A 72,089-nucleotide genomic window follows, 5' to 3' on the forward strand; every position below is an offset into this window, starting at 1 on the left:
TTCCAGTCGTGGTGATGATTACAGAATGTATGTATAAAACATTTGCCTGATGTTGCAAGAACGTTCCTAGAACACATTTAATCTGTTCTTTAAAAGGTTCCCACAACTTAATGAAACATTCTGGGAATCTTTAAAGAACAGACAAAATGTGTTCTACTTCTTCCCAGAGGAACGCATCAGGATTTAGTCAAACTACTAATTGAAACATTGGCAGGATTCTCTTGTTGTCTTGAGAATCGTTAATGACAAGACTTACTTAACGTCATTCCATCCTATAGACTACTCTCTTTCTCAATTCAATTCAAATTGCTTTATTGGCATGACGTAACAATGTACATATTGCCAAAGCGTACTTTGGTGATTAAGTGATTCATTTACACTATTAACATAATTAAAATAATAATAATCAATATTGTCAACGGGACAACAGTAACAACAGTAACCAAGGGTCAAAATAACCATTGAACAATAACAATATAGAGGACATGTGCAGGTTGGTTGGTCTGTCAGAAACTGTCCCTCATCTTATGGCAGGCAGCAATGTAGTGCTCTGCCAACCCACAGCTCTCTGCGTCCTCCCCCAACAGGACGGGTAGCCTATTCTCATCAGAGAGGTCTTTGAAACCTTGAAAAACGGTTTCAAATTTGTGTAAACTGCACTCTCTAAATGCAGCTCTGTCTCGGGTCCTGCTGTGGTGCAGTGGTTGCACAGCCTTTCCTCTACAGGGAGCCAGGTTTTCCTGTGTCTACCCTTCTCAATGGCAAGGCTGGGCTCACTGAGCCTGTACTTTGTAAAATCAGATTTAAAAAACAGATAAAACAACACTTTATGGAACAGCGAAGAGACACACACACACACACACAGACACACACACAGACACACACACAGCATTCACAAACACATGCTAGCACACGCACTCTACACACACACATTTTAATATTGTTATTTTGCTGTATTATTGATTTTGTATTGTAAATATGTTATGGTAGAGTAGGGTGTTGTGTTATGTATTGTTTTATTGGATGTAAATTGTGGTTGGACCCCAGGAAGAATAGCTGCTGCCTTGGCAGCCGCTAATCGGGATCTGTAATAAATACAAATACAAATACTTTGTCAAGGTTTTTCTAAGGTTTGATCAGTAACCATGGTCAAATAGATTGCCATGGTGTACGGTCGATTTAGGGCCAGATAGCCTTTGTGCTTGTGCTTGTGTTTCCCAATAAGCAATGTAGTTTCGTTTTGACTGTGTTGTAATTTGGTTTATTCTGACTGATTGGATGTTCTGGTCCTGAGGCTTCAGTGTGTTAGTAGAACAGGTTTGTGAACTCAGCCCCAGGACCAGCTGGATGAGGGGACTCTTTTCTTTGCTCAGCTCTTGGCATTGCAGGGCTTGGTAATGATATTAGAGGGGGTCACTGTATTTTAGATGTTTTCCAAAACTTAACTGCTCTTTATTAAGTTTTTATTATTAGTGGATATTGGCCTAATTCTACCTTGCATGCATTGTTTGTAGTTTTCCTCTGGACATGAAGGAAAATCTTACAGATCTCTGCATGCTGGGTTTCAATTGGGTGTTTGTCCCATTGGGTGAAATCTTGTTTTGACACATTCAATTAGTTTTAGCCAAATTGTAATAGGTATTTCAATGCGTTTTTTTTCATTTCTTTAATGCCTCATGTAGGTGTCCAGTTGAGCTTCTTTTAAACATTTACATTTTAGTCATTTAGCAGATGCTCTTATCCAGAGTGACTTACAGTTCATGAGTGCATACATAATTTTTTTATTTTTCATACTGGCCCCCCGTGGGAATCGAACCCACAACCCTGGCGTTGCAAACGCCATGCTCTACCAACTGAGCTACATCCCTGCCGGCCATTCCCTCCCCTACCCTGGATGATGCTGGGCTAAACCTAAGTAATTGTAGTGTGTACAGTACTTATATATTTAAACGTAAGTAATTGTAGTGTGTACAGTACTCTATATATTTAAACTTTTTTTTTTTTTTTTACCTTTATTTAACTAGGCAAGTCAGTTGAGAACAAATTCTTATTTACAATGATGGCCTACACCGGCCAAACCCGGACGACGCTGGGCCAATTGTGCGCCGCCCTATGGCACTCCCAATCCCGGCCGGATGTGATACAGCCTGGAATCGAACCAGGGGGTCTGTAGTGACGCCTCAAGCACTGAGATGCAGTGCCTTAGACCGCAGTGCCTCAGACCACTGCACCACTCGGGAGCCTGCATGCAGGGTCCCAATGGGGTGTTTGTCCCATTGGGTGAAATCTTGTTTTGCAAGTGCACCCCACACCTCGCTTAGGTAATTGTAGTGTGTACAGTACTCTATATATTTAAACCTAAGTAATTGTAGTGTGTGCAGTACTCTATATATGTTGTACCAATTGGGAACTTTGGTCTAATTCCCTGAGATCTGGATCTTCTCTGGAAAATCATTATTTTAGTCTTCTTGGTGTTTACTGCCAGAGCCCAGGTCTGGCAGTACTGCTCTAGCAGGTCCAGGCTCTGCTGTAGGCCATGTGCTGTGGGTGACAGCAGGCACAGGTCATCTGCCAAGAGCAGGCATTTAACCTCTGAATTAGACTACATGTACATCAGTTCACATAAATTACTGGGTAACAATATGCCAAGCAGTCAAATACACTTGGTGTCCGGGGCTCAATAAGGTCCGGTTTCTTGTACACAGATTAAGCCTCTAAAATTGCCAGTGTAGTAATCCCCTACAATAACCCATCTGTAGCTTACAATATGTATTCAGTTTTATTCACACCTAAAAGAAAAACAACACATTTGAATTTGTTTGGTGACAACAATAATACAGAAAATACTAATTGTGGGCTATAACATGAGACACCGTATTACGGTAACATCTAGATAACTACATTAGCTATATATTATCGCAAGTAGGATATTTCATTTATTTATGTTTGAAAATTGGATCACATGTAGTCTATGTAATTAGATTGTAAAGATGGAAGGATAAATGTGTATGTGCACTCTAGATCCAAACTGTTACAGATCTATATCCATCCTGACCTGCCTTTCGAACGTTTTTTGAAAGCCAAGTTAACAAACAGATCACCGACCATTTCGAATCCCACCGTACCTTCTCCGCTATGCAATCCGGTTTCCGAGCTGGTCATGGGTGCACCTCAGCCACGCTCAAGGTCCTAAACGATATTATAACCGCGATCGATAAAAGACAGTAACGCGCAGCCGTCTTCATCGACCTGGCCAAGGCTTTCGACTCTGTCAACCACTGCATTCTTATTGGCAGACTAAATAGCCTTGGTTTCTCAAATGACTGCCTCGCCTGGTTCACCAACTACTTCTCAGATAGAGTTCAATGTGTCAAATCGGAGGGCCTGTTGTCTGGACCTCTGGCCGTCTCTATGGGGGTGCCACAGGGTTCAATTCTCGGGCCGACTCTATTCTCTGTGTATATCAATGATGTCGCTCTTGCTGCTGGTGACGCTCGGATCCACCTCTATGCGGACGACACCATTTTGTATACATCTGGCCCTTCATTGGACACTGTGTTAACAAACCTCCAAACGAGCTTCAACGCCATACAACACTCCTTCAGTAGCCTCCAACTGCTCTTAAACACTAGTAAAACTAAATGCATGCTCTTCAACCGAACGCTGCTTGCACCCGCCCACCCGACTAGAATCACTACTCTCGGCGAGTCTGACCTAGAGTATGTGGACAACTACAAATACCTAGGTGTCTGGTTAGACTGTAAACTCTCCTTCCAGACTCACATTAAGCATCTCCAATCCAAAGTTAAATCTAGAATCGGCTTCCTATTTCGCAACAAAGCCTCCTTCACTCATGCTGCCAAACATGCCCTCGTAAAACTGACTATCCTACCGATCCTTGACTTCGATGATGTCTTTTACAAAATAGCCTCCAACACTCTGCTCAGCAAATTGGATGTAGTCTATCACAGTGCCATCCGTTTTGTCACCAAAGCCCCATATACAGTGAGGGAAAAAAGTATTTGATCCCCTGCTGATTTTGTACGTTTGCCCACTGACAAATAAATGACCAGTCTATAATTTTAATGGTAGGTTTATTTGAACAGTGAGAGACAGAATAACAACAAAATAATCCAGAAAAACGCATGTCAAAAATGTTATAAATTGATTTGCATTTTAATGAGGGAAATAAGTATTTGACCCCTCTGCAAAACATGACTTAGTACTTGGTGGCAAAACCGTTGTTGGCAATCACAGAGGTCAGACGTTTCTTGTAGTTGGCCACCAGGTTTGCACACATCTCAGGAGGGATTTTGTTCCACTCCTCTTTGCAGATCTTCTCCAAGTCATTAAGGTTTCGAGGCTGACGTTTGGCAACTCGAACCTTCAGCTTAGCAACACCCACCCGTAGTCTGCGCTCCAGCACGTATATCTCACTGGTCATCCCCAAAGCCAACACCTCCTTTGGCCGCCATTCCTTCCAGTTCTCTGCTGCCAATGACTGGAATGAACTGCAAAAATCTCTGAAGCTGGAGACTCTTATCTCCCTCACTAACTTTAAGCATCAGTTGTCAGAGCAGCTTACCGATCACTGCACCTGTACACAGACATTCTGAAATTAGCCCACCCAACTACCTCATCCCCATATTGTTATTTATTTTGCTCATTTGCACCCCAGTATCTCTATTTGCACATCATATTTTGCACATCTATCATTCCAGTGTTAACTACGAAATTGTAACTATTTTTGCACTATGGCCTATTTATTGCCTTACCTCCATAACTTACTACATTCGCACACACTGTATATAGATTTTCTGTTGTATTTTTGACTTTATGTTTTGTTTACCCCATATGTAACTCTGTGTTGTTGTTTTTATCGCACTGCTTTGCTTTATCTTGGCCAGGTCGCAGTTGTAAATGAGAACTTGTTCTCAACTGGCTAACTCGGTTAAATAAAGGTGAAATGAAAAAATAAAAATGTAAAAAAGGATTACAATAATGAGATGTCTCAAAATAATGCTTGCAGAGCAGAATTAGGAAAATACCCGCTAATTATCAAAATCCAGAAAAAAGCTGTTAAATTCTACAACCACCTGAAAGAAAGCAATTCATAAACCTTCCATAACAAAGCCATTACCTACAGAGAGATGAACCTGGAGAAGAGTCCCCTAAGCAAGCTGGTCCTGGGGCTCTGTTCACAAACACCAACAGACCCCACAGAGCCCCAGGACAACAACACAATTAGACCCAACCAAATCATGAGAAAACAAAAAGATAATTACTTGACACATTGAAAAGAATGTACAAAAAAAACAGAGCAAACTAGAATGCTATTTGGCCTTAAACAGAGAGTATACAGTGGCAGAATACCTGACCACTGTGACTGACCCAAACTTAAGGAAAGCATTGACTATGTACAGACTCAGTGAGCATAGCCTTGCTATTCAGAAAGGCTGCCGTAGGCAGACCTGGCTCTCAAGAGAAGACAGGCTATATGCACACTGCCCACAAAATGAGGTGGAAACTGAGCTGCACATATTCCCCTCAGATTACACAGACCCACAAAGAATTCGAAAACATATCAAATTTTAATAAACTCCCATTTCAATTGGGTGAAATACCACAGTCTGCAATCACAGCAGCAAGATGTGTGACCTGTTGCCACAAGAAAAGGGCAACCAGTGAAGAACAAACACCATTGTAAATACAACCCATATTTATGTTGATTTATTTTCCCTTTTGTACTTTAACTATTTGCACATCATTACAAAATTGTATTTAGACATAATATGACACTTGAAATGTCTTTATTCTTTTGGAACTTTTATGAGTGTAACGTTTCCTGTTAATTTGTATTTTTTTATTTCACTTTTGTCTATTATCTATTTCACTTGCTTTGGCAATGTTAACATACGTTTCCCACGCCAATAAAGCCCCTTAAATTGAAATTGTATCCACCAATCCAAAGAAAGGATACGCCTGAGTTAGACGGCTGGCCTTGCCGATTTGTGGAGGGCTACTCCAAGTGTTAGGGCTGAGAGACATGTACCTTGTGTGGGAAATGTGCAGCCAGAGGGCATGGGATAGAGGAGTGTGTAGTTTCGGTGGATGAAGTTGCGAGACAGGCAGGTTGAGGTGGCCCGAGTCAGAGCAGTGCTGAGGCAGTGAAGAGAGTAGAGGAGGATGGGTCAAGGGCACAGGAGGCACCTTCATTGGGGAGAACAGGCTTGTGGTATTGACTGCGGAATCAGTGTGGAATGGTATCAAATACATCAAACACATGGTTCCAGGTGTTTGATGCCATTCCATTTGCTCTTTTTTTTTTTTTTTAATACAATTTATCAATAAAATATTGATGAAAGTCACCTTGTCCTAGAGAGATTTATACTGTTGTGAAAACGTCACGCCAGGGTATGCTTACACAAAACACAGCCCTTTATACTAAAATCCCCTATGGGAAAATGAATGGAACCATTTCCCTGTTTGATTAGGTTTTATGTGTATTATGACTCATACTGTGGTCCTCTTTATCCATACTCTTTGACTTTGTCCAACTAACCATGGCGGAGTTAGTCTCTACAAAAAGACACCGGAGAGAGAAACAGTTGGTGGGTTGTTCCGCCATGGTTCACAGGCCAGAACGGTAGTAGTCACATGGTCTGGTACTTGGCATTCTGGGAAACAAACAGAGCGGTGTCTGGTGTATGAAGAGCATTCAGCCTCCACAGACGGTACTATTGTGGCCAAAACAACAAATAAGACGCAGCTGGCTATCAGACTGACGAAGGCGCTCCGGTTGTCACTTTGCCCCGGGAAGAATACCGGTGAAAGCGCCCGTTGGAAAGGATTTACGGGACTTTGTACAGGCAAGCAGCTAGCCAAGTGGAGTCAATCTCAGTGGACTAGCAACTCGTTGCAAGGTTTTACGCCAAATAGGACAGACGAGTCGCAGAAGTTGGAGTCTTGCACGGATTTATCTCTGGACCGTTTCGTAATGATACGAATTGTAGGCTTGATCTGATGTTTTTAGCAATACCGTGACTTTCTGGTCAGTTTGTTGCCTTTCCTCGGCTTGCCAGATTTCCATCGACCGATTCTTTTGAACGCAGGGATTTTGTGACGATACCTGCCGTGAGTAATTTATGGCGTTTTCCTCCTATTCGAGGCGATGTGAAAACGTTTTTCATAAGTCATTGGACTGGCATGTCTCCCAATTGGTGTACCCAAGATAAAGAACTGTCACACTGGACGATACTTCTTATAATGGCAACCCAGATTGGAATAATTTCCTTTTGAAGCCCATGTAAACAGTTGTCCTCTGTGCTGAGAAATAGAAATGGGTCCCCAACACAGAAGACATCGATAACCTTTCTCACTGTCAGCACGTTACCCTAATTATCTTTCTCAGTTGTCATTATTAATGTTCAAGCGTCGTCGTTTCTTCAAGGGAAACGGTGACATTCAAGTTACAACGCACTTCTTCAATCTGAGCACCACCAGTCAGAGCGACAGTCCATCTTCCTGAGACTCCGTTGTAGGGCAACCATGTGGGGCGCAGGGTCGACACCATCCCTCCATGTCGTCCTAAAGGTCCTGAAACACGCTGCGGTCAAAGGACAAATCCAGCTGAACCGCTGGCTCCAGAGATCCTCCCCGGACGAGTGCAATAAAATTGACATCCTGATATGCAACGCCTTTGACGAGAGAGGAGGCGCCGTTGGCAAGTCTGACGGAGACCTGGAGAGCATCATTGACACTGGCATGTCCTTCACCGGTGGCGGCGCCACCAACGGAGAGTTCAGACACCCGTGTTGTATTACCACGTGTTGCTTCAAGAGCGCCCTCATGGCATGCATTCTGACAGCTGTCTGCTTCTCCTCCGTGGCTCTAGTCAGACAGCACCTCAAGGACCTTCTGCTCTGGGTGGAGAGCTTGGACAGCCTGGTTGGAGCCTTGCTGTTCATAGTTGGTCTGATCATTGTGTCCTTCCCATTCGGCTGGGGTTACATGGTGCTGAACGTGGCTGCGGGGTACCTCTATGGCTTTGTGCTGGGTATGGGACTGGTGATGGTCGGGGTGCTCGTAGGGACCTTCGTGGCTCACCTGGTGTGTAAGAGGCTGTTGACGGACTGGGTGGTCAACAAGGTGGGGAACTCTGAGCAGCTCAGTGCTGTGATTCGGGTGGTGGAGGGGGGGAGTGGACTCAAGGTGGTGGCCTTAGCGAGACTCACGCCCATACCGTTTGGACTCCAGAATGCAGTGTTTTCAGTGAGTATGGTTGAACATCTTGCAAGTAAAGTTTCTGATGATTTCCCCATTGTCTGTGCAGGTGAGAACCAGAACGTCTACACCCTATTGCCTACATAGTAGGGCTGCACAATTAATCGCATTCACATCGAAATTGTAATATTGACATGTGCAATACACATATCGCAAGAGGAATCCAATAATAATAATAATAATAATACACATATCGCAAGAGGAATCCAATAATAATAATAATAATACACATATCGCAAGAGGAATCCAATAATAATAATAATAATACACATATCGCAAGAGGAATCCAATAATAATAATAATAATACACATATCGCAAGAGGAATCCAATAATAATAATAATAATACACATATCGCAAGAGGAATCCAATAATAATAATAATAATAATACACATATCGCAAGAGCAATCCAATAATAATAATAATAATACACATATCGCAAGAGGAATCTAATAATAATAATACACATATCGCAAGAGGAATCCAATAATAATAATAATAATACACATATCGCAAGAGGAATCCAATAATAATAATAATAATAATACACATATCGCAAGAGGGATCCATATTGCAATATTTTTGAAACGCCACTCAGCTGCGTGTGATGTTTGTTTTTATAGTTGACTCTGTTTGTTGTATCTCTCCCGTATGATGTTCTGTTCCAGAGCGACTTACATGAGCAATTAGGGTTAAGTGCCTTGCTCAAGGGCACATCAACAGATTTTTCACCTAGTCGGCTCGGGGATTAGAACCAGCGACCTTTCGGTTACTGGCACTACGCTCTTAACCACTAAGCTACCTGCTTACAAACAAGAATTCCACTTTGCTTCTTAATATAAATCATTCTATATCAATGATTCCAACAGTTCACCCAAGTGTTTTGATCTATGTCACAAGTCAAACCGCAATAAATAAAATAAATACATCGTAATCGAAGTATGAAGAGAATAGTCTGCGTTTGGGACAGATGGCATCTGCAAGGGGTGGCTGACCTTGTTTCTGGAGAGCCCAGTGGATGTGCAGGCCTTTGTTCCAGCCCTGCTCCAACATACTTGAATGATTCAGTTCATCTAGCCGAGGTCCTGATGAGCAGCTGATTTGCAGTATCAGGTGTGTTCGAGCAGGGCTAGAACAAAAGCCTGCACTCTTAGGAGAACAAGGCCTAGCATTCCAAAAGCCCCTGGGCAAGTGTGTAAAAACTTCACTGGCAAATATAGACCTATAAGTAGTTTAGTTTGTTGAGCAAGTTATTGACCTATAGTAAGCTGTACCTATAGCAGGGTTTCCCAAACTCAGTCCTCGGGACCCCAAGAGGTGCACGTTTTGGTCCCGAGGACTGAGTTTGGGGGAACGCTGGCCTATAATAAATTACACTTTAGTTTGTTGAGCAAGTTATTGACCTTTAGTAAACAACACTTCAGTTTGTTGAGCAAGTTATTGACCTTTAGTAAACAACACTTCAGTTTGTTGAGCAAGTTATTGACCTTTAGTAAACAACACTTCAGTTTGTTGAGCAAGTTATTGACCTTTAGTAAACAACACTTCAGTTTGTTGAGCAAGTTATTGACCTTTAGTAAACAACACTTCAGTTTGTTGAGCAAGTTATTGACCTTTAGTAAACAACATTTCAGTTTGTTGAGCAAGTTATTGACCTTTAGTAAACAACACTTCAGTTTGTTGAGCAAGTTATTGACCTTTAGTAAACAACATTTCAGTTTGTTGAGCAAGTTATTGACCTATAGTAAACAACATTTCAGTTTGTTGAGCAAGTTATTGACCTTTAGTAAACAACACTTCAGTTTGTTGAGCAAGTTATTGACCTATAGTAAACAACACTTCAGTTTGTTGAGCAAGTTATTGACCTTTAGTAAACAACATTTCAGTTTGTTGAGCAAGTTATTGACCTTTAGTAAACAACACTTCAGTTTGTTGAGCAAGTTATTGACCTATAGTAAACAACATTTCAGTTTGTTGAGCAAGTTATTGACCTTTAGTAAACAACACTTCAGTTTGTTGAGCAAGTTATTGACCTTTAGTAAACAACACTTCAGTTTGTTGAGCAAGTTATTGACCTATAGTAAACAACATTTCAGTTTGTTGAGCAAGTTATTGACCTTTAGTAAACAACACTTCAGTTTGTTGAGCAAGTTATTGACCTTTAGTAAACAACACTTCAGTTTGTTGAGCAAGTTATTGACCTATAGTAAACAACATTTCAGTTTGTTGAGCAAGTTATTGACCTTTAGTAAACAACACTTCAGTTTGTTGAGCAAGTTATTGACCTATAGTAAACAACACTTCAGTTTGTTGAGCAAGTTATTGACCTTTAGTAAACAACACTTCAGTTTGTTGAGCAAGTTATTGACCTATAGTAAACTATACACACTAGGCTAGGGGTGTGCAGAGTACTGGGAAAAAATGAGTTTTGTAACGGATATGGAGACACTTCCGAATATGATTATGACAAGTATTTATATTTATCTGTGATCGGGGAGAAAAATAATTTCCAGCTGCATCTCTCTTTCACTCAGACAGCATGAAGTGCTCCAAACAACTATTGGCTAGTTCTTCTGTCTTCAATGAAATGGGCGGGATATCGGTTAAGACTGCTGCAATGATTGGATTAGAACAAGCCGCACGGCTGTTTCACTCACAGTCACTGTCTCCTCAATCAGTCACTCACCTCAGGGCACAAGGCTCCCCTTCTCCAAACCTCATGTATGAATCAGAATTCGTAGCTAGTCATTGTTATTTAATCTAGTTATTTCCTGTCTACTTGTTTTAGGCCATATGGTTGTTTTAGTCTATACTTGGCTGAGGCCATATGGTTGTTTTAGTCTCTACTTGGCTGAGGCCATATGGTTGTTTTAGTCTCTACTTGGCTGAGGCCATATGGTTGTTTTAGTCTCTACTTGGCTGAGGCCATATGGTTGTTTTAGTCGGTCTACTTGGCTGAGGCCATATGGTTGTTTTAGTCTCTACTTGGCTGAGGCCATATGGTTGTTTTAGTCTCTACTTGGCTGAGGTCATATGGTTGTTTTAGTCTCTACTTGGCTGAGGCCATATGGTTGTTTTAGTGTCTACTTGGCTGAGACCATATGGTTGTTTTAGTCTCTACTTGGCTGAGGCCGTATGGTTGTTTTAGTCTCTACTTGGCTGAGGCCATATGGTTGTTTTAGTCTCTACTTGGCTGAGGCCGTATGGTTGTTTTAGTCTCTACTTGGCTGAGGCCGTATGGTTGTTTTAGTCTCTACTTGGCTGAGACCATATGGTTGTTTTAGTCTCTACTTGGCTGAAGCCGTATGGTTGTTTTAGTCTCTACTTGGCTGAGGCCGTATGGTTGTTTTAGTCTCTACTTGGCTGAGGCCGTATGGTTGTTTTAGTCTCTACTTGGCTGAGGCCATATGGTTGTTTTAGTCTCTACTTGGCTGAAGCCGTATGGTTGTTTTAGTCTCTACTTGGCTGAGGCCATATGGTTGTTTTAGTCTCTACTTGGCTGAAGCCGTATGGTTGTTTTAGTCTCTACTTGGCTGAGGCCATATGGTTGTTTTAGTCTCTACTTGGCTGAAGCCGTATGGTTGTTTTAGTCTCTACTTGGCTGAGGCCGTATGGTTGTTTTAGTCTCTACTTGGCTGAGGCCGTATGGTTGTTTTAGTCTCTACTTGGCTGAGACCATATGGTTGTTTTAGTCTCTACTTGGCTGAGGCCGTATGGTTGTTTTAGTCTCTACTTGGCTGAGGCCGTATGGTTGTTTTAGTCTCTACTTGGCTGAAGCCGTATGGTTGTTTTAGTCTCTACTTGGCTGAGGCCATATGGTTGTTTTAGTCTCTACTTGGCTGAAGCCGTATGGTTGTTTTAGTCTCTACTTGGCTGAGGCCATATGGTTGTTTTAGTCTCTACTTGGCTGAAGCCGTATGGTTGTTTTAGTCTCTACTTGGCTGAGGCCGTATGGTTGTTTTAGTCTCTACTTGGCTGAGACCATATGGTTGTTTTAGTCTCTACTTGGCTGAGGCCATATGGTTGTTTTAGTCGGTCTACTTGGCTGAGGCCATATGGTTGTTTTAGTCTCTACTTGGCTGAGGCCATATGGTTGTTTTAGTCTCTACTTGGCTGAGGTCATATGGTTGTTTTAGTCTCTACTTGGCTGAGGCCATATGGTTGTTTTAGTGTCTACTTGGCTGAGACCATATGGTTGTTTTAGTCTCTACTTGGCTGAGGCCGTATGGTTGTTTTAGTCTCTACTTGGCTGAGGCCATATGGTTGTTTTAGTCTCTACTTGGCTGAGGCCGTATGGTTGTTTTAGTCTCTACTTGGCTGAGGCCGTATGGTTGTTTTAGTCTCTACTTGGCTGAGACCATATGGTTGTTTTAGTCTCTACTTGGCTGAGGCCGTATGGTTGTTTTAGTCTCTACTTGGCTGAGGCCATATGGTTGTTTTAGTCTCTACTTGGCTGAAGCCGTATGGTTGTTTTAGTCTCTACTTGGCTGAGGCCATATGGTTGTTTTAGTCTCTACTTGGCTGAAGCCGTATGGTTGTTTTAGTCTCTACTTGGCTGAGGCCATATGGTTGTTTTAGTCTCTACTTGGCTGAAGCCGTATGGTTGTTTTAGTCTCTACTTGGCTGAGGCCGTATGGTTGTTTTAGTCTCTACTTGGCTGAGACCATATGGTTGTTTTAGTCTCTACTTGGCTGAGGCCATATGGTTGTTTTAGTCGGTCTACTTGGCTGAGGCCATATGGTTGTTTTAGTCTCTACTTGGCTGAGGCCATATGGTTGTTTTAGTCTCTACTTGGCTGAGGTCATATGGTTGTTTTAGTCTCTACTTGGCTGAGGCCATATGGTTGTTTTAGTGTCTACTTGGCTGAGACCATATGGTTGTTTTAGTCTCTACTTGGCTGAGGCCGTATGGTTGTTTTAGTCTCTACTTGGCTGAGGCCATATGGTTGTTTTAGTCTCTACTTGGCTGAGGCCGTATGGTTGTTTTAGTCTCTACTTGGCTGAGGCCGTATGGTTGTTTTAGTCTCTACTTGGCTGAGGCCATATGGTTGTTTTAGTCTCTACTTGGCTGAGGCCATATGGTTGTTTTAGTCTCTACTTGGCTGAGGCCATATGGTTGTTTTAGTCTCTACTTGGCTGAGACCATATGGTTGTTTTAGTCTCTACTTGGCTGAGGCCGTATGGTTGTTTTAGTCTCTACTTGGCTGAGGCCATATGGTTGTTTTAGTGTCTACCTGGCTGAGGCCATATGGTTGTTTTAGTCTCTACTTGGCTGAGGCCATATGGTTGTTTTAGTCTCTACTTGGCTGAGGCCATATGGTTGTTTTAGTCTCTACTTGGCTGAGGCCATATGGTTGTTTTAGTCGCTACTTGGCTGAGGCCATATGGTTGTTTTAGTCTCTACTTGGCTGAGACCATATGGTTGTTTTAGTCTCTACTTGGCTGAGGCCGTATGGTTGTTTTAGTCTCTACTTGGCTGAGGCCGTATGGTTGTTTTAGTCTCTACTTGGCTGAGGCCGTATGGTTGTTTTAGTCTCTACTTGGCTGAGGCCGTATGGTTGTTTTAGTCTCTACTTGGCTGAGGCCATATGGTTGTTTTAGTCTCTACTTGGCTGAGGCCATATGGTTGTTTTAGTCTCTACTTGGCTGAGGCCATATGGTTGTTTTAGTCTCTACTTGGCTGAGACCATATGGTTGTTTTAGTCTCAACTTGGCTGAGGCCATATGGTTGTTTTAGTGTCTACTTGGCTGAGGCCATATGGTTGTTTTAGTCTCTACTTGGCTGAGGCCATATGGTTGTTTTAGTCTCTACTTGGCTGAGGCCATATGGTTGTTTTAGTCTCTACTTGGCTGAGGCCATATGGTTGTTTTAGTCTCTACTTGGCTGAGGCCATATGGTTGTTTTAGTCTCTACTTGGCTGAGGCCATATGGTTGTTTTAGTCGGTCTACTTGGCTGAGGCCTTCTAATCATTGAGTCATTGCTCTCTCAGGCAGACCAGATGTTAGGTCGAGGATGGGTACATTGTTTTGATAGGCCGGTTCAGTAGATCATATTTTGATGTCCTGGATACTGGGAGAAGAGTGACCTAATGCATTCATGATAGGCCTGTAATGGTGGCTTTGATCGACCACGGCTGTTATGAAAGAGGGAGCATTTTGGTTCGATAGTGCCTTCACTGTGACCGTACAGATGATCTTGCTTACTGGCCAAAGATTGACAGTTTGATTGTCCAACTGCAACCTGCAACTATTATTAACTTGAATCAACTACTAGGTTACATTTTTGATTGGTGTGGCTTAAGGTAGTTATTGTTGTTGCATGTCAGAGTGGCTTTCTTAGCATAATGCAGTTGCAAAATAGGTAGCATTTATTTTTGGGATAGTACCCTAACTTTACAGACCCAGGAGCGTCAGTTTCATTTAGTCTATCAGGAGTCCACGCGGCCTACAGCATCAAACAGATATTCACTTGGAACCAGGTGGCAGGTAGCTTAGTGGTTAAGAGCGTTGTGCCAGTAACTGAAAGGTCGCTGGTTCTAATCCCCGAGCCGACTAGGTGAAAAATCTGTCGATGTGCCCTCGAGCAAGGCACTTAACCCTAATTGCTCCTGTAAGTCGCTCTGGATAAGAGCGTCTGCTAAATGACTAAAATGTAAATGTTACGGGTTGGGTGGCTTAAGATGGTTACAAAGTTGCTGGTAATGATGTTGGCGATGCCACTTCTAAAATCAAAGTTATAGTTTGCTAACAGTTTAGCTAAACAATAACATCTCAAGCATCATCTACTGTTGAACTAGACAATGTTTTTGTCATTCATGACCAGCTTACGCTGCTGTAGAACTCAAGCAACACACGTAGAAAAACGACATACCATCCCAAAAAAGTCATTTGAAAACTATTTAAATGTGCTCTGAAATCGATATTCTGCCATAGTAAATGCTGTCACATTGGTTTGTGGGTGATGAGCGAGCCAGACTGAGCCGAACAGCCAATAAGGGGTTTGCGACAGTGTTTGCACTGCCACCCTACTGTTAATAATTTATGTAGTTCAGACAATAAATGTACAGTGCCTTCAGAAAGTTATTCACTCCCTTTGACTTTTTCCACATTTTGTTGTGTTACAGCCTGAATTTAAATTGGATTAAATTGAGATTGTGTCACTGGCCGACACACAATAACCCATGATGTCAAAATTAAATAAATCAAAATATTTCTGGCCTACGCTTTGTGAACACAGGCCCTGGCGTCATGGGTGGGACATTTATAACCACTGGACAGGGAACTTCCAAGTCCAACGTCCTAAATGGCACCCTATTCCCTATATAGTGCACTACTTTAGACCAGAGAATGGCACCCTATTCCCTATATAGTGCACTACTTTAGACCAGAGAATGGCACCCTATTCCCTATATAGTGCACTACTTTAGACCAGAGAATGGCACCCTATTCCCTATATAGTGCACTACTTTAGACCAGAGAATGGCACCCTATTCCCTATATAGTGCACTACTTTAGACCAGAGAATGGCACCCTATTCCCTATATAGTGCACTACTTTAGACCAGAGAATGGCACCCTATTCCCTATATAGTGCACTACTTTAGACCAGAGAATTACACCCTATTCCCTATATAGTGCACTACTTTAGACCAGAGAATGGCACCCTATTCCCTATATAGTACACTACTTTAGACCAGAGAATGGCACCCTATTCCCTATATAGTGCACTACTTTGGACCAGAGAATGGCACCCTATTCCCTAAATAGTGCACTACTTTTGACCAGGGCCCATAGGGAATATTTTCGGTATCTATCTCAGATTCTTACAGAAAATATTCCCTATGGGCCCTGGTCAAAAGTAGTGCACTATTTAGGGAATAGGGTGCTCTGGTCTAAAGTAGTGTACTATATAGGGAATAGGGTGCTCTGGTCTAAAGTAGTGTACTATATAGGGAATAGGGTGCCATTCTCTGGTCTAAAGTAGTGCACTATATAGGGAATAGGGTGCCATTCTCTGGTCTAAAGTAGTGCACTATATAGGGAATAGGGTGCTCTGGTCTAAAGTAGTGTACTATATAGGGAATAGGGTGCCATTCTCTGGTCTAAAGTAGTGCACTATATAGGGAATAGGGTGCCATTCTCTGGTCTAAAGTAGTGCACTATATAGGGAATAGGGTGCCATTCTCTGGTCTAAAGTAGTGCACTATATAGGGAATAGGGTGCTCTGGTCTAAAGTAGTGCACTATATAGGGAATAGGGTGCTCTGGTCTAAAGTAGTGTACTATATAGGGAATAGGGTGCCATTCTCTGGTCTAAAGTAGTGCACTATATAGGGAATAGGGTGCCATTCTCTGGTCTAAAGTAGTGCACTATATAGGGAATAGGGTGCTCTGGTCTAAAGTAGTGTACTATATAGGGAATAGGGTGCCATTCTCTGGTCTAAAGTAGTGCACTATATAGGGAATAGGGTGCCATTCTCTGGTCTAAAGTAGTGCACTATATAGGGAATAGGGTGCCATTCTCTGGTCTAAAGTAGTGCACTATATAGGGAATAGGGTGCTCTGGTCTAAAGTAGTGCACTATATAGGGAATAGGGTGCTCTGGTCTAAAGTAGTGCACTATATAGGGAATAGGGTGCCATTCTCTGGTCTAAAGTAGTGCACTATGTAGGGAATAGGGGGCCATTTAGGACTGTGAGGGACATTTGATGTATTTCAGAATCTAGACACTCCATGATCCATTACGGTTCACAGATCATAGGGTCTTACAGAAAGCAGGTACAGGTCTAAAATGGCTGCTTTCATAATGATTTTCAAAAAAAAAAATTGTTCATGTCAAACAATCTGAGATACCAAAAAATATTATCAACCTACGCATGGAATCGCCCTTGGGTGAAGTTCTGTCTGTCCAAAGGTTATAACGTCCCTCCCAAGACAAGACCGCTCTTTGACCCTCCACTCTGCCGAACACTGACACTCCCAAATCACTCCATTGTACAAGTTGTTTCCACTTGTATCATGTCTTGTTGAAGAACAGTAAAAACTAAAATCACGCTCTTGATCTTTATTTTTTAGCAGATATAGATGCTGCTGGTTGGAACAACATAGACTAGTATTTAGTCATTAGTCCCCTAAGTCAATTTGACCGGCTTACGTTAGTCGCTAAGTGATAGATTGGTTTACAACTAAACCAATTGTAGTGTGTAGTTCATTTAGGGAGGCCTATCTTGCTGAGGCCAGAAGCCACTCTTCTACTGTTCCTAGGCTTTTGCATCCCAAATGGAACCCTAGTCCCTATATAGTGCACTACTTTAGACCAGGAACCATAGGAACCATAGGGCTCTGGTCAAAAGTAGTGCACTACATATGGAATAGGGTGCCATTCGGGACACAGACAAGGCCTCTTCCTTCCTTCCTTCCTTCCTTCCTTCCTTCCTTCCTTCCTTCCTTCCTTCCTTCCTTCCTTCCTTCCTTCCTTCCTTCCTTCCTTCCTTCCTTCCCTTCCCTTCCCTTCCCTTCCCTTCCCTTCCCTTCCCTTCCCTTCCCTTCCCTTCCCTTCCCTTCCCTTCCCTTCCCTTCCCTTCCCTTCCTTCCAGGCATAAAGGGAGTTCCCTCCCTCCGACCTGCAGGCCCGTCTGTTTCCTGTTTCGTTGTCGAGCTGCTTGACATTTCTATCTTTAATTTCTCTAAAGGAAAAGGAGCCATGATTCCCCAGATGACATCCTCTTCCCTATATAATTAATGATTCCCCAGATGACATCCTCTTCCCTATATAATGAATATGATTCCCCAGATGACATCCCCTTCCCTATATAATTAATGATTCCCCAGATGACATCCTCTTCCCTATATAATTAATATGATTCCCCAGATGACATCCTCTTCCCTATATAATTAATATGATTCCCCAGATGACATCCTCTTCCCTATATAATTAATGATTCCCCAGATGACATCCTCTTCCCTATATAATTAATGATTCCCCAGATGACATCCTCTTCCCTATATAATTAATGATTCCCCAGATGACATCTTCTTCCCTATATAATTAATGATTCCCCAGATGACATCCTCTTCCCTATATAATTAATATGATTCCCCAGATGACATCCTCTTCCCTATATAATTAATGATTCCCCAGATGACATCCTCTTCCCTATATAATTAATGATTCCCCAGATGACATCCTCTTCCCTATATAATTAATGATTCCCCAGATGACATCTTCTTCCCTATATAATTAATGATTCCCCAGATGACATCCTCTTCCCTATATAATTAATATGATTCCCCAGATGACATCCTCTTCCCTATATAATTAATGATTCCCCAGATGACATCCTCTTCCCTATATGATTCCCCAGATGACATCCTCTTCCCTATATAATGAATATAATTCCCCAGATGACATCCTCTTCCCTATATAATTAATGATTCCCAAGATGACATCCTCTTCCCTATATAATTAATGATTCCCCAGATGACATCCTCTTCCCTATATAATTAATGATTCCCCAGATGACATCCTCTTCCCTATATAATTAATGATTCCCCAGATGACATCCTCTTCCCTATATAATTAATGATTCCCCAGATGACATCCTCTTCCCTATATAATTAATGATTCCCCAGATGACATCCTCTTCCCTATATAATTAATGATTCCCCAGATGACATCCTCTTCCCTATATAATTAATGATTCCCCAGATGACATCCTCTTCCCTATATAATGAATATGATTCCCCAGATGACATCCTCTTCCCTATATAATTAATGATTCCCCAGATGACATCCTCTTCCCTATATAATTAATGATTCCCCAGATGACATCCTCTTCCCTATATAATTAATGATTCCCCAGATGACATCCTCTTCCCTATATAATTAATGATTCCCCAGATGACATCCTCTTCCCTATATAATTAATATGATTCCCCAGATGACATCCTCTTCCCTATATAATTAATATGATTCCCCAGATGACATCCTCTTCCCTATATAATTAATATGATTCCCCAGATGACATCCTCTTCCCTATATAATTAATGATTCCCCAGATGACATCCTCTTCCCTATAAAATGAATGATTCCCCAGATGACATCCTCTTCCCTATATAATTAATGATTCCCCAGATGACATCCCCTTCCTTATATTGTGCACAGGGGCTAAAGTTCTCAGTCACTGTGACAGATTTCCATCATATGGATTGTTTATATATACAGTGCATTCGGAAAGTATTCAGACCCCTTGACTTTTTCCACATTTTGTTACGTTACAGCCTTATTCTGAAATTGATTTTTTTTTAATCCTCAATCTACACAATACCCCATAATGACAAAGCAAAAACAGGTTTTTAGAAATTGTAGGAAATGTATTAAAGATACAAAACTGAAATATTACATTTACATAAGTATTCAGACCCTTTACTGAGTACTTTGTTGAAGCACCTTTGGCAGCGATTACAGCCTTGAGTCTTCTTGGGTATGACGCTACAAAGAGTTCAATCTTGGTTTCATCAGACCAGAGAATCTTGTTTCTCATGGTCTGAGAGTCCTTTAGGTGCCTTTTGGCAAACTCCAAGCGGGCTGTCATGTGCCTTTTACTGAGGAGTGGCTTCCGTCTGGTCACACTACCATAAAGGCCTGATTGGTTGAGTGCTGCAGAGATGGTTGTCCTTCTGGAAGGTTCTCCCATCTCCACAGAGGAACTCTGGAGCTCTGTCAGAGTGACCATCGGGTGCTTGGTCACCTCCCTGACCAAGGCCCTTCTCCCCCGATTGCTCAGTTTGGCCGGGCGGCCAGCTCTAGGAAGAGTCTTGGTGGTTCCAAACTTCTTCCATTTAAGATTTAATGATGGAGGCTGCTGTGTTCCTGGGGACCTTCACTGCTGCAGAAATGTTTTGGTACCCTTCCCCAAATCTGTGCCTCGACACAATCCTGTCTCTGAGCTCTACGGACAATTCCAGGTGGACTTGAATAGAAACATCTCAAGGATGATCAATGGAAACAGGATACACCTGAGCTCAATTCCGAGACTCATAGCAAAGGGTCTGAATACTTACGTAAATAAGGTATTTCTGTTTTTAATTTTTAATAAATTAGCAAACATTTCTAAAAACCTGTTTTTGCTTTGTCATTAATGTGGCATTGTGTGTAGATTGATGAGGGGGGGGGAAATTATGTAATCAATTTTAGAATAAGGCTGTGACGTAACGATGTGGAAAAAGTGAAGGGGTCTGAATACTTTCTGAAAGCCTAGTGTAGCACCTGTCTATAGTGGCTGTGGATCCATCGTTGCTCTGACCTTTTCATTTTTTATTGCTAACATAAGCTCGGCACAAACCAGCTTTTTATAAGCAGCATTTCAAACCCAGTCAAGATAGACCGGCAGTCTATGTAGTGATTTTTAATATCATTTTATCATCATCATTGCAAACATTGGCTAAGCAGGAGACAGACAGCCAGTCAAAGTAGTAGTGTTATTTTTTTTTCTTCAGCAACTCTATGACTAATCGCAGTAAGGCACCGGGTCCAAAACTAACTCGCCCACAGTCAAACTCTGCTTACGGCTCCATCCTTCGGCTTCCCAGAGGTGGAACGGCTACTCCGGCGAATTTCAATCATGTAGCGTACTGTCTATCAAATCGTGCGGTACTCAGCAACTCGGGCTACAATATGGGCAGCGTAATTATTAAGATTACATCATCACAAATGTAAATGTGTGGTTAAAAGGCTGATTGCTTTGCCCCCAATGTGATGTGTATAGACTACACCCTACTTCTGCCCTTAGTTATAACAGACAGAGGTTGTAGCCCGCATCTTAAATCAGGCTACAAAATGTATTGATTTCTAGAATGTTCGTTGAAATAGCCACAGGGGTTTTATTTCTGCTGTCGAGGCTACTAGCCTACTGTTGAGGGCACCAGTCTTTTTGAGCAAAATTAATTTGCTTTAACCCCAGAGTTCGCTACTTTTAACCACGACCCGATGTCACCTTATGGAGGGCTGTGGTCTAAAGTAGTGCACTACTTCCCATAGGGCTGTGGTCTAAAGTAGTGCACTACTTCCCATAGGGCTGTGGTCTAAAGTAGTGCACTATAAAGGGAATAGGGTGTGATTTGGGACGCGGGTTGGTTATTATGCCCTTGTGTTGTGTCTGGGAAGCACATTCTGTAGAAGAGGAGGCTCCATTTCAACGTCCCCTGACTGGTTGGTTTCCTGCTGAAGTAGCCTGCCCTAGAGAGCACTGTATTATAGATATGTAACCTAAAACGCCATAGCCTGCCCGGCTTAGCAGAAAAAATTAAAAGATCAAATATTTCCAGCTATGTTATTTAGAGGGATGCATGCTACTTTTGACCAGGTCCCTGTGTAGTGCACTGCATCAAAGGGTGCCATTTGGCCACTTAGCACCCGACCCCATCAATCATTAGTTTTAATTGGGGGATTAAAGATAAATGGTGAATTTATCATGTGATGTACCTGCAGGGTGCTCAGCCTGACACTGGGCCTTATTCCATCACAATGGGTTAGTCCTACTGGGTCCTGACACTGGGCCTTATTCCATCACAATGGGTTAGTCCTACTGGGTCCTGACACTGGGCCTTATTCCATCACAATGGGTTAGTCCTACTGGGTCCTGACACTGGGCCTTATTCCATCACAATGGGTTAGTCCTACTGGGTCCTGACACTGGGCCTTATTCCATCACAATGGGTTAGTCCTACTGGGTCCTGACACTGGGCCTTATTCCATCACAATGGGTTAGTCCTACTGGGTCCTGACACTGGGCCTTATTCCATCACAATGGGTTAGTCCTACTGGGTCCTGACACTGGGCCTTATTCCATCACAATGGGTTAGTCCTACTGGGTCCTGACACTGGGCCTTATTCCATCACAATGGGTTAGTCCTACTGGGTCCTGACACTGGGCCTTATTCCATCAGTCCTACTGGGTCCTGACACATATACAGTGAGGGAAAAAAGTATTTGATCCCCTGCTGATTTTGTACGTTTGCCCACTGACAAAGACATGATCAGTCTATAATTTTAATGGTAGGTTTATTTGAACAGTGAGAGACAGAATAACAACAACAAAAATCCAGAAAAGCGCATGTCAAAAATGTTAGAAATTGTTTTGCATTTTAATGAGGGAAACAAGTATTTGACCCCTCTGCAAAACATGACTTAGTACTTGGTGGCAAAACCCTTGTTGGCAATCACAGAGGTCAGACGTTTCTTGTAGTTGGCCACCAGGTTTGCACACATCTCAGGAGGGATTTTGTCCCACTCCTCTTTGCAGATCTTCTCCAAGTCATTAAGGTTTCGAGGCTGACGTTTGGCAACTCGAACCTTCAGCTCCCTCCACAGATTTTCTATGGGATTAAGGTCTGGAGACTGGCTAGGCCACTCCAGGACCTTAATGTGCTTCTTCTTGAGCCACTCCTTTGTTGCCTTGGCCATGTGTTTTGGGTCATTGTCATGCTGGAATACCCATCCACGACCCATTTTCAATGCCCTGGCTGAGGGAAGGAGGTTCTCACCCAAGATTTGATGGTACATGGCCCCGTCCATCGTCCCTTTGATGCAGTGAAGTTGTCCTGTCCCCTTAGCAGAAAAACACCCCCAAGCATAATGTTTCCACCTCCATGTTTGACGGTGGGGATGGTGTTATTGGGGTCATAGGTAGCATTCCTCCTCCTCCAAACACGGCGAGTTGAGTTGATGCCAAAGAGCTCGATTTTGGTCTCATCTGATCACAACACTTTCACCCAGTTCTCCTCTGAATCATTCAGATGTTCATTGGCAAACTTCAGACGGGCCTGTATATGTGCTTTCTTGAGCAGGGGGACCTTGCGGGCGCTGCAGGATTTCAGTCCTTCACGGCGTAGTGTGTTACCAATTGTTTTCTTGGTGACTATGGTCCCAGCTGCCTTGAGATCATTGACAAGATCCTCCCGTGTAGTTCTGGGCTGATTCCTCACCGTTCTCATGATCATTGCAACTCCACGAGGTGAGATCTTGCATGGAGCCCCAGGCCGAGGGAGATTGACAGGTCTTTTGTGTTTCTTCCATTTGCGAATAATCGCACCAACTGTTGTCACCTTCTCACAAAGCTGCTTGGCGATGGTCTTGTAGCCCATTCCAGCCTTGTGTAGGTCTACAATCTTGTCCCTGACATCCTTGGAGAGCTCTTTGGTCTTGGCCATGGTGGAGAGTTTGGAATCTGATTGATTGATTGCTTCTGTGGACAGGTGTCTTTTATACAGGTAACAAACTGAGATTAGGAGCACTCCCTTTAAGAGTGTGCTCCTAATCTCAGCTCGTTACCTGTATAAAAGACACCTGGGAGCCAGAAATCTTTCTGATTGAGAGGAGGTCAAATACTGAAAATTCAAATACTGAAGGCCAACTGGGAGAGAGGGGTTTGACCTTTTGCTTTGGCCATCTGCTTGTGGAGAATGAAAGTATTTCCTGTAGCAATGTCCACAAAGTGGTAAAAAAAAAAAGTATTATACCACATCCTGGTCTTGTGGAGGACCTTGTAGTAGCCTATCAGATCATTATACCCCCCCCCCCCCATGCTGGCATTATAGTCCTTCACAGAAACAGGAATGGGGACATACTTCCTTTTTCACCCTCCTTGAGACATGGTTGTTATTGAATGCCTTATGCTGTGTAGTTTCTTCCCTAGTGTCCTTCCATTTCACAACAAGCAGCTTGTTAGTCCTGATGTATGGTCCCCCTCGCCGCTGTCTTGGTCATGTGGTTTACCTTGGTCTTGGGGAAACCCATTCTGTTAGGACCCAAGAGGTCTATGAAAAGTGGATGTAGAACCATCAGATGGTTTTGATTGACAGTGGGGGGGGGGGGGGTGAAGACCTTGACCGGCGGGGGCGCTTGCTGGGGAGGGGTGGCTCCCAAACGTCATCATCCAAAATCCTCTGCATCCTCCACTCTGTGGTGAATAAAATAAAGGGATTTATTGTTGTAAGACACACACAGAATTACAGTTGACAAAATTTATAAAACGTCATTAGTGTAAAGTAAGCCTAAACTTTATCTGTACGGTGATTCACATACAAGGCGTGAAACACACACAATGCAAACCGCAACACTTTGGAGACAAAGGCAGAGGTGAGAACCACAAATAGACAATGGCCATGAGAGTTTAGGGGCCTCGCCAAAGTGATGAAGCAAACAGTGAACCAATAGGAAACATAGACAAGAACTACTTTGGAATTATATAACATTGAAATGACATGTTACAGAGGCCCATGTAAACTAAATACAAAGCACAGAAACCAGACAACTTATAAAAAAAAACGAAATACATATAGTATATTAGCAAATAGTCGTTCAAATCATTTACTTACAGATCTAAAAAGTGGATCCCAATCCTTCTAGAAAGCAATCTTCGTCGGCCGAGTTGAAATACTCGTCGTCCAAATTGCTCCCCTGATCCGAGTCCAACCAGCATTTTATTCAAAGCTTCTATGTCGGTATCCATAGCTGCCTTTTTAGCTTCCTGTTCGATATTATTAGTTTGTACCTTTTTACCCCCCCCCCCCCCCCTTGAGAAGCCATCTTTTTATGCTAAAGCAATGAAATTAAAGCGCTGAAATCTGTTTACATTGTAATGTAGCATGCTCGGTGCATCTTGTCTCTGAGTCAGGTAGCAATAGTTCGCATTACGCATAAAAGGTTCTAGGCCTTGCTTTGTCCCACCCAGGTCAACTGCATATCCCTGTCCCCATCATCAGATAACATTGGTGATGTGCTAGATTCGTTCCTACCAATCTAAGGATCATACCGTGTAGCTATAGCTCAAACACAGACCAAATTGAAGCTTAACTTGTAAGATGTTTGCTGTTTTGGTGAAAACGTTGTGTAAAATAAACATTTTGACCACCTCGGGGCTGGTGATCAATAACGGCAGGTCACAGGCAGACAAATAAGACCTCCTCTCGATCTGCGGAGTCGCGGCTTTCGGTATTAACGTATTCCCTGTTTATTTCCTTTATGCTTCACAACGCTAACCGGAACGTAGACGCTCAGCTTTCCGCAGACACCCCGCTTTTGCAGATAGGGGTTACCGTTCTCATACCAGACTGAATTGAATAAAAAATATCTAATAAAGGTCCCCAGATATGGGGACTTTACAATTAAGATGCTGCCTGTAAGCAGTGGCTGTCTGAACAATAGCTACATTTATATACAGTTGATTTTCTGTTTGTCTCATGCTGAAAACATAGTTTATTTTTTTGCCAGGGGTTAGGCCTAAGTGATACAAATTTGAAATGGCCTGTTCAGCCATGCAATCTATTGCTGAACTCAAAACTGAAAAGGGAATAAACCGGGAAACTATCTGTGGGATTTAGGGTTTGATTGAATGTGATGTTGTTATGCTACATACAGAAGATGAGTCCAGGATTCTCTGCTGTTTTAAATAGCCTCTATTCAGCCCTTCCCCTAGCCACCGACTCTATGCAGGCCCTTCCCCTAACCACAGCCTCTATTCAGCCCTTCCCCTAGCCACCGACTCTATGCAGGCCCTTCCCCTAACCACAGCCTCTATTCAGCCCTTCCCCTAACCACAGCCTCTATTCAGCCCTACCCCTAGCCACCGACTCTATGCAGGCCCTACCCCTAACCACCGACTCTATGCAGGCCCTACCCCTAACCACCGACTCTATGCAGGCCCTACCCCTAGCCACCGACTCTATGCAGGCCCTACCCCTAACCACAGCCTCTATTCAGCCCTTCCCCTAGCCACCGACTCTATGCAGGCCCTACCCCTAACCACAGCCTCTATTCAGCCCTTCCCCTAGCCACCGACTCTATGCAGGCCCTACCCCTAACCACAGCCTCTATTCAGCCCTTCCCCTAGCCACCGACTCTATGCAGGCCCTACCCTAACCACAGCCTCTATTCAGCCCTTCCCCTAACCACAGCCTCTATTCAGCCCTTCCCCTAACCACAGCCTCTATTCAGCCCTTCCCCTAACCACAGCCTCTATTCAGCCCTTCCCCTAGCCACCGACTCTATTCAGCCCTTCCCCTAACCACAGCCTCTATTCAGCCCTACCCCTAACCACAGCCTCTATTCAGCCCTTCCCCTAGCCACCGACTCTATGCAGGCCCTACCCCTAACCACAGCCTCTATTCAGCCCTTCCCCTAACCACAGCCTCTATTCAGCCCTTCCCCTAGCCACAGCCTCTATTCAGCCCTTCCCCTAACCACAGCCTCTATTCAGCCCTTCCCCTAGCCACCGACTCTATGCAGGCCCTACCCTAGCCTAGCTCAGCTAATCCCTACCATTGTGATGCAGAGTTGTCAAAATGCTTCAGCAAATGTACATAAGTAACCTAATGTATGTCCCTCTAACTGCCCTGAATGCCTCTGCTGATCCTACAGCTATTGAATGCAGTAATCATGTGCCTAAGAACCAGATTTATACTGTTAGCATTGAGCCGGTGTGCCCGAGGAGGAAGTCCACTGTGTGCAGCTCACCCTGCACTAACATAAAGAACATGACCACATCTACTGCTGCTAAGCTTCCCAGTAAAGCAATAAAAACAAGTAATCATCCCAGAAGAAAAGTGCTCAAAATAGCCCACGTTAACATAATGTAGGTTAAGAAACAAGGTTCATGAAATCAATAATTTGCTAGTAACAGATGACATTCATATTCTGACTATCTCTGAAACTCACTTAGATAATACCTTTGATGAGACAGTGGTAGCAATACAAGGTTATAACATTTACAGAAAAGATAGAAATGCCAACGGTGGAGGTGTTGCTGTTTATATTCAGAACCACATTCCTGTGAAGATTAGAGAGGATCTCATGTTAAATACTGTGGCTACAGGTTCATCTGCCTCACCTAAAGCCCATTCTGGTGGGAAGCTGCTATAGACAACCAAGTGCTAACAGTCAGTATCTGGATAACGTGTGAAATGATTGATAATGAATGTGATATCAATAGAGAGGTATACTTTCTGGGTGATTTTAAATATATAATATAATAATAATATGCCATTTAGCAGACGCTTTTATCCAAAGCGACTTACAGTCATGTGTGCATACATTTTTACGTATGGGTGGTCCCGGGGATCGAACCCACTACCCTGGCGTTACAAGCGCCATGCTCTACCAATTGAGCTACAGAGGACCACAATTTTCCAACTTGGATGGAAAATTACTGAGGATAATAGCGGACGATATTGCCACTCCTATTTGCCATATTTTCAATTTAAGCCTACTAGAAAGTGTGTGCCCTCAGGCCTGGAGGGAAGCAAAAGTCATTCCGCTACCTAAGAATAGTAAAGCCCCCTTTACTGGCTCAAATAGCCGACCAATCAGCCTGTTACCAACCCTTAGTAAACTATTGGGAAAAATTGTGTTTGACCAGATACAATGCTATTTTACATTAACAAATTGACAACGAACTTTCAGCACGCTTATAGAGAAGGACATTCAACAAGCACAGCACTTACACAAATGACTGATGATTGGCTGAGAGAAATTGATGATGAAAAGATTGTGGGGGCTGTTTTGTTAGACTTCAGTGCGGCTTTTGACATTATCGATATACATAACATATGTGTTATGGCTTTACACCCCCTGCTATAATGTGGATAAAGAGTTACCTGTCTAACAGAACACAGAGGGTGTTCTTTAATGGAAGCCTCTCCAACATAATCCAGGTAGAATCAGGAATTCCCCAGGGCAGCTGTCTAGGCCCCTTCATTTATTCAATCTTTACTAACGACATGCCACTGGCTTTGAGTAAATCCAGAGTGTCTATGTATGCGGATGACTCAACACTATACACGTCAGCTACTACAGCGACTGAAATGACTGCAACATTTAACAAAGAGTTGCAGTTAGTTTCAGAATGGGTGGCAAGGAATAAGTTAGTCCTAAATATTTCCAAAACTAAAAGCATTGTATTTGGGTCAAATCATTCACTAAACCCTAAACCTCAACTAAATATTGTAATAAATAATGTGGAAATTGAGCAAGTTGAGGTGACTAAACTGCTTGGAGTAACCCTGGATTGTAAACTGTCATGGTCAAAACATATTGATTCAACAGTAGCTAAGATGGGGAGAAGTCTGTCCCTAATAAAGCGCTGCTCTGCCTTAACAGCACTATCAACAAGGCAGGTCCTACAGGCCCTAGTTTTGTCGCACCTGGACTACTGTTCAGTCGTGTGGTCAGGTGCCACAAAAAATTACTTAGGAAAATTGCAATTGGCTCAGAACAGGGCAGCACGGCTGGCCCTTGGATGTACACAGAGAGCTAACATTAATAATATGCAATGTCGATTTCTCCTGGCTCAAAGTGGAGGAGAGATTGACTTCATCACTTCTTGTGTTTATGAGAGGTGTTGACATGTTGAATGCACCGAGCTGTCTGTTTGAGCTACTGGCGCACAGCTCAGACACCCATGCATACCCCACAAGACATGCCACCAGAGGTCTCTTCACAGTCCCCAAGTCCAGAACAGACTATGGGAGGCGCACAGTACTACATAGAGCCATGACTACATGGAACTCTATTCCACATCAGGTAACTGATGCAAGCAGTAGAATCAGATTGAAAAAACAGATAAAAATATACCTTATGGAACAGTGGGGACTGTGAAGCAACACACACATAGGCACAGACGCATGCACACACACACACGATAACATTCGCACTATACACACACGTACACATGGATTTTGTACTGTGTATATACAGTGAGGGGAAAAAGGTATTTGATCCCCTGCTGATTTTGTACGTTTGCCCACTGACAAAGAAATGATCAGTCTATAATTTTAATGGTAGGTTTATTTGAACAGTGAGAGACAGAATAACAACAAAAAATCCAGAAAAGCGCATGTCAAAAATGTTATAAATTGATTTGCATTTTAATGAGAGAAATAAGTATTTGACCCCCTCTCAATCAGAAAGATTTCTGGCTCCCAGGTGTCTTTTATACAGGTAACGAGCTGAGATTAGGAGCACACTCTTAAAGGGAGTGATTATTCGCAAATGGAAGAAACACAAAATAACTGTCAATCTCCCTCGGCCTGGGGCTCCATGCAAGATCTCACCTTGTGGAGTTGCAATGATCATGAGAAAGGTGAGGAATCAGCCCAGAACTACACGGGAGAATCATGTCAATGATCTCAAGGCAGCTGGGACCATAGTCACCAAGAAAACAATTGGTAACACACTACGCCGTGAAGGACTGAAATCCTGCAGCGCCCGCAAGGTCCCCCTGCTCAAGAAAGCACATATACAGGCCCGTCTGAAGTTTGCCAATGAACATCTGAATGATTCAGAGGAGAACTGGGTGAAGGTGTTGTGGTCAGATGAGACCAAAATCGAGCTCTTTGGCATCAACTCAACTCGCCGTGTTTGGAGGAGGAGGAATGCTGCCTATGACCCCAAGAACACCATCCCCACTGTCAAACATGGAGGTGGAAACATTATGCTTTGGGAGTGTTTTTCTGCTAAGGGGACAGGACAACTTCACCGCATCAAAGGGACGATGGACAGGGCCATGTACTGTCAAATCTTGGGTGAGAACCTCCTTCCATCAGCCAGGGCATTGAAAATGGGTCGTGGATGGGTATTCCAGCATGACAATGACCCAAAACACACGGCCAAGGCAACAAAGGAGTGGCTCAAGAAGAAGCACATTAAGGTCCTGGAGTGGCCTAGCCAGTCTCCAGACCTTAATCCCATAGAAAATCTGTGGAGGGAGCTTAAGGTTCGAGTTGCCAAACGTCAGCCTCGAAACCTTAATGACTTGGAGAAGATCTGCAAAGAGGAGTGGAACAAAATCCCCCCTGAGATGTGTGCAAACCTGGTGGCCAACTACAAGAAACGTCTGACCTCTGTGATTGCCAACAAGGCTTTTGTCACCAAGTACTAAGTCATGTTTTGCAGAGGAGTCAAATACTTATTTCCCTCATTAAAATGCAAATCAATTCATAACATTTTTGACATGCGTTTTTTTGTTGTTATTCTGTCTCTCACTGTTCAAACACACCTACCATTAAAATTATAGACTGATCATGTCTTTGTCAGTGGGCAAACGTACAAAATCAGCAGGGGATCAAATACTTTTTTCCCTCACTGTATGTGGTATTGGTGGAGTAGCGGCCTGAGGGCACACAGTGTATTGTGAATGTATTGTCATGTTTTTAAAATTGTATGAGCTGCCTTAATTTTGCTCGACCCCAGGAAGAGGAGTAGCTGCTGCCTTGGCAGGAACTAATGGGGATCCATAATAAACCCCAGGAAGAGTAGCTTCTGCCTTGGCAGGAACTAATGGGGATCCATAATAAACCCCAGGAAGAGTAGCTGCTGCCTTGGCAGGAACTAATGGGGATCCATAATAAACCCCCAGGAAGAGTAGCTGCTGCCTTGGCAGGAACGAATGGGGATCCATAATAAATACAAATACAAAATACAGCCTCTATGCAGCCCCTACCCTAGCCACAGCCTGCGTCCCAAATCACAACCTTTTCCCTACATAGTGCACAGCTTCCATAGGGAATAGGGTGCCATTTGGGACGCAGTAGGAACAGCACACAGACTGCACAGATGTCTGGGTGGAAAGTCCACACAGCATAGATATCATAGCCCAGTGAGTTTAGCTTAGCTTAGCACAAGATGACTGAGGGATTTGATCTCTGGCTGCACAGTAACATTCACAGCAGCAGACTAAACATGAAAGAGCCAGCAGAACCACTGTCTTAAGGATAGACTCCAGACTCCATGCTGTGGGCCTCAGGGTGCAAGTTCAACCCTTTCAAGGAGAAACATGGAAGTAGGCCGGTCTAGCATGAATGTATAGCCTGTGGAAGTGCTTTGTGTCTGTGTATTGCAACAACAAGGCATTTCTGTCTCTCTCGCTGTGTCTCTGTCTCTCTCTCTCTCTCGCTGTGTCTCTGTCTCTCTCTCGCTGTGTCTCTCTAGCTCTCTCTCTCTCTCTCTCTCGCTGTCTCTCTCTCTCTCTCTCTCGCTCTCTCTCTCTCGCTGTCTCTCTCTCGCTGTGTCTCTCTCTCTCTCTCGCTGTGTCTCTCTAGCTCTCTCTCTCTCTCTCTCTCGCTGTCTCTCTCTCTCTCTCTCTCGCTCTCTCTCTCTCGCTGTCTCTCTCTCTCTCTCTCTCTCGCTCTCTCTCTCTCGCTGTCTCTCTCTCTCTCTCTCTCGCTCTCTCTCTCTCTCTCTCTCTCTCTCTCTCTCTCTCTCTCGCTGTCTCTCTCTCTCTCTCTCTCTCGCTGTGTCTCTGTCTCTCTCTCGCTGTGTCTCTCTAGCTCTCTCTCTCTCTCTCTCTCGCTGTCTCTCTCTCTCTCTCTCTCGCTCTCTCTCTCTCGCTGTCTCTCTCTCTCGCTCTCTCGCTCTCTCTCTCTCTCGCTGTCTCTCTCTCTCTCTCTCTCGCTGTCGCTCTCTCTCTCTCTCTCGCTGTCTCTCTCTCTCTCTCTCTCGCTGTCTCTCTCTCTCTCGCTGTCTCTCTCTCTCTCTCTCTCTCTCGCTGTCGCTCTCTCTCTCTCTGTCTCTCTCTCTCTCTCGCTGTCTCTCTCTCTCTCTCTCTCGCTGTCTCTCTCTCTCTCTCTCGCTGTCTCTGTCTCTCTCGCTGTCTCTCTCTCTCTCGCTGTCTCTCTCTCTCTCTCGCTGTCGCTCTCTCTCTCTCTCGCTGTCGCTCTCTCTCTCTCGCTGTCTCTCTCTCTCTCTCGCTGTCTCTCTCTCTCTCTCTCTCTCTCTCTTGCTGTCTCTCTCTCTCTCTCGCTGTCGCTCTCTCTCTCTCTCTCTCTCGCTGTCTCTCTCTCTCTCGCTGTCTCTCTCTCTCTCTCTCTCTCTCTCTCGCTGTCTCTCTCTCTCTCTCTCTCGCTGTCTCTCTCTCTCTCGCTGTCTCTCTCTCTCTCGCTGTCTCGCTGTCTCTCTCTCTCTCTCTCTCTCTCTCTCTCTCGCTGTCGCTGTCGCTCTCTCTCTCTCTCTCTCTCTCTCTCTCTCCCCCCCCCCCCCCCACCAGTATCTGCTAGGCTAGGGAACAGTAGTCATAATATATGCAGTGTGTCTGTACCAAGGTCATATCTGGAGGCTCATGTCATCATTCCTGGGACGTTCTAAGCCAAGGGGACTGAAACACATGTTTCTATCTAGGCAGTTGTTCTATTGAGTAATGTAGTGATAAGAGACTTTGAACTTCAATACATTATGGCAGCCCGACGCGTTCAACTTATTAACCTTATTTTTTTTAGATTAGTTAAGAGACGTGACACCATTTAGAAGATGTAGCTATTCACTAGTCTGTAGGAGAAACAATCAATCTCGGATATAAAGGTGAAAAATAGAGTGAAAACACAGACAACAATCAATCTCGATGTCCATGTTTTCGCTGTGTTTTTCACCTTTGCATCCGAGATTGATTGTTTCACCTACAGACTAGCGTCTTGTCCAGGGGGCGTCATTGTACACGAAGCTGGCTCACGCTACAGAAACAGGAGGTGTGGCTCCTTCCCTAGAGCCCGTTCTGGCTGGGACAAGACTTACTTAGAATCAATCAATCTCTCTTCCTTTCAGATCACAGACGTGTCGTTGCCAAACTACCTGGTGGCGTCGTCAGTAGGCCTGCTGCCCACACAGCTTCTAAACTCCTACCTGGGCACCACGCTGCGCACCATGGAGGACGTCATCGCAGAACAGAGCGTCAGCGGATACTTTGTCTTCAGTCTGCAGGTGAGACAGAACAGGGTGTTTAGTAGATAATTTGTCAGTAATAATACATGGGATTTATATTCAGTGCTTTTCAAATACCCGAAGACGCTTCAGGTGAGTTAGTGGCAGGCTGGCAGTCAGACTCACAGGTGCCATGAATAGTGCAGCCTAAACGTCCAGTGCCTTCAGAAAGTTATTCACACCCCTTCACTTTCTCCACGTTTTGTTGTGTTACAGCCTGAATTTAAAATGGATTAAATTGAGATGTTGTGTCACTGGCCGACACACCATAATGTCAAAGTGGAATCATGTTTTTCGACATTTTTACTAATGAATGAAAAATGAAAAGCTGAAATGTCTTGAGTTAATAAGTCTTCAACCCCTTTGTTATGTAAAGCCTAAATACGTTCAGGGGTAAAAATGTGCTTAACAAGTCACATAATAAGTTGCATGGACTCACTCTGTGTGCAATAATAGTGTTTAACATAACATCTCTGTACCCCACACATACACTTATCTGTAAGGTCCCTCAGTCGAGTAGTGAGGTTTTCCAATGCCTCGCAAAGAAGGGCACCAACAAAATGTGGATTAAGTCAAGGGGGGATGAATACTTTCTGAAGGCATTGTAGCTAACTTTAGCAGCCAGGAAGCTACTTTGTGTTTAGTCTGCAGCTGAGCCAGCAGCAGGGGTCTGTCCCTAGGGGCCAGTTTCCCAGACACAGATTAAACCCCAGACACAGATTAAACCCCAGACACAGATTAAAACCCCAGACACAGATTAAAACCCCAGACACAGATTAAAACCCCAGACACAGATTAAACCCCAGACACAGATTAAACCCCAGACACAGATTAAACCCCAGACACAGATTAAACCCCAGACACAGATTAAAACCCCAGACACAGATTAAAACCCCAGACACAGATTAAACCCCAGACACAGATTAAAACCCCAGACACAGATTAAACCCCAGACACAGATTAAAACCCCAGACACAGATTAAAACCCCAGACACAGATTAAACCCCAGACACAGATTAAACCCCAGACACAGATTAAAACCCCAGACACAGATTAAAACCCCAGACACAGATTAAAACCCCAGACACAGATTAAACCCCAGACACAGATTAAAACCATCCCCTCGAGGTTGTTTCCTCTCTTGTTTATTATCTCAACGCTGCACCCAAATACCTTTTTTTGTTTAGATGCCAGTTCTTGGTTCTTCAAGTCAGTCACACCTTTTGTACCTTTTCAAGAGAACCTTTTGTACCTTTTCAAGAGAACCTTTTGTACCTTTTCAAGAGAACCTTTGTACCTTTTCAAGAGAACCTTTGTACCTTTTCAAGAGAACCTTTTGTACCTTTTCAAGAGAACCTCTGTACCTTTTCAAGAGAACCTTTGTACCTTTTCAAGAGAACCTTTTGTACCTTTTCAAGAGAACCTTTGTACCTTTTCAAGAGAACCTTTTGTACCTTTTCAAGAGAACCTTTGTACCTTTTCAAGAGAACCTTTGTACCTTTTCAAGAGAACCTTTGTACCTTTTCAAGAGAACCTTTGTACCTTTTCAAGAGAACCTTTGTACCTTTTCAAGAGAACCTTTGTACCTTTTCAAGAGAACCTTTTGTACCTTTTCAAGAGAACCTTTGTACCTTTTCAAGAGAACCTTTGTACCTTTTCAAGAGAACCTTTGTACCTTTTCAAGAGAACCTTTTGTACCTTTTCAAGAGAACCTTTGTACCTTTTCAAGAGAACCTTTTGTACCTTTTCAAGAGAACCTTTGTACCTTTTCAAGAGAACCTTTTGTACCTTTTCAAGAGAACCTTTTGTACCTTTTCAAGAGAACCTTTTGTACCTTTTCAAGAGAACCTTTGTACCTTTTCAAGAGAACCTTCCATGAAGCACAACATATTCATCAGCAAATAGACCCCCTAGGCAGCTAGCAGAAACAGTACATGTTGGATGGATGGATAAAGAAATTAAACCTTTATTGAACATCATCAATGTTGATGTTCTGACAGTTATCTTGCCTCATCCTCTTCCTCTCTCAGGTCATCATCATCATCATCAGTATAGGCCTCATGTTCTATGTGGTCCATCGGCCCCAGTTATTCTGTGGTTCTCTCCAGTATGGTTCTATCCCGTATGGTTCTAAACAGTATGGTTCTAAACCACATTTCTCTTCTCTCTCAGATCATCATTAGTATAGGCTTGATGTTCTACGGTAATTACATGGTTCTACACAGCATGGTTCTAAATAGCATGGTTCACGATGGTTCTCTCTCCCTCCTCTCTCAGATCATCATCAGTATAGGCCTCGTGTTCCATGTGGTAGTAATTCAGTGGTTCTAAAACACGGTTCTGTTTCCCTCTCCCTCAGATCATCATCAGTATAGGCCTGATGTTCTACGTGGTCCATCGGGCCCAGGTGGAGCTGAATGCGGCCATCGCTGCCTGTCAGATGGAGCTGAAGACATCACACATGAACGGCACTTCCACCAATCACAGCGGCTTCACCTACTGCAGCAAGAGGGCGTCGGCCGGGGGTGGGATCATCAACGTGGTCTGATAAATGTCTCAAAACCCTGATTGGACACGAGCGACCGGGATCGAACTGAACACTGATTGGCCAGTGGAGCAGTTCTGGTATCTGATAGGAACTGCCTTCCACGGTGAGGAGTCGGGAGTGAGTTGCACCTACCAAATAGGGGTGCTGATTGTGGGGATCTATGGGGCTTGTAGCTGCAGCCGAGGGGTGTTTAGGCAGGTACGGTGGTGTTAGCATCATGGACTATGCAGCACAGCTCAACCATTCAGATGTCAATAAGATCAATGGGTTCTGTTCTACAGTGTGGGACCAGGGGCTATGCTATATGTTCAACTAATTTCCAATGGTTCAGCGGTACAGTACAGTACGGGGGCTTTTCTATTGATTTTGTCCTTTTCACTACCAGCGTTCCCCCAAACTCGGTCCTCCGGACCCCAAGGGGGGGGGGGGGGGGCACGATTTGTTTTTTTGCCCTAGCACTACACAGCTGATTCAAATAATCAAAGATTGATGATGAGTTGGTTAGTTGAATCAGCTGTGTCGTGCTAGGGCAAAACCCAAAACGTGGACCCGGGGTGGGGTGGGGGGGCCCAGGACCGAGTTTGGGAAACCCAGCTCTAGAGGAATGCTATAAGATACCGCTGTTTCTTTTTCCTGTCAGGTTCACTACAACAGGCATAATGATGACGTATGGTTTATTGACCATAGCTGAGAGGGTCACTGGAACAGAGGCACAACCTGGCTGGTCCCAAATGGCACCCTATTCCATGCGCACTACTTCTGACCAGAGCCCTATGGTTCCTAGAGGGGTAGGGTGCCATTCGGGACGCGTCTGTCTATCATGTTCAATATGCTAATAATATGAATGTGCAAAATAGACCTAGAGTTTGTTGTGTTCTGTTTCCATGTTCAAACCAAAGCCCTCCCCATGCACCTCTGTTAATATTACAGATGTTAAAAGTTTCCAAGTCTTTTTTTATTTTTTGGGTTAATTCATTTGGTTTTTATTAATATTATTATTTGCATTTTTATGTTGATTTTCAAATGTTGATTTTCAAATGTTAATTAATGGAATTATTTGGATAAGTTTCAGTCTGTAGTTGAATTCTCTTTAATTGTGCCTTATTGTTTAAGATATCCTGTTGGTGTTACCAGGCTATCAGTACTGGCAAACAGGGTGGGACATTGTGCCTTATTGTTTAAGATAGCCTGGTAACACCAACAGGATATCAGTACTGGCAAACAGGGTGGGACATAGCCTGGTAACACCAACAGGATATCAGTACTGGCAAACAGGGTGGGACATAGCCTGGTAACACCAACAGGATATCAGTACTGGCAAACAGGGAGGGACTAAACTGAACTTGTCCAATAAGAACCAGTTGTTTTGAGCAGGACCCAGGTTGTGAGTGCTGGCTAGGACTAAGAGAAGACCGTCCGCTGGTCCTGTCCTGGCGGTCCAATGGGAACAGTTCTGCTTTGGCCTGGCGGTCCAATGGGAACAGTTCTGCTTTGGCCTGGCGGTCCAATGGGAACAGTTCTGCTTTGGCCTGGCGGTCCATTGGGAACAGTTCTGCTTTGGCCTGGCGGTCCAATGGGAACAGTTCTGCTTTGGCCTGGCGGTCCAATGGGAACAGTTCTGCTTTGGCCTGGCGGTCCAATGGGAACAGTTCTGCTTTGGCCTGGCGGTCCGGGATCATTTTATCGGCTCTGCAGTTCTGACAGGAACAGATGGAAAGATGAGACATTCTCAGCAGGAAATGTTGTAATGTTCTGCCAAGGAACCCTGAGTACAGTATGATCTGATTTTAATGTAGGCTAGCTAGCTTAACCATTCTGATTCACTGTAGGGTAGCTAGTTTAACCATTCTGATTCACTGTAGGGTAGCTAGCTTAACCATTCTGATTCACTGTAGGGTAGCTAGCTTAACCATTCTGATTCACTGTAGGGTAGCTAGTTTAACCATTCTGCTCACTATAGAAAAGTATCTTGTATTGTGAGGATAGCTGTAGATGAATATGGTCCTTAGATCTGTTTTGCCGTCATGGCGGCACACCCAGACTGGTACCCGGGCTGTGCACTTCTCCCAAATAGAAAACTACTTTCTACTGTGAGTAAAAATGATAGCTGTTTACGTCTCTCTGGCCTGCTTCAGATAATCCTACAACTATTTATTTGTTTTGGGGAGTTTTGTTTTGGGGAGTTTTTTATTTGATTTTTGCAGTCTGTTTATAGTTTTGGCTGTGTGATTATTTTGATAATGGATTGTTCTTTCTCCAGTGCAATAACACCAGACAACCAATGACAGGATAATCGATCAATAACACCAGACAACCAATGACAGGATACTCGATCAATAACACCAGACAACCAATGGCAGGATACTCGATCAATAACACCAGACAACCAATGACAGGATACTCGATCAATAACACCAGACAACCAATGACAGGATACTCGATCAATAACACCAGACAACCAATGGCAGGATACTCAATCAATAACACCAGACAACCAATGACAGGATACTCGATCAATAACACCAGACAACCAATGACAGGATACTCGATCAATAACACCAGACAACCAATGACAGGATACTCGATCAATAACACCAGACAACCAATGGCAGGATACTCGATCAATAACACCAGACAACCAATGACAGGATACTCGATCAATAACACCAGACAACCAATGGCAGGATACTCGATCAATAACACCAGACAACCAATGACAGGATACTCGATCAATAACACCAGACAACCGATGGCAGGATACTCGATCAATAACACCAGACAACCAATGACAGGATACTCATCCTTATAATGCTGTAGTTTTTTGTAACCAAACTAAAGGAATTGCACACACACACAGAGACAAAGGAAAACAAGGTGTAGACGAGGCGTCTTAAGGTTATATCCCTGTATGCAGTGTTCCTGACTTCCAGATGACGTGACGGCTGTTCTTCTCTGGGCCGTACTAAAAGTAAATGCTTATCAAATGTCAGCATTTTGACCCCATTTGAGTTGAAGTTTAATGTTACATTTGACCTAGTTATTAATAGCTACAGTGGGGAGAACAAGTATTTGATACACTGCCGATTTTGCAGGTTTTCCTACTTACAAAGCATGTAGAGGTCTGTAATTTTTATCATAGGTACACTTCAACTGTGAGAGACTGAATCTAAAACAAAAATCCAGAAAATCACATTATATGATTTTAAGTAATTAATTTGCATTTTATTGCATGACATAAGTATTTGATCACCTACCAACCAGTAAGAATTCCGGCTCTCACAGACCTGTTAGTTTTTCTTTAAGAAGCCCTCCTGTTCTCCACTCATTACCTGTATTAACTGCACCTGTTTGAACTCGTTACCTGTATAAAAGACACCTGTCCACACACTGAATCAAACAGACTCCAACCTCTCCACAATGGCCAAGACCAGAGAGCTGTGTAAGGACATCAGGGATAAAATTGTAGACCTGCACAAGGCTGGGATGGGCTACAGGACAATAGGCAAGCAGCTTGGTGAGAAGGCAACAACTGTTGGCGCAATTATTAGAAAATGGAAGAAGTTCAAGATGACGGTCAATCACCCTCGGTCTGGGGCTCCATGCAAGATCTCACCTCGTGGGGCATCAATGATCATGAGGAAGGTGAGGGATCAGCCCAGAACTACACGGCAGGACCTGGTCAATGACCTGAAGAGAGCTGGGACCACAGTCTCAAAGAAAACCATTAGTAACACACTACGCCGTCATGGATTAAAATCCTGCAGCGCACGCAAGGTCCCCCCCAGCGCATGTCCAGGCCCGTCTGAAGTTTGCCAATGACCATCTGGATGATCCAGAGGAGGAATGGGAGAAGGTAATGTGGTCTGATGAGACAAAAATAGAGCTTTTTGGTCTAAACTCCACTCGCCGTGTTTGGAGGAAGAAGAAGGATGAGTACAACCCCAAGAACACCATCCCAACCGTGAAGCATGGATGTGGAAACATCATTCTTTGGGGATGCTTTTCTGCAAAGGGGACAGGACGACTGCACCGTATTGAGGGGAAGATGGATGGGGCCATGTATCACGAGATCTTGGCCAACAACCTCCTTCCCTCATTAAGAGCATTGAAGATGGGTCGTGGCTGGGTCTTCCAGCATGACAACGACCCGAAACACACAGCCAGGGCAACTAAGGAGTGGCTCCGTAAGAAGCATCTCAAGGTCCTGGGTGGCCTAGCCAGTCTCCAGACCTGAACCCAATAGAAAATCTTTGGAGGGAGCTGAAAGTCTGTATTGCCCAGCGACAGCCCCGAAACCTGAAGGATCTGGAGGAGGTCTGTATGGAGGAGTGGGCCAAAATCCCTGCTGCAGTGTGTGCAAACCTGGTCAAGACCTACAGGAAACGTATGATCTCTGTAATTGCAAACAAAGGTTTCTGTACCAAATATTAAGTTCTGCTTTTCTGATGTATCAAATACTTTTGTCATGCAATAAAATGCAAATTAATTACTTAAAAATCATACAATGTGATTTTCTGGATTTTTGTTTTAGAATCCGTCTCTCACAGTTGAAGTGTACCTATGATAAAAATTACAGACCTCTACATGCTTTGTAAGTAGGAAAACCTGCAAAATCGGCAGTGTATCAAATACTTGTTCTCCCCACTGTATGTGTTACTTTAGATTTTTCATGAGAACTGTTATGTTTTAGATTTGACGTTTTTAAAGATACGACTATATAATGAAGGTTTGCACAGTCTAAACTCTAGATGTAACAATAATTTCACATTGTGAACATACAAGAATCTCTAGAGATCCAGATTCAAGCTGGTTTAAGAAGTCACTAGTATATAAAATGGTGTATCTTTAAAACCAACAATCAAACATGAACATGGATGCAAAACGATGAATGTGATCATAATTATGTGCATACTTTATTAAATGGACTTGAATATTTTTATTGTGGTGATGCTGCTCCTCTGAAAGGTCTAACAGAGGATACTGACAAGGGCTTCTACCAAACAGAGGATACTGACAAGGGCTTCTACCAAACATCTGGTCTGGTTTGGTTCCCAAGCCTGACATAGCCTGGTCCCAGACCTGTTTGTGATGTTGTAATAATAATAATAAAAATACTAATAATATGCCACTTTGCAGATGCTTTAATCCCACTACCTTGGCGTAACAAGCGCCGTGCTCTACCAGCTGAGTTACAGAGGACCGATGTCCTGCCAAAATGACCATGGGTGTTGGGCTTGTCTATAACACAAACCGATCTGACACCAGGCTATCTATCTCTTCCATCTAGGTGTTGGGCTTGTCTATAACACAAACCGATCTGACACCAGGCTATCTCTTCCATCTCTAGGTGTTGGGCTTGTCTATAACACAAACCGATCTGACACCAGGCTATCTCTTCCATCTCTAGGTGTTGGGCTTGTCTATAACACAAACCGATCTGACACCAGGCTATCTCTTCCATCTCTAGGTGTTGGGCTTGTCTATAACACAAACCGATCTGACACCAGGCTATCTCTTCCATCTCTAGGTGTTGGGCTTGTCTATAACACAAACCGATCTGACACCAGGCTATCTCTTCCATCTCTAGGTGTTGGGCTTGTCTATAACACAAACCGATCTGACACCAGGCTATCTCTTCCATCTCTAGGTGTTGGGCTTGTCTATAACACAAACCGATCTGACACCAGGCTATCTCTTCCATCTCTAGGTGTTGGGCTTGTCTATAACACAAACCGATCTGACACCAGGCTATCTCTTCCATCTCTAGGTGTTGGGCTTGTCTATAACACAAACCGATCTGACACCAGGCTATCTCTTCCATCTCTAGGTGTTGGGCTTGTCTATAACACAAACCGATCTGACACCAGGCTATCTCTTCCATCTCTAGGTGTTGGGCTTGTCTATAACACAAACCGATCTGACACCAGGCTATCTCTTCCATCTCTAGGTGTTGGGCTTGTCTATAACACAAACCGATCTGACACCAGGCTATCTCTTCCATCTCTAGGTGTTGGGCTTGTCTATAACACAAACCGATCTGACACCAGGCTATCTCTTCCATCTCTAGGTGTTGGGCTTGTCTATAACACAAACCGATCTGACACCAGGCTATCTCTTCCATCTCTAGGTGTTGGGCTTGTCTATAACACAAACCGATCTGACACCAGGCTATCTCTTCCATCTCTAGGTGTTGGGCTTGTCTATAACACAAACCGATCTGACACCAGGCTATCTCTTCCATCTCTAGGTGTTGGGCTTGTCTATAACACAAACCGATCTGACACCAGGCTATCTCTTCCATCTCTAGGTGTTGGGCTTGTCTATAACATAATATCTCTTCCATCTTTTGTCATTCTTCTACTCTGGGTTTGGAAGCAGCGCAGACAGAGTATGATTATACACCAACACGTTCCGTCTGTCAGTTGGTTGTCTCTCTCAAAAAGCTGTTGAATGCATTCAGAAAGTATTCAGACCCCTTGACTTTTTCCGCATGTTGTTACCTTACAGCCTTATTCTACAATGGATTCAATTGTTTATTTCTCCCCTCATCAATCTACACACAATACCCCATAATGACAACGCATCAAACAGTTTTTTAGAAATTTTTGCAAATGTGTATATATTTTTTTGTTTAAATATAACATTTACATAAGTATTCAGACCCTTTACTCAGTACTTTGTTGAAGCACCTTTGGCAGCGATTACAGCCTCAAGTCTTCTTGGGTATGACGCTACAAGCTTGGCACACCTGTATTTGGGGAGTTTCTCCCATTCTTCTCTGCAGATCCTCTCAAGCTCTGTCAGGTTAGATGGGGAGCGTTGCTGCACAGCTATTTTCAGGTCTCTCCAGAGATGTTCGATCGGGTTCAAGTCCGGGCTCTGGCTGGGCCACTCAAGGACATTCAGAGACTTGTCCCGAAGCCACTCCTGCATTGTCTTGGCTGTGTGCTTAGGGTCGTTGTCCTGTTGGAAGGTGAACCTTCACCCCAGTCTGAGGTCCTGAGCGCTCTGGAGCAGGTTTTCATCAAGGATCTCTCTGTACTTTGCTCCGTTCATCTTTGCCTCGATCCTGACTAGTCTCCCAGTCCCTGCCGCTGAAAAACATCCCCACAACATGATGCTGCCACCACCATGCTTCACCATAGGGATGGTGCCAGGTTTCCTCCAGACGTGACGCTTGGCATTCAATTTATAACATTTTTTACTTACTTTTTTCTGGATTTTTTTGTTGTTATTCTGTCTCTCACTGTTCAAATAAACCTACCATTAAAATTATAGACTGATCATTTCTTTGTCAGTGGGCAAACGTACAAAATCAGCAGGGGATCAAATACGTTTTTCCCTCACTGTATCTCCACAGAGGAACTCTGGAGCTCTGTCAGAGTGACCATCGGGTTCTTGGTCACCTCCCTCACCAAGGCACTTCTCCCCCGATTGTTCAGTTTGGCCGGACGGCCAGCTCTAGGAAGAGTCTTGGTGGTTCCAAACTTCTTCCATTTAAGATTTAATGATGGAGGCTACTGTGTTCCTGGGGACCTTCACTGCTGCAGAAATGTTTTGGTACCCTTCCCCAGATCTGTGCCTCGACACAATCCTGTCTCTGAGCTCTACGGACAATTCCTTCGACCTCATGGCCTGGTTTTTGCTCTGACATGCACTGTCAACTGTGGGACCTTATATAGACAGGTGTGTGCCTTTCCAAATCATGTCCAATCAATTGAATTTACCACAGGTGGACACCAATCAAGTTGTAGAAACATCTCAAGGATGATCAATGGGAACAGGATGCACCTGAGCTCAATTTCGAGTCTTATAGCAAAGGGTCTGAATACTTATGTAAATAAGATATTGATGTTTATTTTATTTTTTTATAAATTTGCAAAAATCTCTAAAACCTGTTTTCACTTTGTCATTCTGGGGTATTGTTTGTAGATTGCTGAGGAGCACATTTAATTCGATCAATTTTAGAATAAGGCTGTAACGTAATGCACTGTATGTGTATACCAGAATGAGTTCTTCACTATTTCTGAGAAAGAATGGGGGCCTTCTCTATCCTGAATTTAGCAATAATGTTTTGAAAAGTGTGCAGAAATGTGATGACGGGACTATATTGATGTGCAAAGAGCCTTTGCGTGACCCTGGACAACACCCTGTCGTTCTTCGCTAACATCAAGGCGGTGACCCGATCCTGTAGGTTCATGCTCTACAACATTCGGAGAGTACGACCCTGCCTTACACAGGAAGCGGCACAGGTCCTAATCCAGGCACTTGTCATCTCCCGTCTGGATCACTGCAACTCGCTGTTGGCTGGGCTCCCTGCCTGTGCCATTAAACCCCTACAACTCATCCAGAATGCCGCAGCCAGTCTGGTGTTCAACCTTCCCAAGTTCTCTCACGTCACCCCGCTCCTCCGCACACTCCACTGGCTTCCAGTTGAAGCCTGCATCTGCTACAAGACCATGGTGCTTGCCTACGGAGCTGTGAGGGGAACGGCACCTCCGTACCTTCAGGCTCTGATCAGTCCCTACACCCAAACGAGGGCATTGCGTTCATCAACCTCTGGCCTGCTGGCCCCCCTACCTCTGCGGAAGCACAGTTCCCGCTCAGCCCAGTCAAAACTGTTCGCTGCTCTGGCACCCCAATGGTGGATCAAGCTCCCTCACGACGCCAGGACAGCGGAGTCACTGACCACCTTCCGGAGACACTCGAAACCCCACCTCTTTAAGGAATACCTGGGATAGGATAAAGTAATCGTTCTACCCCCCCTTACCCCAAACCCCCCAAAAAATAAAAAAAAATAAAAAAAACATATTGTAAAGTGGTTATCCCACTGGCTACAAGGTGAATGCACCAATTTGTAAGTCGCTCTGGATAAGAGCGTCTGCTAAATGACGTAAATGTAATTATTATAAAGACAGGGCTAATCAGGGATCAGAGTACATTATTATTATAAAGACAGAAATGTGATGACGGGACTATATTGATGTTGATTGAATTGAACAATATTAACGGGCAGAATCATACAACATTCCCTGGCTTGGGTTATAACGTCATAGCCTGGATCCCAGATCAGTTTGTGTTGTCTTGCCAACTCCTATCTATGGTGACAATGACCATTGGAGTTAGCCTGGATCCCAGATCTGTTTGTGCTTTTACCTACTTCATGATGTCATTCACGCCAAGACAAAGAGTGGCCTAACACGTCGCCATAGACGGACCGACGCTACGCCAACTCTACTCTGTCCACCAGCACAGCATTTCAACTCCTATTATTTAGACAAACAAATGGGGCAGTTGGAAAAAGTGTAATCTCATCCCTAAACGGCTCTAGCCACTGATCTCAGGGACGAGGTTAGTAAAGGTGTAATCTCTAGCCACTGATCTCGGGGACGAGGTTAGTAAAGGTGTAATCTCTAGCCACTGATCTCGGGGACGAGGTTAGTAAAGGTGTAATCTCTAGCCACTGATCTCGGGGACGAGGTTAGTAAAGGTGTAATCTCTAGCCACTGATCACTGGGACGAGGTTAGTAAAGGTGTAATCTCTAGCCACTGATCTCGGGGACGAGGTTAGTAAAGGTGTAATCTCTAGCCACTGATCTCGGGGACGAGGTTAGTAAAGGTGTAATCTCTAGCCACTGATCTCGGGGACGAGGTTAGTAAAGGTGTAATCTCTAGCCACTGATCACTGGGACGAGGTTAGTAAAGGTGTAATCTCTAGCCACTGATCTCTGGGACGAGGTTAGTAAAGGTGTAATCTCCAGCCACTGATCACGGGGACGAGGTTAGTAAAGGTGTAATCTCTAGCCACTGATCTCGGGGACGAGGTTAGTAAAGGTGTAATCTCTAGCCACTGATCTCGGGGACGAGGTTAGTAAAGGTGTAATCTCTAGCCACTGATCTCTGGGACGAGGTTAGTAAAGGTGTAATCTCTAGCCACTGATCTCGGGGACGAGGTTAGTAAAGGTGTAATCTCTAGCCACTGATCTCTGGGACGAGGTTAGTAAAGGTGTAATCTCTAGCCACTGATCTCGGGGACGAGGTTAGTAAAGGTGTAATCTCTAGCCACTGATCTCGGGGACGAGGTTAGTAAAGGTGTAATCTCTAGCCACTGATCTCGGGGACAAGGTTAGTAAAGGTGTAATCTCTAGCCACTGATCTCGGGGACGAGGTTAGTAAAGGTGTAATCTCTAGCCACTGATCTCGGGGACGAGGTTAGTAAAGGTGTAATCTCTAGCCACTGATCTCGGGGACGAGGTTAGTAAAGGTGTAATCTCTAGCCACTGATCTCGGGGACGAGGTTAGTAAAGGTGTAATCTCTAGCCACTGATCTCTGGGACGAGGTTAGTAAAGGTGTAATCTCTAGCCACTGATCTCGGGGACGAGGTTAGTAAAGGTGTAATCTCTAGCCACTGATCACTGGGACGAGGTTAGTAAAGGTGTAATCTCTAGCCACTGATCTCGGGGACGAGGTTAGTAAAGGTGTAATCTCTAGCCACTGATCTCGGGGACGAGGTTAGTAAAGGTGTAATCTCTAGCCACTGATCTCGGGGACGAGGTTAGTAAAGGTGTAATCTCTAGCCACTGATCTCGGGGACGAGGTTAGTAAAGGTGTAATCTCTAGCCACTGATCTCGGGGACGAGGTTAGTAAAGGTGTAATCTCTAGCCACTGATCTCGGGGACGAGGTAAGTAAAGGTGTAATCTCTAGCCACTGATCTCTGGGACGAGGTTAGTAAAGGTGTAATCTCTAGCCACTGATCTCGGGGACGAGGTTAGTAAAGGTGTAATCTCTAGCCACTGATCTCGGGGACGAGGTTAGTAAAGGTGTAATCTCTAGCCACTGAGTCTGGGGACGAGGTTAGTAAAAGTGTAATGGGAAATAAATACACAACGTTATCAAGGGACAGAATGGTGAATTAACTTGCATTACATTACTTCAAAAATGTTAAATGGGATTTTATTCTATAAAAACTTGAAAGATTTAGAATATTAGAAATGTATAAAAACTGAAGGGGATTTTACCTACATCAAAAGCTTTGGTTTCTGTTCATCTGTTGGCTCTCCTTAACATAGACATAGTTATGCAACAATGGATTTCCACAGGAAGTCTTCCATAGACCTACTAAGCCAAACGCCTGGTCCAAGATCTGTTTGTACCGTCTAGCCAACTCCCAAACAGTGTTTTGACATGACAATGACCATAAGAGTTGGATATACAGTTGACACATATACAAACTGATCTGGGTCCAGGCTAACAAACGCCCTACATCTGTGAGCTAACTGGAGTCTGGTGAAGTAGCCCCTAGATGCTGGGTCAGTTTAGCATTTTCCCCAACTAATGGTTAAGGTTAGGATTAGGGGAGGGGACACTGATCCTGGATCTGTACCTAAGGGAAACTTCACCCCAGAGTGATCTACCCGCACATTAGCTTCAGATAAGGGCAGACCAGGTACTATGAAATACTCCCCCACCTGTATCAAGTGCATTAGACATATACTGTATTTTGTCATACAGATAATGTCAGCGTATGAATTGATATTCATCGCGGTACTATGCGGTGTATCTCTGTACTATGGTACTGTGCAGTGCACAGTTGAAGTCGAAAGTTCACATACACCTTAGCCAAATACATTTAAACTCAGTTTTTCACAATTCCTGACATTTAATCCTAGTAAAGATGCCCTGTCTTAGGTCAGTTAGGATCACCACTTTATTTTAAGAATGTGAAATGTCAGAATAATTGTAGAGAGATTAATTTATTTAAGCTTTTATTTCTTTCATTACATTCCCAGTGGGTCAGAAGTTTACATACAATCAAATTAGTATTTGGTAGCATTGCCTTTAAATTGTTTAACTTGGGTGAAATGTTTCAGGTAGCCTTCCACAAGCTTCCCACAATAAGTTGGGTGAATTCTGGCCCATTCCTCCTGACAGAGCTGGTGTAACTGAGTCAGGTTTGTAGGCCTCCTTGCTCGCACATGCTTTTTCAGTTCTGCCCACAAATCTTCTGTAGGATTGAGGTCAGGGCTTTGTGATGGCCACTCCAAAACCTTGACTTTGTTGTCCTTAAGCCATTTTGCCACAACTTTGGAAGTATGCTTGGGGTCATTGTCCATTTGGAAGACCCATTTGCAACCAAGCTTAAACTTCCTGACTGATGTCTTGAGATGTTGCTTCAATATATCCACATAATTTTCCTTCCTCATTATGCCATCTATTTTGTGAAGGGCACCAGTCTCTCCTGCAGCAAAGCACCCCCACAGCATGATGCTGCCACCCCCGTGCTTCACGGTTGGGATGGTGTTCTTTGGCTTGCAAGCTACCCCATTTTTCCTCCAAACATAACGATGGTCATTATGGCCAAACAGTTCTATTTTTGTTTCATCAGACCAGAGGACATTTCTCCAAAAAGTACGATCTTTGTCCCCATGTGCAGTTGCAAACCGTAGTCTGGCTTTTTCATGGCGATTTTGGAGCAGTGGCTTCTTCCTTCCTGAGCAGCCTTTCAGGTTATGTCGATATAGGACTTGTTTTACTGTGGATATTGATACTTTTGTACCTGTTTCCTCCAGTATCCTCACAAGGTCCTTTGCTGTTGTTCTGGGATTGATTTGCACATTTCGCACCAATGTACGTTCATCTCTAGGAGACAGAACACGTCTCCTTCCTTATGCTTGCGTACTATTGTTTGTACAGATGAACGTGGTACCTTCAGGCGTTTGGAAATTGCTCCCAAGGATGAACCAGACTGATTTCTTATGATTTTCCTATGATGTTTGTTAACAAGAAATTTGTGGAGTGGTTGAAAAAACGAGTTTTAATGACTCCAACCTAAGTGTATGTAAACTTCCGACTTCAACTGTATCTCTGTACTATGGTACTATGCAGTTCAGTGTTATTTATGAAATAAAAGCAAAACAAACTGCCACCAATGTTTTAAGTTTCTAAGATGCTCATTGAAATATTTAGCAAAACACTGAGGATAGAGGTTTATGTGTCTAAGGCACTGCATCGCAGTGCTAACTGTGTCACTAGAGATCCTGGTTCGAATCCAGGCTCTGTCGCAGCCGGCCGCGACCGGGAGACTCATGGGCGGCGCACAATTGGCCGAGCGTCGTCCAGGGTAGGGAAGGGAATGGCCGGCAGGGATGTAGCTCAGTTGATAGAGCATGGCGTTTGCAACGCCAGGGTTGTGGGTTCGACGCCAGGGTTGTGGGTTCGATTCCCACGGGGGGCCAGTATAAAAAAAATATGTATTCACTAACTGTAAGTCGCTCTGGATAAGAGCGTCTGCTAAATGACTAAAAAAAAAAAAAAAAAAAATGTGTTAATATTGGTAACTACTGCACCGAGCTAAATGATACATGGACATTCAGGGACAGGTTGGTTCATCTGGACCCTCCCCTGTTAGTTATTGATTGACTGGGGACCTGATATGAGTGATCTGGACCCTCCCCTGTTAGTTATTGATTGACTGGGGACCTGATACGAGTGATCTGGACCCTCCCCTGTTAGTTATTGATTGACTGGGGACCTGATATGAGTGATCTGGACCCTCCCCTGTTAGTTATTGATTGACTGGGGACCTGATACGAGTGATGTTGGGTAACTAAGATCTGATTATCAACTACAGAGATGGGCTTTGGGAACGTTACACATGTCTGCTTTCATCTTGTAGAGTTCTGAACATACAGGATGACCCTGGTGACGAGTAGGGTCGGCTGAACTGGAATGGAATGCCCCTAAACAGTGACCCAGGTAAAGGGTATGTCCCAAACGGCACCCTATTCCCTATATAGTGCACTACTTTAGACCAGAGAATGGCACCCTATTCCCTATATAGTGCACTACTTTAGACCAGAGAATGGCACCCTATTCCCTATATAGTGCACTACTTTAGACCAGAGAATGGCACCCTATTCCCTATATAGTGCACTACTTTAGACCAGAGAATGGCACCCTATTCCCTATATAGTGCACTACTTTAGACCAGAGAATGGCACCCTATTCCCTATATAGTGCACTACTTTAGACCAGAGAATGGCACCCTATTCCCTATATAGTGCACTACTTTAGACCAGAGAATGGCACCCTATTCCCTATATAGTGCACTACTTTAGACCAGAGAATGGCAGCCTATTCCCTATATAGTGCACTACTTTAGACCAGAGAATGGCACCCTATTCCCTATATAGTGCACTACTTTAGACCAGAGAATGGCACCCTATTCCCTATATAGTGCACTACTTTAGACCAGAGAATGGCACCCTATTCCCTATATAGTACACTACTTTAGACCAGAGAATGGCACCCTATTCCCTATATAGTGCACTACTTTAGACCAGAGAATGGCACCCTATTCCCTATATAGAGCACTACTTTAGACCAGAGAATGGCACCCTATTCCCTATATAGTGCACTACTTTAGACCAGAGAATGGCACCCTATTCCCTATATAGTGCACTACTTTAGACCAGAGAATGGCACCCTATTCTCTACATAGTGCACTACGGGCCTTGGTCACTAGTAGTGCACTCAGTAGGGGATAGGATGTAGCCCGAGTCTGAATCTCCACGTCGTCCCTCTTATCCCCTGTTATCAATGACAACTAAATAACCCTGCTCTCCCTCCTGCAGAAAAAACGGTGGTTTTCCCTAACTGTCACTCACAGCCTGCGACTAAATCAATGACTTCCCGTCACGAGCTGTTGGGGATCAGTACAATCATAGGGCTCTGGTCTAAAGTAGTGCACTATATAGGGAATAGGGTGCCATTCTCTGGTCTAAAGTAGTGCACTATATAGGGAATAGGGTGCCATTCTCTGGTCTAAAGTAGTGCACTATATAGGGAATAGGGTGCCATTCTCTGGTCTAAAGTAGTGCACTATATAGGGAATAGGGTGCCATTCTCTGGTCTAAAGTAGTGCACTATATAGGGAATAGGGTGCCATTCTCTGGTCTAAAGTAGTGCACTATATAGGGACTAGGGTGCCATTCTCTGGTCTAAAGTAGTGCACTATATAGGGAATAGGGTGCCATTCTCTGGTCTAAAGTAGTGCACTATATAGGGAATAGGGTGCCATTCTCTGGTCTAAAGTAGTGCACTATATAGGGAATAGGGTGCCATTCTCTGGTCTAAAGTAGTGCACTATATAGGGAATAGGGTGCCATTCTCTGGTCTAAAGTAGTGCACTATATAGGGAATAGGGTGCCATTCTCTGGTCTAAAGTAGTGCACTATATAGGGACTAGGGTGCCATTCTCTGGTCTAAAGTAGTGCACTACATAGGGAATAGGGTGCCATTCTCTAGTCTAAAGTAGTGCACTATATAGGGAATAGGGTGCCATTCTCTGGTCTCAAGTAGTGTACTATATAGGGAATGGGGTGCCATTCTCTGGTCTAAAGTAGTGCACTATATAGGGAATAGGGTGCCATTCTCTGGTCTAAAGTAGTGCACTATATAGGGAATAGGGTGCCATTCTCTGGTCTAAAGTAGTGCACTATATAGGGAATAGGGTGCCATTCTCTGGTCTAAAGTAGTGCACTATATAGGGACTAGGGTGCCATTCTCTGGTCTAAAGTAGTGCACTACATAGGGAATAGGGTGCCATTCTCTAGTCTAAAGTAGTGCACTATATAGGGAATAGGGTGCCATTCTCTGGTCTCAAGTAGTGTACTATATAGGGAATGGGGTGCCATTCTCTGGTCTAAAGTAGTGCACTATATAGGGAATAGGGTGCCATTCTCTGGTCTAAAGTAGTGCACTATATAGGGAATAGGGTGCCATTCTCTGGTCTAAAGTAGTGCACTATATAGGGACTAGGGTGCCATTCTCTGGTCTAAAGTAGTGCACTACATAGGGAATAGGGTGCCATTCTCTAGTCTAAAGTAGTGCACTATATAGGGAATAGGGTGCCATTCTCTGGTCTCAAGTAGTGTACTATATAGGGAATGGGGTGCCATTCTCTGGTCTAAAGTAGTGCACTATATAGGGAATAGGGTGCCATTCTCTGGTCTAAAGTAGTGCACTATATAGGGAATAGGGTGCCATTAGCGACGCACAGTCGGTGTATAGACTGTGTATGACAGTCAGTGAGTTCTCCGGCTCTTCACACAGACTGACAGGAAAAATATAGCATGCTCCTGGGCTCAGTGTGTCAGAGGTGATGGACTGTGGTAGTGATGGATGGATGTCTCAGAGTAGTGATGGACTGTGGTTGTGATGGATGGATGTCTCAGAGTAGTGATGGACTGTGGTTGTGATGGATGGATGTCTCAGAGTAGTGATGGACTGTGGTTGTGATGGATGGATGTCTCAGAGTGGTGATGGACTGTGGTAGTGATGGATGGATGTCTCAGAGTAGTGATGGACTGTGGTTGTGATGGATGGATGTCTCAGAGTAGTGATGGACTGTGGTTGTGATGGATGGATGTCTCAGAGTAGTGATGGACTGTGGTTGTGATGGATGGATGTCTCAGAGTAGTGATGGACTGTGGTTGTGATGGATGGATGTCTCAGAGTAGTGATGGACTGTGGTTGTGATGGATGGATGTCTCAGAGTAGTGATAGACTGTGGTAGTGATGGATGTCTCATTGTGATGGACTGTGGTAGTGATGGATGTCTCATTGTGATGGACTGTGGTAGTGATGGATGTCTCATTGTGATGGACTGTGGTAGTGATGGATGTCTCATTGTGATGGACTGTGGTAGTGATGGATGTCTCATTGTGATGGACTGTGGTAGTGATGGATGTCTCATTGTGATGGACTGTGGTAGTGATGGATGTCTCATTGTGATGGACTGTGGTAGTGATGGATGTCTCATTGTGATGGACTGTGGTAGTGATGGATGTCTCATTGTGATGGACTGTGGTAGTGATGGATGTCTCATTGTGATGGACTGTGGTAGTGATGGATGTCTCATTGTGATGGACTGTGGTAGTGATGGATGTCTCAGTGTGATGGACTGTGGTAGTGATGGATGTCTCATTGTAATGGACTGTGGTAGTGATGGATGTCTCATTGTGATGGACTGTGGTAGTGATGGATGTCTCATTGTGATGGACTGTGGTAGTGATGGATGTCTCATTGTGATGGACTGTGGTAGTGATGGATGTCTCATTGTGATGGACTGTGGTAGTGATGGATGTCTCATTGTGATGGACTGTGGTAGTGATGGATGTCTCATTGTGATGGACTGTGGTAGTGATGGATGTCTCATTGTGATGGACTGTGGTAGTGATGGATGTCTCAGTGTGATGGACTGTGGTAGTGATGGATGTCTCAGTGTGATGGACTGTGGTAGTGATGGATGTCTCATTGTGATGGACTGTGGTAGTGATGGATGTCTCAGTGTGATGGACTGTGGTAGTGATGGATGTCTCAGAGTGGTGATGGACTGTGGTAGTGATGGATGTCTCAGTGTGATGGACTGTGGTAGTGATGGATGTCTCAGTGTGATGGACTGTGGTAGTGATGGATGTCTCAGAGTGGTGATGGACTGTGGTAGTGATGGATGTCTCAGTGTGATGGACTGTGGTAGTGATGGATGTCTCAGTGTGATGGACTGTGGTAGTGATGGATGTCTCAGTGTGATGGACTGTGGTAGTGATGGATGTCTCAGTGGTGATGGACTGTGGTAGTGATGGATGTCTCAGTGTGATGGACTGTGGTAGTGATGGATGTCTCAGTGGTGATGGACTGTGGTAGTGATGGATGTCTCAGTGTGATGGACTGTGGTAGTGATGGATGTCTCAGTGTGATGGACTGTGGTAGTGATGGATGTCTCAGTGTGATGGACTGTGGTAGTGATGGATGTCTCATTGTGATGGACTGTGGTAGTGATGGATGTCTCATTGTGATGGACTGTGGTAGTGATGGATGTCTCATTGTGATGGACTGTGGTAGTGATGGATGTCTCAGTGTGATGGACTGTGGTAGTGATGGATGTCTCATTGTGATGGACTGTGGTAGTGATGGATGGATGTCTCAGAGTAGTGATGGACTGTGGTTGTGATGGATGGATGTCTCAGAGTAGTGATGGACTGTGGTTGTGATGGATGGATGTCTCAGAGTAGTGATGGACTGTGGTTGTGATGGATGGATGTCTCAGAGTAGTGATGGACTGTGGTTGTGATGGATGGATGTCTCAGAGTAGTGATGGACTGTGGTAGTGATGGATGTCTCATTGTGATGGACTGTGGTAGTGATGGATGTCTCATTGTGATGGACTGTGGTAGTGATGGATGTCTCATTGTGATGGACTGTGGTAGTGATGGATGTCTCATTGTGATGGACTGTGGTAGTGATGGATGTCTCATGGTGATGGACTGTGGTAGTGATGGATGTCTCATTGTGATGGACTGTGGTAGTGATGGATGTCTCAGTGGTGATGGACTGTGGTAGTGATGGATGTCTCATTGTGATGGACTGTGGTAGTGATGGATGTCTCATTGTGATGGACTGTGGTAGTGATGGATGTCTCAGTGGTGATGGACTGTGGTAGTGATGGATGTCTCAGTGTGATGGACTGTGGTAGTGATGGATGTCTCATTGTGATGGACTGTGGTAGTGATGGATGTCTCATTGTGATGGACTGTGGTAGTGATGGATGTCTCATTGTGATGGACTGTGGTAGTGATGGATGTCTCATTGTGATGGACTGTGGTAGTGATGGATGTCTCATTGTGATGGACTGTGGTAGTGATGGATGTCTCATGGTGATGGACTGTGGTAGTGATGGATGTCTCATTGTGATGGACTGTGGTAGTGATGGATGTCTCAGTGGTGATGGACTGTGGTAGTGATGGATGTCTCATTGTGATGGACTGTGGTAGTGATGGATGTCTCATTGTGATGGACTGTGGTAGTGATGGATGTCTCAGTGGTGATGGACTGTGGTAGTGATGGATGTCTCAGTGTGATGGACTGTGGTAGTGATGGATGTCTCATTGTGATGGACTGTGGTAGTGATGGATGTCTCATTGTGATGGACTGTGGTAGTGATGGATGTCTCAGAGTGGTGATGGACTGTGGTAGTGATGGATGTCTCAGTGTGATGGACTGTGGTAGTGATGGATGTCTCAGTGTGATGGACTGTGGTAGTGATGGATGTCTCATTGTGATGGACTGTGGTAGTGATGGATGTCTCATTGTGTCAGAGTAGTGATGGACTGTGGTAGTGATGGATGTCTCATTGTGATGGACTGTGGTAGTGATGGATGTCTCATTGTGATGGACTGTGGTAGTGATGGATGTCTCATTGTGATGGACTGTGGTAGTGATGGATGTCTCAGTGTGATGGACTGTGGTAGTGATGGATGTCTCAGTGTGATGGACTGTGGTAGTGATGGATGTCTCATTGTGATGGACTGTGGTAGTGATGGATGTCTCATTGTGATGGACTGTGGTAGTGATGGATGTCTCATTGTGATGGACTGTGGTAGTGATGGATGTCTCATTGTGATGGACTGTGGTAGTGATGGATGTCTCATTGTGATGGACTGTGTAGTGATGGATGTCTCATTGTGATGGACTGTGGTAGTGATGGATGTCTCATTGTGATGGACTGTGGTAGTGATGGATGTCTCATTGTGATGGACTGTGGTAGTGATGGATGTCTCATTGTGATGGACTGTGGTAGTGATGGATGTCTCATTGTGATGGACTGTGGTAGTGATGGATGTCTCATTGTGATGGACTGTGGTAGTGATGGATATCTCATTGTGATGGACTGTGGTAGTGATGGATGTCTCATTGTGATGGACTGTGGTAGTGATGGATGTCTCAGTGTGATGGACTGTGGTAGTGATGGATGTCTCAGTGTGATGGACTGTGGTAGTGATGGATGTCTCATTGTGATGGACTGTGGTAGTGATGGATGTCTCATTGTGTCAGAGTAGTGATGGACTGTGGTAGTGATGGATGTCTCATTGTGATGGACTGTGGTAGTGATGGATGTCTCATTGTGATGGACTGTGGTAGTGATGGATGTCTCATTGTGATGGACTGTGGTAGTGATGGATGTCTCAGTGTGATGGACTGTGGTAGTGATGGATGTCTCAGTGTGATGGACTGTGGTAGTGATGGATGTCTCATTGTGATGGACTGTGGTAGTGATGGATGTCTCATTGTGATGGACTGTGGTAGTGATGGATGTCTCATTGTGATGGACTGTGGTAGTGATGGATGTCTCATGGTGATGGACTGTGGTAGTGATGGATGTCTCATTGTGATGGACTGTGGTAGTGATGGATGTCTCATTGTGATGGACTGTGGTAGTGATGGATGTCTCATTGTGATGGACTGTGGTAGTGATGGATGTCTCATTGTGATGGACTGTGGTAGTGATGGATGTCTCATTGTGATGGACTGTGGTAGTGATGGATGTCTCATTGTGATGGACTGTGGTAGTGATGGATGTCTCATTGTGATGGACTGTGGTAGTGATGGATGTCTCATTGTGATGGACTGTGGTAGTGATGGATGTCTCATTGTGATGGACTGTGGTAGTGATGGATGTCTCAGTGTGATGGACTGTGGTAGTGATGGATGTCTCAGTGTGATGGACTGTGGTAGTGATGGATGTCTCATTGTGATGGACTGTGGTAGTGATGGATGTCTCAGTGTGATGGACTGTGGTAGTGATGGATGTCTCAGAGTGGTGATGGACTGTGGTAGTGATGGATGTCTCAGTGTGATGGACTGTGGTAGTGATGGATGTCTCAGTGTGATGGACTGTGGTAGTGATGGATGTCTCAGAGTGGTGATGGACTGTGGTAGTGATGGATGTCTCAGTGTGATGGACTGTGGTAGTGATGGATGTCTTAGTGTGATGGACTGTGGTAGTGATGGATGTCTCAGTGTGATGGACTGTGGTAGTGATGGATGTCTCAGTGGTGATGGACTGTGGTAGTGATGGATGTCTCATTGTGATGGACTGTGGTAGTGATGGATGTCTCATTGTGATGGACTGTGGTAGTGATGGATGGATGTCTCAGTGTGTCAGAGTAGTGATGGACTGTGGTAGTGATGGATGTCTCAGAGTGGTGATGGACTGTGGTAGTGATGGATGGATGTCTCAGAGTGGTGATGGACTGTGGTTGTGATGGATGGATGTCTCAGAGTGGTGATGGACTGTGGTAGTGATGGATGGATGTCTCAGAGTGGTGATGGACTGTGGTAGTGATGGATGGATGTCTCAGAGTGGTGATGGACTGTGGTAGTGATGGATGGATGTCTCAGAGTAGTGATGGACTGTGGTAGTGATGGATGTCTCAGAGTGGTGATGGACTGTGGTAGTGATGGATGGATGTCTCAGAGTGGTGATGGACTGTGGTTGTGATGGATGGATGTCTCAGAGTGGTGATGGACTGTGGTAGTGATGGATGGATGTCTCAGAGTAGTGATGGACTGTGGTTGTGATGGATGGATGTCTCAGAGTAGTGATGGACTGTGGTTGTGATGGATGGATGTCTCAGAGTAGTGATGGACTGTGGTTGTGATGGATGGATGTCTCAGAGTAGTGATGGACTGTGGTTGTGATGGATGGATGTCTCAGAGTAGTGATGGACTGTGGTTGTGATGGATGGATGTCTCAGAGTAGTGATAGACTGTGGTAGTGATGGATGTCTCATTGTGATGGACTGTGGTAGTGATGGATGTCTCATTGTGATGGACTGTGGTAGTGATGGATGTCTCATTGTGATGGACTGTGGTAGTGATGGATGTCTCATTGTGATGGACTGTGGTAGTGATGGATGTCTCATTGTGATGGACTGTGGTAGTGATGGATGTCTCATTGTGATGGACTGTGGTAGTGATGGATGTCTCATTGTGATGGACTGTGGTAGTGATGGATGTCTCATTGTGATGGACTGTGGTAGTGATGGATGTCTCAGTGTGATGGACTGTGGTAGTGATGGATGTCTCATTGTAATGGACTGTGGTAGTGATGGATGTCTCATTGTGATGGACTGTGGTAGTGATGGATGTCTCATTGTGATGGACTGTGGTAGTGATGGATGTCTCATTGTGATGGACTGTGGTAGTGATGGATGTCTCATTGTGATGGACTGTGGTAGTGATGGATGTCTCATTGTGATGGACTGTGGTAGTGATGGATGTCTCATTGTGATGGACTGTGGTAGTGATGGATGTCTCATTGTGATGGACTGTGGTAGTGATGGATGTCTCAGTGTGATGGACTGTGGTAGTGATGGATGTCTCAGTGTGATGGACTGTGGTAGTGATGGATGTCTCATTGTGATGGACTGTGGTAGTGATGGATGTCTCAGTGTGATGGACTGTGGTAGTGATGGATGTCTCAGAGTGGTGATGGACTGTGGTAGTGATGGATGTCTCAGTGTGATGGACTGTGGTAGTGATGGATGTCTCAGTGTGATGGACTGTGGTAGTGATGGATGTCTCAGAGTGGTGATGGACTGTGGTAGTGATGGATGTCTCAGTGTGATGGACTGTGGTAGTGATGGATGTCTCAGTGTGATGGACTGTGGTAGTGATGGATGTCTCAGTGTGATGGACTGTGGTAGTGATGGATGTCTCAGTGGTGATGGACTGTGGTAGTGATGGATGTCTCAGTGTGATGGACTGTGGTAGTGATGGATGTCTCAGTGGTGATGGACTGTGGTAGTGATGGATGTCTCAGTGTGATGGACTGTGGTAGTGATGGATGTCTCAGTGTGATGGACTGTGGTAGTGATGGATGTCTCAGTGTGATGGACTGTGGTAGTGATGGATGTCTCATTGTGATGGACTGTGGTAGTGATGGATGTCTCATTGTGATGGACTGTGGTAGTGATGGATGTCTCATTGTGATGGACTGTGGTAGTGATGGATGTCTCAGTGTGATGGACTGTGGTAGTGATGGATGTCTCATTGTGATGGACTGTGGTAGTGATGGATGGATGTCTCAGAGTAGTGATGGACTGTGGTTGTGATGGATGGATGTCTCAGAGTAGTGATGGACTGTGGTTGTGATGGATGGATGTCTCAGAGTAGTGATGGACTGTGGTTGTGATGGATGGATGTCTCAGAGTAGTGATGGACTGTGGTTGTGATGGATGGATGTCTCAGAGTAGTGATGGACTGTGGTAGTGATGGATGTCTCATTGTGATGGACTGTGGTAGTGATGGATGTCTCATTGTGATGGACTGTGGTAGTGATGGATGTCTCATTGTGATGGACTGTGGTAGTGATGGATGTCTCATTGTGATGGACTGTGGTAGTGATGGATGTCTCATGGTGATGGACTGTGGTAGTGATGGATGTCTCATTGTGATGGACTGTGGTAGTGATGGATGTCTCAGTGGTGATGGACTGTGGTAGTGATGGATGTCTCATTGTGATGGACTGTGGTAGTGATGGATGTCTCATTGTGATGGACTGTGGTAGTGATGGATGTCTCAGTGGTGATGGACTGTGGTAGTGATGGATGTCTCAGTGTGATGGACTGTGGTAGTGATGGATGTCTCATTGTGATGGACTGTGGTAGTGATGGATGTCTCATTGTGATGGACTGTGGTAGTGATGGATGTCTCATTGTGATGGACTGTGGTAGTGATGGATGTCTCATTGTGATGGACTGTGGTAGTGATGGATGTCTCATTGTGATGGACTGTGGTAGTGATGGATGTCTCATGGTGATGGACTGTGGTAGTGATGGATGTCTCATTGTGATGGACTGTGGTAGTGATGGATGTCTCAGTGGTGATGGACTGTGGTAGTGATGGATGTCTCATTGTGATGGACTGTGGTAGTGATGGATGTCTCATTGTGATGGACTGTGGTAGTGATGGATGTCTCAGTGGTGATGGACTGTGGTAGTGATGGATGTCTCAGTGTGATGGACTGTGGTAGTGATGGATGTCTCATTGTGATGGACTGTGGTAGTGATGGATGTCTCATTGTGATGGACTGTGGTAGTGATGGATGTCTCAGAGTGGTGATGGACTGTGGTAGTGATGGATGTCTCAGTGTGATGGACTGTGGTAGTGATGGATGTCTCAGTGTGATGGACTGTGGTAGTGATGGATGTCTCATTGTGATGGACTGTGGTAGTGATGGATGTCTCATTGTGTCAGAGTAGTGATGGACTGTGGTAGTGATGGATGTCTCATTGTGATGGACTGTGGTAGTGATGGATGTCTCATTGTGATGGACTGTGGTAGTGATGGATGTCTCATTGTGATGGACTGTGGTAGTGATGGATGTCTCAGTGTGATGGACTGTGGTAGTGATGGATGTCTCAGTGTGATGGACTGTGGTAGTGATGGATGTCTCATTGTGATGGACTGTGGTAGTGATGGATGTCTCATTGTGATGGACTGTGGTAGTGATGGATGTCTCATTGTGATGGACTGTGGTAGTGATGGATGTCTCATTGTGATGGACTGTGGTAGTGATGGATGTCTCATTGTGATGGACTGTGTAGTGATGGATGTCTCATTGTGATGGACTGTGGTAGTGATGGATGTCTCATTGTGATGGACTGTGGTAGTGATGGATGTCTCATTGTGATGGACTGTGGTAGTGATGGATGTCTCATTGTGATGGACTGTGGTAGTGATGGATGTCTCATTGTGATGGACTGTGGTAGTGATGGATGTCTCATTGTGATGGACTGTGGTAGTGATGGATATCTCATTGTGATGGACTGTGGTAGTGATGGATGTCTCATTGTGATGGACTGTGGTAGTGATGGATGTCTCAGTGTGATGGACTGTGGTAGTGATGGATGTCTCAGTGTGATGGACTGTGGTAGTGATGGATGTCTCATTGTGATGGACTGTGGTAGTGATGGATGTCTCATTGTGTCAGAGTAGTGATGGACTGTGGTAGTGATGGATGTCTCATTGTGATGGACTGTGGTAGTGATGGATGTCTCATTGTGATGGACTGTGGTAGTGATGGATGTCTCATTGTGATGGACTGTGGTAGTGATGGATGTCTCAGTGTGATGGACTGTGGTAGTGATGGATGTCTCAGTGTGATGGACTGTGGTAGTGATGGATGTCTCATTGTGATGGACTGTGGTAGTGATGGATGTCTCATTGTGATGGACTGTGGTAGTGATGGATGTCTCATTGTGATGGACTGTGGTAGTGATGGATGTCTCATGGTGATGGACTGTGGTAGTGATGGATGTCTCATTGTGATGGACTGTGGTAGTGATGGATGTCTCATTGTGATGGACTGTGGTAGTGATGGATGTCTCATTGTGATGGACTGTGGTAGTGATGGATGTCTCATTGTGATGGACTGTGGTAGTGATGGATGTCTCATTGTGATGGACTGTGGTAGTGATGGATGTCTCATTGTGATGGACTGTGGTAGTGATGGATGTCTCATTGTGATGGACTGTGGTAGTGATGGATGTCTCATTGTGATGGACTGTGGTAGTGATGGATGTCTCATTGTGATGGACTGTGGTAGTGATGGATGTCTCAGTGTGATGGACTGTGGTAGTGATGGATGTCTCAGTGTGATGGACTGTGGTAGTGATGGATGTCTCATTGTGATGGACTGTGGTAGTGATGGATGTCTCAGTGTGATGGACTGTGGTAGTGATGGATGTCTCAGAGTGGTGATGGACTGTGGTAGTGATGGATGTCTCAGTGTGATGGACTGTGGTAGTGATGGATGTCTCAGTGTGATGGACTGTGGTAGTGATGGATGTCTCAGAGTGGTGATGGACTGTGGTAGTGATGGATGTCTCAGTGTGATGGACTGTGGTAGTGATGGATGTCTTAGTGTGATGGACTGTGGTAGTGATGGATGTCTCAGTGTGATGGACTGTGGTAGTGATGGATGTCTCAGTGGTGATGGACTGTGGTAGTGATGGATGTCTCATTGTGATGGACTGTGGTAGTGATGGATGTCTCATTGTGATGGACTGTGGTAGTGATGGATGGATGTCTCAGTGTGTCAGAGTAGTGATGGACTGTGGTAGTGATGGATGTCTCAGAGTGGTGATGGACTGTGGTAGTGATGGATGGATGTCTCAGAGTGGTGATGGACTGTGGTTGTGATGGATGGATGTCTCAGAGTGGTGATGGACTGTGGTAGTGATGGATGGATGTCTCAGAGTGGTGATGGACTGTGGTAGTGATGGATGGATGTCTCAGAGTGGTGATGGACTGTGGTAGTGATGGATGGATGTCTCAGAGTAGTGATGGACTGTGGTAGTGATGGATGGATGTCTCAGAGTGGTGATGGACTGTGGTAGTGATGGATGGATGTCTCAGAGTAGTGATGGACTGTGGTAGTGATGGATGGATGTCTCAGAGTGGTGATGGACTGTGGTAGTGATGGATGGATGTCTCAGAGTGGTGATGGACTGTGGTTGTGATGGATGGATGTCTCAGAGTAGTGATGGACTGTGGTTGTGATGGATGGATGTCTCAGAGTGGTGATGGACTGTGGTTGTGATGGATGGATGTCTCAGAGTGGTGATGGACTGTGGTAGTGATGGATGTCTCAGAGTAGTGATGGACTGTGGTAGTGATGGATGGATGTCTCAGAGTGGTGATGGACTGTGGTAGTGATGGATGGATGTCTCAGTGACAGATACAGAGCAGGATGGACAGTGGCACCCTATTCCCTATATAGTGCACTACTTTTGACCAGGGGTAGCACAATATAAAGTGAACATGGTGCCATTTGGGACAAAGTTGACTAGAAATACAAAGTCGCCAATGTCTTTGCAATTGATACAGACAAGCGACATATAAAATGATGCTTCAAATGAAAACTGATATGACTGCATTAAATATAAACAGCCAACAGTAGTCTACAGGGCCTATTTTAAATCATATTGAAATACATTTCATGTTCAATCAATGGAGTTCTGTTTTGCTACTTGTAGGCTGCTGTCTGTAATCTGTCTTAATGTATTTCATGGTGTAGCCTAACGTGCACAACGATGTGCCAAATCTTGATTTAGTGCATTGTTACAGGTTAAGCAATGAAGCCGCCTAATATTTGCAGCCGTAGGTGATAATATCTCTCTAGGAGCTGATCTGTCGTCAGTATTGTGGAATAAGTGTAATATTAAGGTAAGATTTTGAATGGAGAAAGCTGATCCGAGAGCAGCGTTGCCTTTCTTTCGGTTCTGTCAGTATCGCCACTGTGCCTCAACGACGCACTTAAGCGAACGTTCTCTCTGCGTGGTGTTTTTTTTGGGAAACGCGTGTTACGTCTTCGGGCCGTTGTGGGAGAGATGCATCGTTAAAACACTCGGAAGCCTAACTTCCATCGCCGTCGGGAAACCGGGCCCTGGGCCCTGACCCTCACAGATGGGAAGACTGCCTCTCAGCCATCAGCTGGGGCTGAGACAAACAACTACATTTGAATCGAATACAGGCTTAACTGAATGAACAAATCAAATGAAAATAGAATTGTATTTGTCACATGCTTGGTAACCAACAGGCTGACAGTGAAATGCTTCCTGAGGGGCCCTTCCCAATTATACAGAGAGAACATCAAAATAAAATAACAAATAGAAACAAAAATGAATGATGTTATGGATGAAGTTAAACGAGCATTCAGACCAGCCTTCTTGGTTTAACTTTCTTAAACTACATTATATCAACTATATGAACAGCATAGATCTCTATAGGAACTGGGGCTGAGCCCAAAATGCTACTCTATAGCCTGGTTCCAGATCTGTTCTATAGTCTGGTCTCTAGCCTGGTCCCAGATCTGTTCTATAGTCTGGTCCCAGATCTGTTCTATAGTCTGGTCCCAGATCTGTTCTATAGCCTGGTCCCAGATCTGTTCTATAGTCTGGTCCCAGATCTGTTCTATAGTCTGGTCTCTAGCCTGGTCCCAGATCTGTTCTATAGCCTGGTCCCAGATCTGTTCTATAGTCTGGTCCCAGATCTGTTCTATAGCCTGGTCCCAGATCTGTTCTATAGTCTGGTCCCAGATCTGTTCTATAGTCTGGTCCCAGATCTGTTCTATAGTCTGGTCTCTAGCCTGGTCCCAGATCTGGTCTATAGCCTGGTCCCAGATCTGTTCTATAGTCTGGTCTATAGCCTGGTCCCAGATCTGTTCTATAGTCTGGTCTATAGCCTGGTCCCAGATCTGTTCTATAGTCTGGTCTATAGCCTGGTCCAAGATCTGTTCTATAGCCTGGTCCCAGATCTGTTCTATAGCCTGGTCTATAGCCTGGTCCCAGATCTGTTCTATAGTCTGGTCCCAGATCTGTTCTATAGTCTGGTCTCTAGCCTGGTCCCAGATCTGTTCTATAGCCTGGTCCCAGATCTGTTCTATAGTCTGGTCCCAGATCTGTTCTATAGTCTGGTCCCAGATCTGTTCTATAGCCTGGTCTCTAGCCTGGTCCCAGATCTGGTCTATAGCCTGGTCCCAGATCTGTTCTATAGTCTGGTCTATAGCCTGGTCCCAGATCTGTTCTATAGTCTGGTCTATAGCCTGGTCCCAGATCTGTTCTATAGTCTGGTCTATAGCCTGGTCCCAGATCTGTTCTATAGCCTGGTCCCAGATCTGTTCTATAGCCTGGTCTATAGCCTGGTCCCAGATCTGTTCTATAGCCTGGTCCCAGATCTGTTCTATAGTCTGGTCCCAGATCTGTTCTCTAGCCTGGTCCCAGATCTGTTCTATAGTCTGGTCTCTAGCCTGGTCCCAGATCTGTTCTATAGCCTGGTCCCAGATCTGTTCTATAGCCTGGTCCCAGATCTGTTCTATAGCCTGGTCCCAGATCTGTTCTATAGTCTGGTCTATAGCCTGGTCCCAGATCTGTTCTATAGCCTGGTCCCAGATCTGTTCTATAGTCTGTTCTATAGCCTGGTCCCAGATCTGTTCTATAGTCTGGTCTCTAGTCTGGTCCCAGATCTGTTCTATAGCCTGGTCCCAGATCTGTTCTATAGTCTGGTCTATAGCCTGGTCCCAGATCTGTTCTATAGCCTGGTCCCAGATCTGTTCTATAGCCTGGTCCCAGATCTGTTCTATAGTCTGGTCTCTAGTCTGGTCCCAGATCTGTTCTATAGTCTGGTCCCAGATCTGTTCTATAGTCTGTTCTCTAGCCTGGTCCCAGATCTGTTCTATAGCCTGGTCCCAGATCTGTTCTATAGCCTGGTCTCTAGCCTGGTCCCAGATCTGTTCTATAGTCTGGTCCCAGAGCTGTTCTATAGTCTGGTCCCAGATCTGTTCTATAGTCTGGTCTATAGCCTGGTCCCAGATCTGTTCTATAGCCTGGTCTATAGCCTGGTCCCAGATCTGTTCTATAGTCTGGTCTCTAGCCTGGTCCCAGATCTGTTCTATAGTCTGGTCTATAGCCTGGTCCCAGATCTGTTCTATAGCCTGGTCCCAGATCTGTTCTATAGCCTGGTCTCTAGCCTGGTCCCAGATCTGTTCTATAGCCTGGTCCCAGATCTGTTCTATAGCCTGGTCCCAGATCTGTTCTATAGTCTGGTCTCAAGCCTGGTCCCAGATCTGTTCTATAGCCTGGTCCCAGATCTGTTCTATAGTCTGGTCTATAGCCTGGTCCCAGATCTGTTCTATAGCCTGGTCTCTAGCCTGGTCCCAGATCTGTTCTATAGCCTGGTCCCAGATCTGTTCTCTAGCCTGGTCCCAGATCTGTTCTATAGCCTGGTCCCAGATCTGTTCTCTAGCCTGGTCCCAGATCTGTTCTATAGCCTGGTCCCAGATCTGTTCTATAGCCTGGTCCCAGATCTGTTCTATAGTCTGGTCTCTAGCCTGGTCCCAGATCTGTTCTATAGCCTGGTCCCAGATCTGTTCTATAGCCTGGTCCCAGATCTGTTCTATAGCCTGGTCCCAGATCTGTCCTATAGCCTGGTCCCAGATCTGTTCTATAGTCTGGTCTATAGCCTGGTCCCAGATCTGTTCTATAGCCTGGTCTATAGCCTGGTCCCAGATCTGTTCTATAGCCTGGTCTATAGCCTGGTCCCAGATCTGTTCTATAGCCTGGTCTATAGCCTGGTCCCAGATCTGTTCTATAGCCTGTTCTATAGCCTGGTCCCAGATCTGTTCTATAGTCTGGTCTCTAGCCTGGTCCCAGATCTGTTCTATAGTCTGGTCCCAGATCTGTTCTATAGCCTGGTCCCAGATCTGTTCTATAGTCTGGTCCCAGATCTGTTCTATAGTCTGGTCTCTAGCCTGGTCCCAGATCTGTTCTATAGTCTGGTCCCAGATCTGTTCTATAGTCTGGTCCCAGATCTGTTCTATAGCCTGGTCCCAGATCTGTTCTATAGTCTGGTCTCTAGCCTGGTCCCAGATCTGTTCTATAGCCTGGTCCCAGATCTGTTCTATAGTCTGGTCTATAGCCTGGTCCCAGATCTGTTCTATAGCCTGGTCCCAGATCTGTTCTATAGTCTGGTCCCAGATCTGTTCTATAGTCTGGTCCCAGATCTGTTCTATAGCCTGGTCCCAGATCTGTTCTATAGTCTGGTCTCTAGCCTGGTCCCAGATCTGTTCTATAGTCTGGTCCCAGATCTGTTCTATAGTCTGGTCTATAGCCTGGTCCCAGATCTGTTCTATAGTCTGGTCTATAGCCTGGTCCCAGATCTGTTCTATAGTCTGGTCTCTAGCCTGGTCCCAGATCTGTTCTATAGTCTGGTCCCAGATCTGTTCTATAGCCTGGTCCCAGATCTGTTCTATAGTCTGGTCCCAGATCTGTTCTATAGCCTGGTCCCAGATCTGTTCTATAGCCTGGTCTCTAGCCTGGTCCCAGATCTGTTCTATAGTCTGGTCTATAGCCTGGTCCCAGATCTGTTCTATAGCCTGGTCCCAGATCTGTTCTATAGCCTGGTCTCTAGCCTGGTCCCAGATCTGTTCTATAGTCTGTTCTATAGCCTGGTCCCAGATCTGTTCTATAGCCTGGTCCCAGATCTGTTCTATAGCCTGGTCCCAGATCTGTTCTATAGTCTGGTCCCAGATCTGTTCTATAGTCTGGTCTCTAGCCTGGTCCCAGATCTGTTCTATAGCCTGGTCCCAGATCTGTTCTATAGTCTGGTCCCAGATCTGTTCTATAGTCTGGTCTCTAGCCTGGTCCCAGATCTGTTCTATAGTCTGGTCCCAGATCTGTTCTATAGTCTGGTCCCAGATCTGTTCTATAGTCTGGTCCCAGATCTGTTCTATAGTCTGGTCCCAGATCTGTTCTATAGCCTGGTCCCAGATCTGTTCTATAGCCTGGTCCCAGATCTGTTCTATAGCCTGGTCCCAGATCTGTTCTATAGTCTGGTCCCAGATCTGTTCTATAGTCTGGTCCCAGATCTGTTCTATAGTCTGGTCTATAGCCTGGTCCCAGATCTGTTCTATAGCCTGGTCTATAGCCTGGTCCCAGATCTGTTCTCTAGCCTGGTCCCAGATCTGTTCTATAGCCTGGTCTCTAGCCTGGTCCCAGATCTGTTCTATAGCCTGGTCCCAGATCTGTTCTATAGCCTGGTCCCAGATCTGTTCTATAGCCTGGTCCCAGATCTGTTCTATAGCCTGGTCCCAGATCTGTTCTATAGTCTGGTCTCTAGCCTGGTCCCAGATCTGTTCTATAGCCTGGTCCCAGATCTGTTCTATAGCCTGGTCCCAGATCTGTTCTATAGTCTGGTCCCAGATCTGTTCTATAGTCTGGTCTCTAGCCTGGTCCCAGATCTGTTCTATAGTCTGGTCCCAGATCTGTTCTATAGCCTGGTCCCAGATCTGTTCTATAGCCTGGTCCCAGATCTGTTCTATAGCCTGGTCCCAGATCTGTTCTATAGCCTGGTCCCAGATCTGTTCTATAGCCTGGTCTCTAGCCTGGTCCCAGATCTGTTCTATAGCCTGGTCCCAGATCTGTTCTATAGTCTGTTCTCTAGCCTGGTCCCAGATCTGTTCTATAGCCTGGTCCCAGATCTGTTCTATAGTCTGGTCTCTAGCCTGGTCCCAGATCTGTTCTATAGTCTGGTCCCAGATCTGTTCTATAGTCTGGTCCCAGAGCTGTTCTATAGCCTGGTCCCAGATCTGTTCTATAGCCTGGTCCCAGATCTGTTCTATAGCCTGGTCCCAGATCTGTTCTATAGTCTGGTCCCAGATCTGTTCTATAGCCTGGTCCCAGATCTGTTCTATAGTCTGGTCCCAGAGCTGTTCTATAGCCTGGTCCCAGATCTGTTCTATAGTCTGGTCCCAGATCTGTTCTATAGTCTGGTCTCTAGCCTGGTCCCAGATCTGTTCTATAGCCTGGTCCCAGATCTGTTCTATAGTCTGGTCCCAGATCTGTTCTATAGCCTGGTCTATAGCCTGGTCCCAGATCTGTTCTATAGTCTGGTCTATAGCCTGGTCCCAGATCTGTTCTATAGCCTGGTCTATAGCCTGGTCCCAGATCTGTTCTATAGCCTGGTCTATAGCCTGGTCCCAGATCTGTTCTATAGCCTGGTCCCAGATCTGTTCTATAGCCTGGTCCCAGATCTGTTCTATAGTCTGGTCTCTAGCCTGGTCCCAGATCTGTTCTATAGTCTGGTCCCAGATCTGTTCTATAGTCTGGTCCCAGAGCTGTTCTATAGCCTGGTCCCAGAGCTGTTCTATAGTCTGGTCCCAGAGCTGTTCTATAGTCTGGTCCCAGATCTGTTCTATAGTCTGGTCCCAGATCTGTTCTATAGCCTGGTCCCAGAGCTGTTCTATAGCCTGGTCCCAGAGCTGTTCTATAGCCTGGTCCCAGAGCTGTTCTATAGCCTGGTCCCAGATCTGTTCTATAGTCTGGTCTATAGCCTGGTCCCAGATCTGTTCTATAGCCTGGTCTATAGCCTGGTCCCAGATCTGTTCTATAGCCTGGTCTCTAGCCTGGTCCCAGATCTGTTCTATAGCCTGGTCCCAGATCTGTTCTATAGTCTGGTCTATAGCCTGGTCCCAGATCTGTTCTATAGCCTGGTCCCAGATCTGTTCTATAGTCTGGTCTATAGCCTGGTCCCAGATCTGTTCTATAGCCTGGTCCCAGATCTGTTCTATAGTCTGGTCTCTAGCCTGGTCCCAGATCTGTTCTATAGTCTGGTCCCAGATCTGTTCTATAGCCTGGTCCCAGATCTGTTCTATAGTCTGGTCCCAGATCTGTTCTATAGTCTGGTCTATAGCCTGGTCCCAGATCTGTTCTATAGCCTGGTCTATAGCCTGGTCCCAGATCTGTTCTATAGCCTGGTCCCAGAGCTTTTCTATCATGTTCATTCCTTGTCATATCAAGGAGTGGCATGATGGCACAGACAGACTGTCTTGTCCTGTAGGAACATAGCTATCTACTCATCAATCCTGAGCTAGAATGTCATCTACCATTCCTCCTGAGGCCATGACCAGAGAAGCTCCAATGTTGGACTGCGTCCCAAATGGCACCCTATTCACTATATAGTGTAGTACTTTTGACCAGAGTCCTATAGTCCCTGTTCAAAATTAGTGCACTATATAGGGAATAGGGTGCGGGATGCAGCAGGGTTGACAGGGCTTGGCAGCAGGCCGTTACGTCTCCATCTCGCTTCAGTTCCAAGCAGCTGTTGCTCTGTCTGGGAATGCGTCCTTTTCCTTACGTAGTGAACTATGTAGGATATAGGTTGCTATTTGGGACGCAGCCTGGGACTTGCTGCCCCTCTCGGTCTGTTGCCCTGGCACCAAGGCAACGGCTCTACTAATCTTTCACCTAAAACGGGAGTAGGGAGCAGGGGACAAGGGAGTAGGGGACAAGGGAGTAGGGGACAAGGGAGTAGGGGACAAGGAAGGAGGGGAAAGTGAGTAGGGGACAAGGGGGTACGGAGTAGGGGACAAGGGGGGGCTTCATTGTGACGTTGTTGTGGAGGAAGTGATCATCATCACAGCTGTGTCCTCTCTGGAGGTCAGGGCGTTTCTCTGAGGGTGTGACCCAAAAGGCACCCTATTCCCTCCTATGGGCCCTGGTCAAACTTAGCGCACTATATATTTGGAATATGGTGCTATTTGGGACGCAGGCTCTGAGTGAAGGATCATACAGGAAAACAGAGCTGCCAGTAGACGCCAGCCAAACGTCCGAACCATAGAAATACAATTACAAATAGAATAGCTTCGTCCATTCTACTAATTCTCTCTCTATGGTCTGAGCAGCACATTGGAGAGGTAAGCAGGAGGATGTCTTGACACAGGGTTGGCAGGACATGTGATATTAAAAACAGCTGTGGATTAGGGTGGACTGAAGACACAATGCAAGCCATCGAAAGTAACCTCATCCCAACTCTGGATCGACTGCGTGTTCCAGTTCCCACCAATATCCAGCAACTTTTCACAGCTATTGAAGAGGAGTGGAACAACATTCCACAATCAACAGCCTGATCAACTCTACACAAAGGAGATGTGTCTCGCTGCATGAGGCAAATGGTAGTCATACCAGATACTGACTGGTGTTCTGATCCACGCCCCTACATTTCATTAAAGGTATCTGTGACCAACAGATGTATATCTGTTTTCTCAGTCATGTGAAATCCATAGATTAGGGCCTAATTAATTTTTCAATTGACTGATTTCCTTATGAACTGTAACTCAGTAAAATCTTTGAAATTGTTCCATTTTATATTTCTGTTCAGTATACGATAGTATATTCAGTATATGATAAATGGACCAGTTTGCTTTTCCCAGTGACATTGAGTTATTTGTTTTGAATCTAAATAGCTAGCAATTTAGGGGCAGTATGAAAAATGTATTCACTCACTAACTGTAAGTCGCTCTGGATAAGAGCGTCTGCTAAAATGACTAAAATGTAAATGTAAAAAACTGGCCAACCAGATTCTGACAGAAGGCAGAGAAAGGAACAGATGCCTCCTAAACTAACTATTGTCATGGAAATATGCATTGATTGGCACTTTTCTTTGTTACTCCCTAGTGGTCAAATAACGTCATAGAAGCCACTCTGCTTAAGAAAAACACAAAACGTATTCTTGAAGGCATTTTATATCATAAATGTATTTATTTCAATTTTATTCAAGCGCTTTCAAGGTACAGGACTAAAACATATGAGGGAAATTATCATCACATGTAACACTTCTGATTTCAAACCAAACATATATTCGAATCACATATTGAACATAATATTCCAGCCAAGGTCTGTTAGGAGGCAAACAGCGTAAAGCTTTCAGAGAGAAAGCATTTGAATACTGGGATGGGGAGGATACCCTGGGAGGAGATACACACAGCTTCTGTCCCAAATGGCACCCTATTCCCTATATAGTGCACTACTTTAGACCAGAGTTTTATGGTCTCTAGTCACAAGTAGTGCACTATATAGGGGATAGGGTGTCACTTAGGACGTGCACCATCAACTTTCATTCTGAGGGTATATTTGGGAAGGACCAGAGACCTGTCAAGTTTGTGCACTCATTAGAAACCTTCCCTGTCCTCAGCTCAAGGCACTACCATTAGAATAAAGGAACTAAAAAAGGTGAGCCAGCCGTCTCCGAATCCTACTATTAGTGGCCAATCAGAGACTGTCTATCCAATATTAGAGCAACGTTAACCTTTTAACCGTCCGTTAGGGTCAAGCCCCTTCCAAGTCCTGCTGGGACCACTACACACAAACATGTTCCATTCTCAGTTAGTGTGCCTCCCAAATGGTACCCTGTGGGTCCTGGTCTAAAGTAGTGCACTAAAGAGTACTGGGTGCCATTTGGGCCACACCCTCAGTCTCAGGAGCCAGTGGTAAAGCTGCAGTAGATTCCCCAGTGATCGCTGGTGTAGCGACCACAGTCCAGCTTCTCTAACCCCACCAGGGCCATGTGGTCCGGGGCCATCCGGGACCCGGGGCCCTCCCTGGCCGGCCGGAGGTAGACGCGGTCAAAACGACACCTGCTGACATACGGTACGCTCTTGTTGCTGTTGGCCTTGGTGTCCCAGGTGTACCTGCAGTGTTCCTGCTTCCCCAGCTGATCCCACACGTCACACACACCACTGGGAAGACCTCCGACCTTTGTCACCTGTGACACAAAAATAACGGTAAAACAAAATGTTTTTATGAATAGTTTAGATTCCTATCTTGAGATATTGACGAGAGTGAGTGAGAGGCCAGAGAGAAAGATCATGTTTTTTTAGGATATATTAGGGAGACCAAAGCCTAACCTCTGTGTCCCTCAGGTTGGTGTCCCCTCCGAATAGGACAGTCACGTTACTGGGCACGTCCGTCATCCTCTTCAGCACCACCCTCAGCTGTTTCATCCTCTCCTCTGCCTGTCCCTTACAGCTCTCGAAATGGGACGTCATCACACACAGCTCCTGGTCCCTGAACTTCACCTGAGGCCGAATGGACACCGACAGACTTCAGATGAGCTGCGTATTAACAAGATGATTACCTGTTTGGACTCTGTGTTATCGGCGCGTGGACCTACTTCAGCAACGAGCAGATTCCTCATCATCTGGGTGCTTGGGTAACTGATTACGTCACTGTTCAGGACCTTCACTCTGGACTTCTTCAACATCAAACCAGTGAAGTACCCCTCCTTGCCTCCTGACATTGAGGAAGTGAAATGTCTGGCATTTATACATACAG

General features: G+C 44.7%; 2 protein-coding genes across 2 annotated transcripts in view; one reads left to right on the forward strand and one right to left on the reverse strand.

Moving 5' to 3' along the window:
• The first annotated feature begins 6,728 nt into the window (after nt 1–6,728).
• On the forward strand, nt 6,729–35,976 carry LOC311115827 (transmembrane protein 64-like). The gene is made up of 3 exons (XM_084190954.1): nt 6,729–8,271; nt 32,871–33,026; nt 35,386–35,976. Exons 1-3 carry the CDS (start codon nt 7,549–7,551, stop codon nt 35,572–35,574), a joined length of 1,068 nt encoding a protein of 355 aa, XP_084047080.1. The 5' UTR covers nt 6,729–7,548; the 3' UTR covers nt 35,575–35,976.
• A 34,517-nt stretch (nt 35,977–70,493) lies between these two features.
• tdp2b (tyrosyl-DNA phosphodiesterase 2b) overlaps nt 70,494–72,089 on the reverse strand; it is a 6,873-nt gene continuing 5,277 nt past the window's right edge. Inside the window, exons 5-7 of the mRNA XM_084190953.1 lie at nt 71,929–72,047; nt 71,663–71,833; nt 70,494–71,520 (exon numbers count right to left, since the gene is read on the reverse strand). Of these exons, the coding sequence (XP_084047079.1) occupies nt 71,233–71,520; nt 71,663–71,833; nt 71,929–72,047 (578 nt within the window). The 3' untranslated portion in view covers nt 70,494–71,232. The remainder of the gene's footprint in view (nt 71,521–71,662; nt 71,834–71,928; nt 72,048–72,089) is intronic.

Source organism: Coregonus lavaretus (genome assembly GCF_964263955.1).
Source record: "Coregonus lavaretus genome assembly, contig: HAP1_SCAFFOLD_1083, whole genome shotgun sequence".
NCBI classification, from domain to species: Eukaryota; Metazoa; Chordata; class Actinopteri; order Salmoniformes; family Salmonidae; genus Coregonus; species Coregonus lavaretus.

Coding starts and splice junctions, on each gene's coding strand:
- LOC311115827 (XM_084190954.1), top strand. CDS start 7,549: ATGTGGGGCGCAGGGTCGACACCATCCCTCCATGTCGTCCTAAAGGTC. Junction 8,272..32,870: donor TCCAGAATGCAGTGTTTTCA/GTGAGTATGGTT, acceptor TCTTCCTTTCAG/ATCACAGACGTGTCGTTGCC. Junction 33,027..35,385: donor ACTTTGTCTTCAGTCTGCAG/GTGAGACAGAAC, acceptor CCTCTCCCTCAG/ATCATCATCAGTATAGGCCT.